The following is a 72,089-nucleotide window of genomic DNA, read 5'->3' as shown; positions in this document are numbered from 1 at the left end:
CAAAACTGTTACAGAGCAAAATCAAAATTTGCTCACAGAGCTTGTACCTGTAGCTGCTAGGAACATATTAGATTATCCATTCACCCCACTTTCCAGTATTCATACACCTAGTCCTATTGCTCCTAGAAGAATTGAGGCTAGTCAGGATCCTATTGAATTGGGTCTTCTTGCTCAAAAATATTTAACCACACCTAAAGACAATAAAGATGAGGTCTTTGGCTTATATGCTGACACAGAGCGTGATGGTAGCATCATACATAGAATTGGCAATTTCAGAGTAACATTTATGGGGGATGATATAATTGTATATTCAGAATCTCGACTTGGAGAAAAAGGTGCTTTTGTTAAGTACTCCGGAACACCTGGATTGTGGGAACTGATGACTAGGAAAAGGCCTGGCAGCTATACAGATCAAGATTATGAGGATTACAAAGAAATATTAATAAAATCAGATGCTCTATACCAGAACAATGATCCCACACAAAAAAGAGTCAAGTCTAGCAGTGGAGCAAAATACAACAATTTAATCAAGCCCATATGGTCACAAATTAAGACTGGCAGTGGAATCAAACAATACAACACCCTGCCCAAAGAATTTGTGTGGGTTGATGATGTCAGGAAACTTGTAGATAGGCTATTGGTAATAGCTGGGGAGGAAAATGCTGGGAACAACAATTTTTACAATGAAAAAATTGGAATTATGGACATGATAAGCACCAAATTGTCTAATTTTATAGTGAATGACACTAAGGGGATTGGATATCTCATAAAAATTATTAATACTCTACCACCTAAATTTTGGAATATTTCTGAGGGTCGGGGCCTTGTTAATGACATTATAAACAAACTGCCATTTGAACTACACATTCCAGGCTATCAATATTGTGGTCCCGGTACAAAATTGGATCATAGATTAAACAGAGGGGATCCTGGTGTTAATCCCCTAGATGCTGCTTGTAGAGACCATGACATAGCATACAACACACATTCTGATCTTGACAAGAGACATGTTGCAGACAAGAAATTAGAAGAGGCTGCATTTGGCAGATTTGTAAGCAAAAATGCTTCTTTAAGTGAAAAAATAGCAGCATTGGGAACCACCATAGCTATGAGCACCAAACAAAAACTGGGGTGGGGGCTGTGAATATGTATATAATAAACCTACAATGAAGGCCAAGGGTGTTATGTATCAAATACCTTATGCAGGTCTCAAATCTCTTAAAACTATTGATAGCCTTTTGACCAAAAAGCAGCGTAAGAAAAAAAGCTCTTGTATTGCCAAGGGACATGGTATGAAATTGTTGCTTAGTACCCCCCAATTAAAAAAATTACAGCAATCAAGAAAAAAATCACATGTGGGGGGATTTATATTTACCATCCCTGCCATCTTAGCTGCTCTCGGGGCTGTTGGGAGCTTGGCCGGGGGATCAGCTGCCATAGCAAAAACAGTAATAGATGCCAAGAAAAATAGGGCAGAATTAGATGAGCAGAGGCGCCATAACCTGGCCATTGAGAAACAAGGCAAAGGTGTTAAGAGAGCCATGAATAAGTTTAAAAAAAACAAGAGCCGCTTACAAACCAAGATATTGAAGCTTTAATCAAGCCACTGGGCATCAAACATTTTAGAGGTGTGTACATGTCTGATTCTTTACCAGAACAACCACTCAACAAAGAGTGTGGCATTGTTAATTTGGATGAGTACAAAAATCAGGGCACTCACTGGATTTGTTATCTTAAATATTTAAAAGATGAGGCATTTGTGTTTGATTCATTTGGAGGTGTTCCACCTGTCTGATTCTTTACCAGAACAACCACTCAACAAAGAGTGTGGCATTGTTAATTTGGATAAGTTCAAAAATCAGGGCACTCACTGGATTTGTTATCTTAAATATTTAAAAGATGAGGCATTTGTGTTTGATTCATTTGGAGGTGTTCCACCTCTGCCTAATACCCTACCAGATGCAGGCAAATGCATTATTCAGACTATGGAGTTAAGAATCCCAGTTGTTGAATACGAGGCCAGTTATGCTCTTAAATACAAAGCAGATATAATAAAAAATCCACAGGTTCCTCTGCAATTTTATACATATCAATGTGTACAGAAGCCCGCAACTGGTTCTTATTATGAATTTGATGCCACAAATTCATTCTCCAGCATACAATTTGACATGCCTGATTTTGTAGTAGTATTGTTTCAGACTGGAAGACACAATAATCAGGAAAAAAATTCAAGTAAATTTGATAGCTGCAACATCAAGAACATATATCTTAAAAATGGCAGAAATGAGGTCTTTCCTAGAGAAAATTACAATTTAGACATGTCCAAGGATGATTTCCTCAAATTATATGAGGCTTTTTCGGCTTTCAAGAGGGTCACTACTGGCAATACTGACATGTACTACACACCAGATGAATTCAAGGCACAGAGACCCATGTTTGTCATCAACACTTCAAAAAGGAAACAAGTTGTGGTGAATGACAGGACAAACATTAAAATTACCTGTGAATTCCATGAGGCATTACCTGATGACACCATATGTAGTGTTATTCTCATAGGAGAAAAATCATATGTTTATGATGTAAGAAATGAGAGGGTCACAGAGCAATTCTAGAAGATATTTGCTCTATTATCCTGTTGTACAACACACAAACCTCAACTGTATATCAGCTAGCAGTGAATATCTTATGTGTGGGCAGTTGTATGTATTTCAATCTTATATATTTTATCAGAACTCAAACCTAGAGCCCCCTGATTACAAGGCCACAATATTAACACGTCTCCAAATGGAATATGCCCACATTTTACTGGCTTCTGAGACCTTAATAGAGACAAAATTGGATTTTGTTTCTGTCATAATATTTTCTAAGTCTTTGCCTAGGTTCATATTATCAGAATAGAATTGCTTTTCAGCATGAAGAGCAGTTCATTGCCTCTATGTCAGAAAATGTGTATCTTTATCTTAATCTTTGTTGCACTTTTTCCCCCTGTCGCACAGAAAGATTAATGGCCCCTTCAGTGAATCGCACAGAAAAATCATTAATGTTCCCTTCTAGCATGTAGATTTTATCTCTTGCGTGCCGGCATGACATGCAAGCAATTAATTATGCTTACCCGCTCTTCTTCTATTGTATTGAGCGAGTGGTTATAAAACATGAGAAAATAAGGAAATTGGGAAATTCAGTTTTTGTACAATATATTGTTGTAAAACACTTTTTACCAGGTTTTCAGGGGAGGCTTCACATTTTTATGAGGACTCAAACCCAAAAACCTCCTGATTGCAAGGCAATAAAAACCATGGAGCTATGCACCACACTCTACTGGGTCTCCTGGGATTTTGACAGAAAAACACACTGTGAACAATAAGATGATATGGGTACTTGACATAATTTTAAGTGTAAGCAAATCTGTCTGAGGAGCTTCTCCCCCTTTCTACACTAGAATTCAAAATTCTTAAAAAATCAGAGCATATCACACCTGAAGAATTGGGGTATAGGCCCCTCTTGGCATTATTTTAAGTGTAAGCAAATCTATCTGAGAGGCTTCACCTTTTCTACACTTGAAATTCAGAATTTCTTAAAATTCAGAGCATATCACACCTGAAGAATTGGGGTATAGGCCCCTCTTGGCATTGTTTTAAGTGTAAGCAAATCTGATTGTTCAATCAAATAGCCTCGCCTTTTCTACACTTGTAAGTGGTGCTTGTTATAGCATCAACTATACTACTAACTGGAAACTGAAACACTGTCGAATCTTGATGTAATTGTTACGATGCGGCGAATCAACGAACTGCTATGTACGTACAACGAAGGCAAATCGCACTTTTAAGTTACTATATTTTTTTAGACCTGGAAATGGGGAGGGGAAGTGAGAAGATACCTTTTTAACTAGTAAGCCAAAAGTTCATTGGATTTTCCTCTTAAGGACTGTTTTATGTAAAAAATATTTCATATCTTAGGAATATGTAACATTTAGTAAAATATGTAATATAAAACTTCACTGTGACATCTCTACTGACGTAATTCGTCAATATATTTTAATTCCACGCTTGTACATATAAAGGAAAAAATATGTAATTACATAGAAATCCGGGCTTTACTGATAAGGTAGGGTCCCTCGCTACACGTTCCGGAATGGGGGGTAGGGGTTTGCAGAAATGATTAAGACTATACTTTCATGAATTTCGTTATTTATTGCTAATTAAATTCCTATACACGAATCTATTATGTAAGGTACTACTAAGTTGGTTCTCTGAAAAATTCTTGTTAAGTCTTGATTTCTTGTGACCTTGCAAAAACGTGTCTTCCAAAGTTATACTAACAAGGATGAGTTTTCATTTTCCTCTGCGATCTTGATTTGCTTTCTGCCACTTTTGCTGATCGCGAAGATGAGGATGAGTGATGGTATGATGAAATTGATGAAGGGACGCTCACGAGGAACAGCCATGCCCAGGCCGAGATTCCAACCCGGGACATTGTTTCCGAAGTACCTTAACCTATTTTGAAACTCTGCGGCAGTTTCAGTGTACAGTTCGTAATAATTATGGTGTACTGTGCAGCTCCAGACACTTCTGGGTTGTAAGGATTCCACTCAATACAAACACTAATTCACTATATATATATATAAAAACATTATCACAAAGTGTCACTAGACAGTAAGTAGAATTTTCCCCCACTGTAAATTTCTTAATACCACACTGATGATAGCAATATTAGATTTTTGTAAAATGGAAGTAGTTGTACAATATTTGAATTAACAATGGCTACAGAAATGAAAAAGCTTCATAATTCCCTTTCTCAAGCGAACCAACATGGGACATAGTTGACCCAGAATGCTTCAGCTTTCAATCAATTTACCTTGCAACCAACAAGCTCAAGATTTCATTCCCAATGTCGACTTCTTTACGTGCGTAGTAAATCTAGCCCTGATTAATGTATTTCTGCTAGAATTTGTTTTATTCTTTTGCTTGTTGCTCGAACATTTTTGTTCGTTGTAATATAATGTTATCAATACTGCTTATAAGACTTGGTCATCTCTAATTGGGGGGGCACCTGCCCCCATGCACCTTCCGTTCAATCCGCCAATGGTTGGGTCTCAGACAAAGTATGGTCGAGGAGTGTTAGGGTTACAATTTCAAAAATAGTAACTCTGTTACTTTTTAGAAGTAACTTTCGATTACTGTTTTGGGTAAATTTCTCGTATCGGACAAACGGCTGAAATTTGCTAGTTCATTTAATTTGAATATTCGTACTTACGTATTCTGCATTGAGAAACATTGTTGAAGGTGGCATTTCGCTTATTTCACGGCAATAAGCTCTATTTGCGACATATCGAGTAAGTTTTCTTCGTTTCTTTTTGCCTTCGGTAACACGCAAAATGGCGGTCACAGTTTCACTATCGTACTCGGCATGCAGTGTTTCCACCCCACTGCACCCAAAAATACCTACGTAGCCCCAAAAACCATTGACGCATAGCCCCACGAACCATTTCCGGTAAGGTTAGGTTAGGTAGGGTCACTATAGGTTACAATAGTTAAAAATTGGTTTCGAAAAAAAAATATGCGTAGCCCCACACACCATTCTCGCATAGCCCCACGAACCATTGACGCATAGCCCCACGAACCATTGACACATAGCCCCACGAACCAATGACACACAGCCCCACAAACCATTTGCGGAAACGTACCTTCTTCAGTTACAAAAACGCGTGCTTGGAAACACTGACCGGGATTACGTCATCACACACAGGCTACATCCACCTGGAAGTAAATGGATTCAAGAGCTTTCGTGCATCGGTCACACATTTATATCGAAAAATAGATGATTTATCGGCAAAATTCAATGAACGATGAAAACACTTCCCCAAACTTCCACAAGTCTAAAGAAACTGCATTCGGTAAGTAATTTCTCCTGTAAATTTGAAGAAATCCGTTTGTCCGATACGAGAAATTTACCCTGTTTTGGACCAAGGAAGTAATTTATTCCTTTTCGCTCTCTTTTGTATATTATTATTTTACTTTTCTGCCCTATCTCTTATTCTGTCTCTCATATCCCTTCTGCTCATACTTTTCGATCTTACGTCCGCTAACCGTGGGCATGAATTTTTGTTTTAGTTTCCAATATTGCTGATAGATGGCACACACATACATTACACGGGCAAGTCATGTCACTAACTTCGCACTGAAAAATCAATTTCAAATTCCATGTGATGCTTGTTGCAGGTAAGGTTAACCGATCATTTGAGCAATTAGTTAATAAGTCAATATTTAAATTTTAAGTAACACTTGTAGAGGTCCTCCTCCGTAGTCGAGCGGGTTAAGGCGTTCACTCGTCTTGAGATCGCTCGCTGCGGGACGGCGTAGGTTCGAATCCGGCTCTGGTCGGAATTTATTCGGCCTACATATAGGGCCGGTGGCAACCCACCATCGTGAGGAAATTGGGAAGCTCCGAGTGAGTGAGCGTAACCCGGTCGAGAAGACCTACAGTAAACGGCTGGGGGTTCGTCGGGCTGATCACCTGTCACCCCTTTACTGGTCTAAGAACTCCACGCTCCAACAAGGTGACGGCGGAACAGTGTGGGAGGGAGACCAGCAGTCGGTAGGTAAGCCAGTGCCCTTCAAGGTGCTGTAGAGCTGTGGGTTATTATACTTGTAGAGAGTTCCTGATATAATTTCGACCGTTTTTTTCCCCAATGCTGTTTTCAATTGTAACTTGGACCAGAGCGTATAGAAGGAATAGTGTGTGCACTCCCTGAGTTGCCGTGGTCCACCGCCTAGATGGCAGTGGTGACGTTTGAGACTACGCGGAAGATGCTCGCGTTGCTTACATAGCTAACTACATAAGAAACAAAAATGCATGTTACTTACGTTTGGAGAAGAGCTCAGCAGCTGGATAGTTTGAAGAATTTCGGAGATGATTTTGCTGTCTTCGAGGCACTTAATTCCTTTCTTATCTCCTTCGTGCGGAAGAAAAATCGACATTTCAGATAGTGAAATACGAGTTTAGGTAGCTTACGCAGCACATGATCTTCACAGCATCCTAATTGCGAAGTTTTCACAGCAATTATATTTAAATTGTCCAAACACTCAAAAAATATATCACCCCATAAACTATTAGCACATTATAATTTTTCTGCAACAAATTCTTCCACTCGTAACAGCACATCATAAACACTTTTCGATGCATAGGTAAGGTATTTACAGCTGTCACCCGAACCATAGTCTTGGACAGGGACGCCGACTTGTCAAAATTATTGGGAGGGGGGGGGGCTTTGATCACTGAAATAAATTAATGAATGAATCACTCTCCCTTTTTTAAGTTTTGGCCTCAGTGTTCGGAATCTCATAAAAGCCCATGAATTCCTCAAAAATATCAATTTTAACAATACTCATAATTACATACTTAGTATATAATAATAAGTCATGTGTTTTGCTGTCTCTGGTCATAGCCCCCCCCCCCCCCCCCAAAGTTGATGGTTTAGCGGTCTCAGCCCCCCAAAGTTGATGGTCTAGAACATTTCAAATGTGAATTTAAAGTTCATGTGGCACAATTCAGCCCCATGGAGTCGGCGCCTATGGTCTTGGATTAGCGTAAGTGAGGCAGGTACGTTAGTTGGTTCCCCGTGCAGAAAAGTTGTACACAGTTTACAATGCGTCACCTTTGAAATATACCGCAGCCTGCCAAATGATACACCAAGTATTCTTTACCAACACTTTGTTCATTTAAGTATGGTATGTTGTTTTCCCAGTCCGGTATTTGAATTTCATCTTCAACCATGGAAATTTTTTCCCTTATTTTATTTTCAGGTTGCTTCTTCACCGAAAGATTTTTATTTTCGGTTGCTCTTGCCAGAGTTCGCATTTCATTAACAAAAGACGTCAGAGGAGATTCAGTCCTGTATTCACAGTTTCCGCCCGAAAATAAAGCAAGTTTTGCTGGTACGTAAATTGATTGCACATATGTAAGTGCAGAAAATCCACAGTGGAGGGATGATCACAAGTGAACGACCGCAATATACCAAAATGGCGTTCTAGGGGATCTTGATTAAATTTTCCTGTCAAAACGTACTTGTAATTGTTCTTCCACAAATATTCGGACACTTCTAAAGTACTTTCTAAAGTCTCACTTAAGGACTCTAGCGTTTTTTTTCTGAACCGAAGGAATTTCGATTATCTCTAAGGACAGCATTCCGTTTTATTAAAGTTGTATGTGCTTCTGATCCTTTATATATTGCCTGTGCAGGAGTCATATCCAGATCTACAGCCGGGTACGAAACACGTAGGCATCTTGTAGTTTTCGCTCGCTGCTGTCTCAAACACAATAATAATGCGTTGAACACAACACAAACTAGTCACAACGGATCAATCACAAATCTAACGACACTAAACTCAATAACGTAACAACGTTGTCATTAATAAAAGTACACAATGTTATTCTAGCACAACAAAACACAACGCTCTACATAATGCGCGGCCGCACTGCAAGCAGAAGACGCTCGTCGCAAGCGAAGGTGCTGCCAGTGTTTCGGTGGGGCACCGCTCTATTCACTTGGCTTACGGGAAGAAACCGCAGTGCGCACACTTCCTCTTCTATACGCTCTGCTTGGACTAAATGGAGCGAAGAGTTCTTGCATATAGAAAAATAGGAAGTTAACGTTCAAAAGTATTATGCTCACTGCGTCGTTGAAATGCAGGTGTAGCAACATAAATACAAATGAATTATAAACAAACAATAGATGGTAAGTTGTGTAACATTATAAAGTATATCAGACACGATTGGAAGAGTCAATTGTGGAGTGAATGATTGGTTTTTAAGCAATACATACATATTTTTCTCAATGCGGTTGAAATTTTATTAAAAAGTAAAGTTGATTTTCTGCTTATTTTTCTTCACATTTATGAAAAATTCATAGAAACATCACGGCGGTGAAAGAAATATCAAGATACCCAAGTCTGATAAAGTAATATATGTATACTAACAAATGTCATGTTTTCATGCAGCAGCTCATCTGTTGTGTTTATTCTCGCGTAATTGTAACGCATCAGAACACTGCTTAAGTTTGGGAGAATTGATGAAAAATAACGACTTGCTTTTAATAGTTATATGAATCAATTTTCCATATTGCTCGTCTGTACTGTGTCGTGCCGATAGTTCATAATGATGCCATGTGCTCATTGAGTATATAAGACTACATCTTCTTTAATATTGTGAACTAATTTTATTTTAAAAGCACAGATTAAAGTGATAACAGAAGCTAGCAAGAGATGCATCATCTCCATTGCTCTTTAATTTTGCCTTAGAATATGCTGTTAGGAAGGTTAAAGAAACTAACGAAGGACTAAAATTAAACGGTGTGACTCAGTTGTTAGCATATGCAGATGATGTAGACTTATTAGGGGATGATATAAATACAATTAAGAATAATGCTAAAATATTTTTCAAAGCAGCTAAAGAGATAGGTTTGGAAGTTAGCAAAGATAAAACTAAATATATGCTTACAGGCCGAAACCAAGTGTTAGGTAATAATCAAAATCTAATTATTGATAACAACTCATTTGAACCAGTTTCCAAATTCAAATACTTAGGAGTAATATTAACAAATGAAAATTATATTAAATAAAAAATAAAAAGTAGACTTAATTCAGGAAATGCATGTTACTTCTCTCTTCATAAACTTTTGTCTTCTCGTTTAATATCTAAGAAACTAAAAGTTAAAATATACAAAACAGTAATTTTGCCTGTAGTATTATATGGGTGTGAAACTTGGTCCCTTACATTGAAAGAGGAACATAAATTGAGAGTATTTGAAAATAAGATCCTTAGGAAAATATTTGGGGCTAAAAGGGAAGAGGAGACAGGTGAGTGGAGAAGGTTACATAATTTAGAACTACATAATTTGTATTCATGTCCAGATATCATTAGAATAATTAAATCAAGAAGACTTAGGTGGGCAGGCCATGTAGCACGAATGGGAGAGGAAAGAGGAGTTTACAGGATTCTTGTTGGGAAACCTGATGGTAAGAGACCAGTAGGAAGACCAAGACGAAGATGGAGGGACAACGTTGAGATGGACCTAAAGGAAATCGGTAGGGATGGAAAAGAGTATATAGATCTTGCTCAAGATAGGGACAGATGGAAGGCCTGTGTTTCTGCAGCCATGAACCTTCGGGTTTAAGAAGGCTAGGAGTTAGTTAGTTAGTTAGCAAGGGAATCTCAAAGTAGGGTTCACACAACGTATCTTAAGTTTGGTGTAGGAGAAATACATTTATCACACTTAATTATTTAATGCATTGCCAAACTTGAAAATGATAGTTGTTCCATTGACCATATAACCATATATATTCGTTTAATTACGAACTTGGTTAAAATAACCACGTCAGGAAATTTAAATCTACAAGTTATGCAAGCAAATGTATTAAAAATTCACAAAACAACAAGGAAGGAGAGAAATAAGGCATATACTGTCGCGAGATTCGACACTTGCACTTGGAGATGGGAACACTCACTGCTGCCACCTAGCGTGCTGGCTTTCTTTCGACTAGCTTTCCTTGCCAAACCGACTAACGTTTTCCAGGTAGAGGCTGTGTAGCCCCGCCCACAAAACGACGCGCGCAGGATTTGCCCGTAATCTGTTGCAATTCAATAATACTGTAGTTAAGTAAAATGTATCAAAAAAGTACTGAAAATGACATAAAAGCCAAAATAATACCGACAAACGCAAAGAAATAATGTTTTCTGATTTTAGCTGAAGGCAAACGGACTGTCGGTTTAGCATTGTTTTATAGGCAGGCTCAGAAAAGAAGATGATTCTTCATCAAGTTCGGACCCATAGTCAGTCAGCACATTCCTTGTTTGACCAAATACTATCTGTTGGAATACGTGAATAATTTAGGTATTTTTTCGATCCAAATTGATGAATGTTAGTGCCAGAAAGAAGAAAGAAATACATTGAGCTGCTGGAAACATTCGTCGATTTCAACACCGAATAATGTTTTGCGAACATTCTGAAACAAAATCATTCAACTTAATTACTAAACTCCATGCTTAATGTATCTTATGCCATACTTACAAAAAAGAAAAAAAGAAGAAACGAACGAAAAAATTGGATAGCTTTGGACTTGAACCCGCGACCCTTAATTCTTAAGAAAAATTTATTTGTGAGGCGAGTACTTTACCAATACTGTACAAGATCGCGTAAGCGAATTCTTTGAAACGTGTTGATGATTGCTCAAGCTAGCACTTTTCTATGCGACGAACAGATTTTCGCTGCAAATTGCGAGATTCTTTAATTTTCCCTCATTGCACAGCACTTTGCAAGGTATTGTTATATTTTATTTGCATAAACTATTCGTAATTATGTCCTTTTGTCTTCAAACTTGACAGCGATTTCCTACAGGTGTACCACGAGCAAGTGCAGTGTTTCCAACCCCACAACAGTTTCTCTGATTCCAATTTTAGGGTTTGCAGTAAAGTTGGCTACTCTCTGATCGTTCTCAATAGCTATGTTGCCAAATTAACGATTTATGGACTTTCAGGGCGGTCAAATAACATTTGACGTGCATGCCTGTGCTTATGTGGACTCGGACCGTTATATTTATGCAATACTGACAAACTTCTGAAAAGATGTGCTTATAGGCCTGCCTGCGTCCGTCAGTTTTGATTTCAGAACACTCTTGCCTGTTGTTTATTGGAACTCTCCCTCTCTGATATCTCGGGGAAGCACCACAACGTGTAAAAAAGTATTTGTAAGAAACCTGAATTGCAACAGATTACGGGCAAATCCTGCGCGCGTCGTTTTGTGGGCGGGGCTACACAGCCTCGACCTGGAAAACGTTAGTCGGTTTGGCAAGGAAAGCAAGTCGAGAGAAAGCCAGCACGCTAGGTGGCAGCAGTTAATGTTCCCTTCTCCAAGTGGAAGTGTCGGATCTCGCGATTTTGAAGTGCGTGTAGTGCAGCGAAAGTTCGTTTGAATATACAACAATAATTTATTCGTGTGTATCGAGTGCTTGTGAATGATTGTCAAGCTGCATCCCCTAAACGAAACAAGCATGACACTGGAGGATTTGGAAAACGGCAACATGAAAAATAACAGGTAAGCTCGACAATTTTCACTTGACCTGCTTAAGTGTCATTTCCCCGTGTCACCGTAATATTAGGAGAAAAATGGAACGCGCTGGTGTGTGTTGTAACTTCAAGTTGTATTTCTGAAATATGGCGTTGGACTTTCAGTTATGTGAACCATGAGTTATAGTCACGCCAATACTGTATTAGCGGGAGGATTGGGGGTCTCAAGTCCCACCAGGGTGCGACAGGGCAAGAAAATCTTAAAACAAACAAATATATGTGTGTGTGCAAAATATACATACTTATAATGTTATGAAATACAAAACGAGATTACTCAATATTTAAAATTACACTGTTATTAAATGTATATAAATAAGTTAATTTGTTACGGCCAGGGTCTGCGTCAGGGGGTCAAGCACCCCTTAATTTTCTTCCGCACCCCCTTCAGCACACCCTATCCAAAACCTATTTTCAGGCGTAAATACTGTTTTAACTCCTCACAGACAAGAAGCTTAGAATAACAAAGAAATAGTTTCTGGCAACTTAACATTTGTTTAAACAGGTGATAAAGAAATTATATGATTAATCATCAGTACCAAATGCTCTTTAGTAATTGTGCATATTCGCTTACCAAAAAGGTGTTAAATCACCCGAAAGCAATTATAACCTTGATAGTGTCATTATATAATTTTACTTCGGAGTGAAAAGGCTTTATTTTATTGTTGCTTTAACAAAACCTCTCCCCCCGCCCTCGGAAATTTTTGAGGGCAAGATTTTTGGAGGGGGGAAATCCCCCCTGTCTCCCCAGGATTTCGCACCCTCGGCCTCAGATATTCTTCATACTCAAAACATAAAAAAGAATCATAAGCAAAGGACATCTAATGTTTGTGCATTACAATGTTTGGATCTGTTTAGCAAATTAATGAAACAATTTCAGATATCAGCCCAGATGGGGATTTTTTTCAGAGAAAAGCGATTCTGGTAGCCTTAACGGTCGGGGGGGGGGGGAGGGGTAGACGAACGTGGTGCTCAGTGGCGTGACCAAGGGGGGATTGGTGGGGATTATAACCCCTCTTTGGCTCAGTTTCCCTAAAGAAAAGAACGTCAAAGGTAGGAAAATATGACAAAATGAGGGCTGACTACCAAGAGAAAGTATACATAAACATGGGCGTCCGGAAAATGAAAACCAACCAAAAATTATGAATTTCACACATATAATTTCATTTTAGCCGCAATAATATGTGTTAATTATTGCATGAACACCATAAATTCAAACTTAAGGAATGTTTTTTTAGGGAACAACGCTATTTTGGGGGATAATTTGACTTGTTTGCTCCCCCTGGAAAAAAATACCTTCCTTGCCTCACCCTGGAAAAAATCCTGCGGACGTCCATGTACATAACCCCTCCCCTTCGAAAATTCTGGGCACGCCACTGGGGCTGTTGATCACATCACCTCCACTGTGACCGACATCCAGAAAGTGTGAAACCTTAACTTCATGGGACAGTACCATGCACAGGGGATAGATTACTTACAATAATTCTTGTGCAAGAGTATTTGATTGATGGATTTAGTTTACGTCGCATTCTTCCACTTTTGGCTAATCGCGACGATGTGAATAAGTGATTATATGGACGACACAACACAAGCCCCATAGACGGTTATATTGCCTCTGAGTCGAGACGCCAGAACCTCGTTAGCGTGAAAATTCAGTCCATGATGTACAGTCAACGGCAAAGATAATGGGAAGCAAATTGTCCACCGCTATTTTCACTACTTTTTTATTCTACATTCTGTGTTGTTTTAAGGAATGAAACTATGTTGGTTCGAACTTTAAATTCTGATTTAAACAGTTAAAAAAGGTGTTTAAAAAGCCACTTGGGTAAAATTAAAAGTTCAAGGTTGTAAGGGAACCTGTAGAAGACAAACTCAACTCATTAAAAAGTAAGAAAGCACTAAAAGCTTCCTCACAAACAGTGTAAGAGACCAGCTCTTCTCAACAATCTAAAATATTTGATAAAACAATGCACTGCAACCGAATTGCGCACAGATTTTGATCGAACGTTGCCACTTTGATAGCTTTAAAGACTGTGCGCAAAACTGTTTTTTCTTTAGACGAGAGAGAGAGAGAGAGAGAAATTAGAAATAAAATAGTAAATCTCTTAAGGATTAAATAAAAAATATAATTTGACCAGTAAATGTAGCAAGTCAAGATACAATTTTCTTACCAATTTACTCAAACTCAAAAGTTAGGTTAGGTTAGGTTAATGAGTGCACAACAAACACTTCTGTCAATCGAAGCTCGCGACCTTCGGTATAAATACGGACATACACCGACCATTACATTCTAGTCCACCAATCAGGTTCATCCTCTATGCCTATAATGCTAACCTTCCAGCAAAAACACGTGTAAGTCCACAAACAAACACAACAGAAGTTAGAACGGCTTGTGAACATTTTACATCTGACAACATCGCCTCATTTTTTTATTCGCAATCCTGTACATTGCGACAGCTTGTCACGGCTTATCAGATACCACTGATAAAGCAGGAAAAGTGTGAGCAACACTGTTGTCTTCGCCCAACAGGGATGACAAACAGCTGGGAAGAGTAAAAAAAAGTCTGTCTGAGAAAAGAAAGTTCGGGACATTCAACAAGGAATATGTCGAATAGATTCTAGCTATGAACACAAGCACGCAACATAGTGCAAGCGTTCCTTGACAGTATAAATCCATGCCATGGCAATGACATTGATCAAGAAGCACCTGTGAGTGTCATCGCGGGGGGAGGGGGGGACATATCCCGATATCGCTGCAAGCACGATCGGGAAAGCGTCAAGGACCTTGGTGGAGCGAAATGCACAAGGCAGCTGAAGTAGAACACGCGGAACTGAGACAGGTGCAAAACATTCTTTTCTTGTGCCTATTTCGAAATTTCCACTTCTTAAGCCCAATTATCAACATTTGTTGACAACATCTGTTGTTAACCGTGTTGGTAACAAAAAGTTGATAACGTTTGATTGATTGATTTAAGTCGACTTTATGCACAGTAAAGCTAATCGGGACTGGACCTACAGTTTAAAGCATGATCCGAACCACTATATGCCTCCACCAGGTATCTTACCCGGGACCCCTTGATTACATATATTGAATAAAAGTAAATATGTATACATATAGTAGTCCTATTCAATATATATTAAAAGTAAAAATTAAAATATTGGTGAAAATTCATTACTATTTTACGGGCTATATATATTGTCATATATATTTACATATTGTGGGATTTCGCTTTTAAAGTTCCGCCTATAAAGTGAATTTAGATTGCGCGGTCGTTCATTAATTTAATTCTTTTTCATTTTTCTTAAATTGTGGTTCTATGGCGACGTGTGTTGTTAGCGAAAGTTGGTTCTGTGTTCGTTGCGACATGGGAAAATTGCATGTAGGGATTGCATGCTGGTCGGACATACACAGGAATGTTTTCGCCTGCGATAAAGATCCACTTTCTCTTCCACGAGGAAGGTTTCACGTCATGCGACGAGTAAACTAAGGCATCCGGAAGTGGGGCAGGGGGCCCAAGTCCCCAGAAATACTATAGAATGCCTGGATAATTTCCATCATGTAATCAAGGTTGTTAAAGTTGCAGGAACCCATATATTCTAATGGGTTCTATTGGGTTCCGGTGCAGGACCGGAACCTTTTTTCTCGCACAATTTAAATTCGGTCCAAGTTGCGTATTGTTTCATTGAAAAAAGGTCCCTGGACCGTATTTAAACTGATCCGGAAAAAAGTTACCTGGACCTTATTTAAATTGAGCTGGAAGGAAGGTCCCTGGACCGTATTTAAATTCAGTAGGAAAAAGGTTCCTGGACAGTGTTTTAATTAAGCCGGAAACAGTTCCTGGACCGAAATACTTACCAGGTAAAAAGGTTCTTTACAGTACAGAACCCATTTCCGCTTGCTGATTTTCTCCCGGACCGGAATTGAATTTATTAAAAAAATTTCGACCTTTAACGACCCTGCTTGTAATTTCACAGATTCAATAGCACTACTTCTTAAACAATTATAAATTATTCCGTAATACTTTATTTTTATCGAACACACAGGCACATGCCTAATCAGTGTTCACAAAACATTGTGTAAACAAGAAATTAATACAAAACGAATATAAAATAATGTGAAGAATATGACATTTCAAACTACAACGTATTTATAAACGTGAATGATTTCATACATTTCTTGAATTAGTACAGTTAAAAGTTATATTTGAATCTAAATATTTCAGAGGTATTCAGCTCATACACGTAAATAGTAGTAATGTAATAACGATATTGAATAATAAATTGTACATGTAAGACAAAGATTAAAACATATGACGGAGATATTGTAACATTGTTTCATAACAGATAAGGTAAGAATGTAGACAATATGCAATTCAGGTTGGGATTATCATTTAACACAAGAATCTTCATTGTGTCCTTGTTATATAACAGTGTTCATAGAATACAATGACTTTTAAATCTGAAAAGATCGATACTAGGATTATTACTAGAGAATGAGTTGAACAACTTGCACATCCTCCTCAGGGGTTCATTTCTGCCATGTTAGTGCTTCAATGCGAGATATTAACCTTTAAATGCCGGGTTGTGAATATTGTCACAAGGAGCTTTTGTCGTTGTATGTGACGTTTTGGAAATACCGTGTCTCGGATATATATGTTTTGAGTTCTGCATGAGTCTTGAGGTATGTAATTAGCAATTAGTAAGGTTTAATTAATTTCATTTTTCTTATATCTGAAAATCACGTTCGATTTTTTCTTGCTTTACATTTGAATTTTTTTTTCGGAAAGTGTCTGCAATATGTGCGCAATTTTTTCCACGATAATGAAAAACATATCAGACAATATGTAGGTACCGTTTTGCACCATTTCGTCCCGGCGTTGCTACCGTGAGGGTTTGACGAATTTCAAATTTCGTAAAAAAAAAAAAAGAATAAAATAATAAAAAAAATCTTCTTTCTTCTTCTTCTACCCAATAACGGAAAATTTTGTTTTTATAGCATAGCCTTATAGCCTCATGTGCACTGAACAAAACTAGGTATAATTTGTAACTAGCGTTCTTAGTTCCAGAGATATAAAATTTTATTTAAAAACATGCGGAAGTTTAACATTCGCGCTGAGTCTTAACAATTCGTTTAGAACATAAAAGTTTAGTTGTGAGAGTAGAGCTGGAGAATCTATTTTTCTGTTGACAAGTTTGGATAGGAAAGTTAATTGATGTATATGTATTTTACTGAGCGAGGGAACACGACATTTCACGCAACGTGTTACTCGAGGGTGAACTTCCTTCGGATATTCACCATCGAGTTTAAATAACAGATAACTCAGAAATTTTATGTGTAATACAGAGTGTCCGAAAAGTCACGCTGTTTACGACCGTATAACGGAATAGCGAAACGGAATGAGAAGAAACGCTTTCTGCCAAGAGAATGCCCTGTATATTGGGAAAATTTAGAGACAAACATGTGTAAGAACATGCATGTTTTAATAACAAATAAGCAAAGTGTTGCCAAAGGCGGAATTATTTTTTTTGCAAATCGTGTTTATTGATGCTTAGAACTCACACCCACGAATAATTTGGATGACCATCTATTGAATTTGACAGAAAAAGAACTTGACGAAGTTTCAAAAACATTGCACAAGGGAATAAATGGGCTGTTCCAAAAATCGATGTTTTCACAATATTACGAGGGACACTGGCAACACTGTTGCTGTCACGTGTCAGTAACAGACGTGTTTCACCTCAGGCTATCACACTAAGGTACTTTTAACGACAAAGGAGAAAGTTGGTTATTCTCGAACATATGCAGTAAATTACATACACCTTGCAACCCTGAAATGTGGGTATCCCTACAAATTATACAATCCCTCAGGACAGTGTTTCTCTAAGCCTAACTTTTCCCCATAGATGATTTAAAGAGTTTCACCGTGACCACTCGATAAAATTTCTCATAAGCACCCGAACTTAGGGTGGGATTTTGTCTTCACCAATTCATGTTTAATAAATAAGAGAAATGTACATGCTCTACATGTAATATTATTAGTACTAATAAATAAATATTAAATACAACGTGTCCGAAATTGATTATCGGGGTTTCATAGTCGAAGACAAAGCTTATATGGAAGTAAACAACAACTCAACATGTTTACATAGTGTACTTTATAAATGTTAAATGTGAGCACATTTAGTGACATGGCACCAGAGGCGCAACCACGAATTTTTGTCTGGTGGGGCAAGTACCAGAATAAACGTACCAATATTATTATTATTAATAATGTTATTATTAATAATAATGTTATTATTAATAATAATGTTATTATTATAACATTGTTATTGTTATTATTGATTTCCTTTATTTTACTTCGCTGCTTGTGCCACTTTTGGCTGATGGGGATGAGTGATGACATGATGAAATTGATGAATGGACACTCACAAACATCCATGCCCAAGCCGATATTCGAACCCGGGACCAACATTATTATTATTATTAGTAGTAGTAGTAGTAGTGTTAGTATCAAAGATGTTATTACCCTTGTAAATTATGCAAAAAAGGGGGTAGAAGTTGGTGCTACAGCATTTGTGTTCGAACAAAAGATTTGAATTATTTCTTCAACACATTCAATTTGACATTAATAATGGAAAACAAGCACACAAACTATTTTTTGAAAGACAGAAAATGCTTGATAAATGTATTCTAAATATAATTCTTTTTTACATTAACATGTATAACGTTGAGACACGATATATGTTTCACATATATGCAACGTGGAGCGTATTCAAAATTTCTTTAATAATATTATATACAACATATAGTACAGAACCAATTCATCCATCTCCCAATAAACCAACAGCAAAAATGACATAAATTGTCTCTGAAATGTGCACGCTCTCTTTCCTCAAAACAATTGTTCATGCATTCAAAACAAAGTCAATCAAGATAAGTTTTATTTCTCTGTCTGGAAATTCACAATGCATTACAGAGAAGAATGAAATATTGCGAGCGAAGCGAGGAAGAAAATTTTTGGATCCAATTTTTTTGCAGGCTGAAATCAATATTGATTTAACAGGGCGCAAATAATTTCACGGGATGCCAACGCATTCTCTCTTTTACAACGTTTGTGCCATCCCGATGATGTAATGGAAACCTCGTCGCCTTGTGATCAAGGAGTTCCGGGTTCGATACCCGGTGATGCACATGGCACAGTGGTTCGGATCCCACTTTAAACTGTAGGACCAGTCCCGATTAGCCTTTCTCTCCGTAAAGTGAACTTAAAACCACAAATCAATCAATCAATTTTACAACTTATTTTCATTTAGATCGTTCGGCACCCAGGGCCGACTCCCGCAGCCCCTAGCTACGGTTCTGAACTTGATAAGACTGTGAAAAGGGTAACAGTTGGTTATATCGGAGACACATTTCTTCATTTTTACAGAAGAAACCACTTACGGAAATGAGTTTCTGTAGCATTTTGAAAGTTCGTGGAGGTATTTTCTCACCGTAGAATGCTGCAGTACAAGAAATAAGCACTTCTGGTATAATAAACTTGCATTTTGTGCAAAGCGACAACATTATGCCGTTGTTTCCATTATGTGACTGCAGATGGCGCGAGCGTCGAAAGTCACGCGGTCTCGCCAGTGTTTCCAAACGTGCCTTTTTTTTTACGAGAATTTTTTTTTAACTATGCTTACCTAACCTAACCCAACCTAACTTAACCTTGCCGGTAATGGTTCGTGGGGCTATCGTGAATGGTTCGTGGGGTTATACGTCAATGGTTCATGGGGCTATCGTGAATGGTTTTTGGGGCTATCCGTCAATGGTTCGTTGGGCTATCGTGAATAATTTTTGAGGCTATCCGTCAATGGTTTGTGGGCTATCGTGAATGGTTTTTTGGGGATATCCGTCAATGGTGTGTGATGACATAATGAACACGAAAGTAGGTATTTTTCGGTTAAAAAGGTTGAAACACTGCATACCCACTCAAAATCGACAAAACACAAGCACGACGAGGGATGATCCACAGCTGCGCGCGCCATATTGTATGTTCCGCAACCGAAGAAAGGAACCAAAAGAATTACTCGTAATGTGAAAAATCGAAGTTATTTTCGTGTAAAAAGCATAGTGGCACCTTCAACTATGTTCCGCAATACACAATTCGTAAGTACGAACCATGAGAAGCACAAAATATCCGATTGTAATGTGTCTCCGATATAACGAACTGTTACCATGAAAAACAAGCATTGCGAGCGAAGCAAGCAAGAAAATTTTACGAAAAGTATTTTCATTTCATAAAATTTGAAGTTCTGTAATTGCCCTCTTCAAGTACACTTGGCCGTCAATGTTTGCCCCCCCCCCCTTGCCAGCCTAGAACTCATTTCCTTCCAATGTTGGGGGCAATACCCCCCTCCCCCTGTGGTTGCGCCACTGCATGGCACACGTCCAGTTGTTTGAAACTTATTAAACCATCGATGAATGTTGTTATCGGATGGATGATCACTTCCGAATCACTGAACTGAAACAGCATAACCACACCTTTCAAATTCAGTGACACAAAAGGACTTCTGCACAGGAGTCGCCATCTTGTAATACACCTACGCCGCTGTGACTGATGGGAAAGAAATAATAGGGTAGCAAGCTTGCACAGCCATTGTCTGCGCCTGCGTCAATTGTGGGAAAAAGGACAGCTTGCTCTGCGACGACATTCATGAGCATTTCTACATTCTAATTTCTTCATGTAGGAGAAGTATTTATTTTACACGAGAGCGCTCAACTAAGCTTATATTACATTTCTTGGATCTGAAGTGAAAGAAAGTAATAATTATTTTTCCCACAATTGATGCATGCGTCACTTCAGATCCAAGAAATGTAATATAAGCTTAGTTCAGAACTCTCGTGTAAAATAAATACTTCTCCTATATGAAGAAATTAGAATGTAGAAATGCTCATGAATGTCGTCGCAGAGCAAGCTGTCCTTTTTCCCACAATTGACGCAACGCCTCTGCACGATGTAAACATTCACCTTCGTTTGTTGCAATATGTCAACTACTTGAAACCCCGGGACAAGCTGTATTAATAAATGTTATGGTATGTTTTTACGGTATATCCGCGACCATAAATCAACAATATATGAACATTCTATAAAGTTTGCTTTGTGGAAAGGTTTTAAAACGTAAAATATTTTGATTGTATTGAGAGATACCTTATGGATGTTATATAAAAAAAGACTTGAATGTTCTCGAGAAATAAACATACCAATTCAGTGGTATTTTAGACATCTGGTTAGAAGGTCAGTATGGAGGTCCGCTGTTGAATAGGTTATCGGAAGTTCCAAGGTTCGAATATTGTCAGTAAATTACACACAAAATTAGTTAGACACATGCTTCTGAAATGTGATCCCTGATACTGGACAACTTTCAACAAATATTACATGGTGCTGAAAACTTGTAAACAATCTAATTGTGGGTTCATATTGGGATGTCCTTGTAGCCAAGGTAACGCAGTGAGTGATTGTTTGAACTACTGGACGCACCCAAGCAAAATCACATACGTGTGCACGCAGGTATAAACAAGTTCCACACGCGAACTATCTCTGGTATGCGCTTATTCCTATTAATAGGTTGAAGGAGACTCTATGACAATGAAATAGTGAACAGGTGCGTCACCAGAAGGCATTGTGACATTGTTTCAATGACACTCGGCGAAATGTTGAAATGTTAAGCCTCAATAGTGAATTATTGAAAATGGTGCAAACCAATTGCAAACGTACAGGCCTCGTGGACGTCCGGAAGAGAGGGCAAAGGGGGCGGGGGGCGACCCCGTGAAAAATGAATGTCCACCTAAAAAGTATATATTTCACACATAATTTCATTTCAGTCACAGTAATTTATGTATTATTATAAGGGTGTTTGAAGGAACATGATAATTTCAGACTGAAGCCGTGTCTTTTGAGGGGACTTCACTATTATGGCGGAAAATATGCCTCCTTTGCAGTGTTTCGTCTGACACAAAATTGTTCATTTGTACAGTGGGATCCATGAGTATTACCGTGCAAATCGTCCATCACCATGTTCGAGCACTTTATTTGATCCAATAAGAGCTTTAATATTAAAAGAAAACTCAAAACAAGCTGTTGACAACTTCTGCATCAGCATACATAAAAATCCATGGCTTAAAAACACACAGGATGTAAGAGAAAAATTAATGAAAATAGTCATGGACAATTTGCACGGTAATACTCATGGATCCCACTGTACCTATACATCTGGGAAATATTTTAAGGATAGTTATGATTAATCAAGTGTTAAGTTCCATATCTCATTTCACAGAAACTGTAAGAAAAATGTTACTCAACAATCAGTAGAATAGTTACTATAATATAAAAAATGTAGTCCACGTGTGACAACGGAATGCCCCCATTACAAATAAGATGAATACATTTCAGCATAAGAGATTAGCTCATCTGTCCATGACGGGAATTTACGTAAAACAACCGTGAGAGCAATTTGTCGGTCGATGACATGAGCCTCCACCGACAACAAACGCCGGAAGATGGAGAATGAATGACGACTTTCTACCGCTGGGAATTAAGTATGTACCGCACAGCTTGTGCAATGCCAAACGAACTCCGCTGAATTTGAAATCAAGGCGAACAGCGCTTCAAGGTCCATGGACGAGAATTTCCAGCGAACCTGACCGTGATCGTACTTCCTCATGGCTGTTCATTCCAATGGCTTGATTGGGCCAGAGGATTTCGACACCTTGGGCTGAGAAATTTATTTATTTAGGAAGAGATTCTTAACAGAACCAATAGTTCCAATTACAAAGGATCATATTAGAAACATTTATGATAAAGATTAAATATACATTTTAAAAATTACAATAATACAAAACTACAAAACTACAATATTACAGTATACAAAGCAAAAGAAAAAAATTGCAGTAGGTATGTTACACAAAGTAACAGAACACATTATAGTACAATCACAACAGAGTACTGCTAAATACTTTCAGATACAAACATATTATACATCGCACAATAGTCGATGAACACTAAGATTAATTACACAATTTGTACAAATCAAATCCATATGAGAGTAAATAAGGCATGACTTTAAATACATAGTATCGATAAAAATCATATAATACAAACACAGCTTTAATCAAATTTACGGTGAATTTAAATGATTAGGCAATGACAATATATGTCGTTTTATTATTGAGCTATATGTTATAAAAGGAAGCGCGAAGTCTACTTTAATTCCCTTTTGAACAAGGTTGTTAAAGTCTTATATTATATGAATAGTCACCTATTATATTGCAGAGTCTAAACCCATAACCGATCATGAAAGGTTTCTACCGTTTCGGTCTTGGACAGGAAAGATCTCAGTAATTGTAATTTTATTTTATCTTTTGGGTTTTGTGCCACTTTTGACTAATTGTGAAATATAATTAAGCCTTGTTTCCATATTAAAAACACTAAGTTGCTGACCAAGGCAGTTTATTAAGATAAAAACACTTAACAGGTAACGTTTCAGGTTTGAAACGTTACCTGTTAAGTGTTTTTATCTTAATAAACTGCCTTGGTCAGCAACTTAGTGTTTTTAATTGTGAAGATGATTAAATTGATCAAGGGGCAGCAATTTAAATGTTTTTAAATTTCTTACACGAGGACTATTGATCAACCATGATAAAACCATGTTTAGAAAATAATATATTTATAATTTGAATTATACGTATCAGCAATGAAAGAATATGTTTTAAAATGAGCTAACCAAAAAACGGAACATTTTCGCATCACGACTACAGTTCGAAAAATGTCGGGACATGTATTTATAATAAATGTAATGTCCTATCTAAATCAGGACGTATGGTAGCTTTGCATCAATGATTATAAGTAGAGACCGAATTTTATTTATACTTTTAAACGCGGATCATGGAATAAATAACAACAGTGTTGATAATTATCTTCAACCAACAAAATTACATGGTTTTCACTTCCTTTTTTTTACCTTTTTCAGCTCACATTCCCATTTTTAAAACATGTTCCTTTGGTCCCTGTATTGACTAGTTTTTCAGCATACATTCCTTCCCCCCTCTTTAAAAAAACTTCCTTGGCCCCTTTATTGACAAGATATCAAATATTTTGTACGACTGTTTTATCCCTGACCAAAACATTCAACAATTGTTTAATTGGTGCAACTTACAGACATGGGCGGAGTTTGAGCTTTTGCTTTGGGGGGGGGGGGGCAGACTCTGGGAGAAGCATATGATGTACCTGAGGGTTGTTGATTATCCCCTAGCTGAGTTCTAGGACTTTTAGATTTAAAAATGTTAAATTTTCTCGCTTAAGGAAACAAATATTAATTAGTATATTGGTTGTCAGTTTTTTTTTAAAAAAAAACAGTACGATTGTTGCATTTTGCATTTCATCAATTTTTTTATTGTTACAATATTACTGAAGAAAGTTACGGTACAATAGTAAGCTTGAGAAATTTTAGAAAAATTAAATTGAAAAGTTCTTTTGATGTCTCAGTAGTAACTGTTGACTCAACACAGTCATTTTACGTTTTTCTTTCTTCAAACTGTACACATCAATCAAATCGTCGAAGTCCCACTATTGCGGCGCAATTATCGCACATGCCATCATGCCAAACGTCAAGATTTGCGGTATGACTTCATAACAAAAATGTAGTAACTGAACTTAATCATGTGTTATTTGTTTAGTATTTTTTAAGTTGGGGGCCAGGCCCCCTCCGGCCCCTCCAGAACTCCGCCTAGAGGAAAGAAAGAACAAGCGCCTTCTACCTTATCTTAAGTGTTGGGAAAACGTTGTAGAGATTTGTAACAATGCAATTTTACACTTTTATTGTGAAATTTTTCCAATGATTTTAACTTTACTCTGTGACAGTGATGACAGTATTGTGTGTCAGTGAAATTGCAACAGGCTATATTTAGAGGTTTTTTTCCCCTTTAAGATCCGGTCTCTAGTTATAAGACAAAAATTACTAAATATTACAGACTGTAGATTTCTGTAGCCTGTGAGACTTTTGATGTAATTTTTAATTTTCCGTAGTTGAACCTATTGTTCAGTCACATACACTTCTGGATTGTAACAGTGCCATTGACTTTGGATGGTGTGGTTACCACCAGTGGCAAAGCGTGACATTTTTACGTAGTCATCGCAAGACTTGCCAATCGTCAGGGTCAATCTTTCAACCCGGGAAGGGGAAGGGGGAGGGGCATTCCTACATTGATGATGATGATAACAGTGTTCGTACATGACGTGTGAAGTAGAGATGGCTAAATCTATTCTTAAAAAAAAATAATGAAAAAATTGCTTCCGAAATCCGGGTAGTAGAATTTTTGAATCGAGATTTTTAGATGTTCTGGAATCCTGATATTTTTGGCCATCCCTGGTGTGAAAGTAAGATATGTTTGGGAAAAGTTTATGTTTGAGTAAGTATGTCTATCACCTCGAGAACAAAGACCTTGATCAATCTTGTCATTTGTAAGCATAGTAAACACAAAACAGCAGGAAGTACTTCGTGTTTTGTAAACCAAGAACATTTTTCCCCCAAAAATCGATATTTGAACAGCAGGATCCAAAAAAATTTAAAAAAAGAAATATTATGAAGAAAATAGAATGGATCGAGAACTGCTTTTTTTCCCAGTTCTTTCTAGCACTAACCGTAGGGAAATTTATGCTTTTGCTTACTTATATTTTTTTCTATGCATCATTACTTTCATGTATTCTGTGTAAGTTGCGTTGCGATGCTCTTCAATATGTTTTTTCTCTTAAAAAAAAAACGAGAGCGTTGCATGCTTTACAGTGCTGGACATTCTGAGAAGTTTCGTCTTGATGTCACAGAAACCCTGCCGTGTTTGTAAACAAGGAGGCTGAAAAAAAAGGTATCTTATGACCAGACCTTCAAAAGCGGGGGAAAAGCGGTCGAAGGGCCTTGGATTCGCAGACCTGCTGCGATGAGCTAGCCCGACTGACACCATTGCACTCAACGGAAACGCAGCGGGACGGTTGGGCACGGGGGAGGGGGGGGGTAGAACTGGGCTCTCCTTTCGATGCGCTAAACTTAGCGAATCTCTTGCGTATTTCTAGCAGTTTAATGGTGTTACTTGACTAATTTCGCTCAAATATGCGAACATTCTGATTTATTTTTTCTTCTTCCCTAAAATATTTAAAAAGCAATATTTTTATTATTTTGCTTTGTCATCGCCGCAACTCCCGATGACCGGACGCCTCGCCTCGGGTTACAACCCAGAAGTGCCCGTGACTAACACAAAAAACTATGCAGGATTCGAAGACTTTCATGTGAGAAGATCCAATTAATTGTGCTGTAAACGAATCCTACATAAATAGTCTATAACCTCGTCCACTTCATAGATTCTTCCTCCTTATCCTTCCTATTAGCCTACAGTGTCGATAAATGACGAGAAATAACTCAGAAACGTATTACAGTGTTCACGAATCTGCAAGGAAAATGTTATATTTGTTATCGTCAGCAATATATTCTGGTATAATTCATTTCAGGATTGGTGGGGGGAATGGAGCAAACGGTAGTTACGTGATATAGATACGATGCCTGTAAATTCAACAACATGAGATTAATTTCTACACCACACGAACATTCTTGCCTTCGGTATTTTTGAGTTACATCTGCACAATTTGTATTCATGTCCAGATATTATTAGAACAATTAAATCAAGAGGACTTGGATGGGCAGGCCATGTGGCACGAATGGGAGAGGAAAGAAGACTTTAGACGATTCTTGCTGGGATACCTGGTGGTAAGGGTCCTGTAGGAATGCCAAGACGAAGATGGAGGGATAATGTTGAGATGGACCTAAAGGATGGAAAAGATTGGATTGATCTTGCCCAAGATAGAGACAGATGGAAGCAGGGAGTCGTAACGTAACGAAATGGAACGGTATTTTCAATTACGGTTTCCGTTACGTTACAACCAGAAACAGAATAACTTTTTTCGTGAACAGAAACGTTACCTCAGGTATATGAACATTACGTTACAGGTGTGCATAACGGTACCGAACCATAACTGATCTGTAAATCAGTAGGTCGTTAGGTGACGCTTTAACGTTACATCCATTGCCGGCAACCAGTAACGTTACAGGGTAAGAAACAAGTTCGTCACGATTGACTAGTAACTTTAGTGTGTGTGGAAAGTGATAGTAACGTTACAATTAACCAGTAACTTAATTGAGGTCACGACTGTAAAAACGTTACACTCTTTGCTTCAAAGCAACAACGTTATTTATAGCTGGTATCATACAGACGTTCAGATGTGCAATAACGTGTCCGATGCCGTGTTCCGGAGAGAATAACATAGGTCTCTCGTATAATTGTGCTCGTTACTTTTGTAACGTTACAGTTCTTTCCCTTCACAAAAGTCTGTTTCAAAAAAAGTGATACACATATCCGTTACGAATAGCAAATACCGTTATCGAAGGCGTTTTCGAAGAAGCCTCACAATTATGATCGGCAGCATACTAACATTACAGCATTTTGACATTTTGAAAGTCATTAAATTATAATACGTATTTTCGTTTTGGATGTCAGTGAAAAAATGAAATTGTAAAACAAAATGTTTGAAAACATCCGTAAACAAGATTCAGCGTGACAGAAGTTCTGGTTATTGGAATTTACTGATTAACTATGTATTTATCACAAATATATTTATTTTCTGCATACTAAATCACTTTACGTGGATTTGTTCTAATTTGATTATGTATGCAAGATGAATTTTAACATGTGCGTTCACTTTATACGATAGAAAACAAACGTTTGTTGTAAGAAAACGTTTATGTATATCTTTCTCTCTCTCTCTCTCTCTCTCTCTCTCTCTCTCTCTCTCTCTCTTTCAGTTTACATGTGTTACATCAATTAAAAAATACAGTATGTTTGGCGATGAGAATGATTCATGCTTAGATTAAATTGCTGAAGGACGAAACATAAAGGACCAACCAAGGAATCATCTGTGCTACGCGTTCATCCACGTAAGCGAGAGGCAAGCTTTTTCCTATCGGAAGACGAAAAATAATTATTTGCTGCACGACCTTGATAAGGCGAACTGAACCACAAGGAAAGAAACCTGTGCAGACCCGCAACTCCTGTGCACTGTACTACCACGTGGAGGGGAGGGGGAGAGTTGACCGTTCTTCCTTATGGGCCGAGCTGAAGAGTAGAAGAGCTGTGCGGGGACTTTACGTCCAATGTTTTTTCCCTTGTGTTCGCTCGTAGCACCAGCAGCACCACGCAAAATCGGAAAATGTGAATCCTCAAACTTTATACACGTGACCTTCGGTCACGAAGCAGCCGAGTAGACAACGCCCTGGGGCGATATGAAAAGCACTTTTAGCCAGGGTTTCGGAGCGGAGTGCGGAGCGTACTAAAGGAGCGCTCCGGAGCGACTTCGAAGCGTCATTTCTACTCCGCTCCTCGCTCCGGAGCGGATCGTGGTACGACAGCACTCCGATCCGGAGCGGAGTGGTTCGACTTCTTGAGAGACACGCTCCGCTCCGGAGCGGAGTGGTTCGACTTTTTGAATCGCACGCTCCGATCCGGAGCGGAGCGTGATACAACAGCACTCCGCTCCGGAGCGGAGTGGTTCAGCTTTTTGAGACGTACGCTCCGATCCGGAGCGGAGCGTGATACAGCAGTACTCCGCTCCGGAGCGGAGTGGTTCAGATTTTTTTAGACGCACGCTCCGATCCGGAGCGGAGCGTGAGGCAACAGCACTCCGCTCCGGAGCGTGGTGCTTTTGACAGCACGCTCCGATCCGTTTAGGAGGTTTTTTTGACACGAATGCTGTAATGCAACTATGAATAATGGAATGGGCGCGTTAAAGCCGACTTCCGTGACGGAGTGGTTATAATGGGACCGCATGGAAAAGAGCCTGCAGCCCTGTTTCCACGTACTCTAGTTGATTGTCTGTATGATCGCCCCCGCTTGGAGGGGAGGGACAGAGTGGATCATGCTTCCTTATGGCCCTAGTCGAACGGGTGAAGGAGGAGGTGCGCGGGGACTTTTGACCGAAGCCTTTTTGTTTGTGGTCGCTCTACATCACAGCACCCTATGACGTCAGTGATCCGTGGGGTATTTCAAATTTTGTATTGTGACTTAGATATAAGAGTTTGAATGTTATGTGTTGAATGGGTTACGAATAATTTCGAGCACTCAATTTTTTCTGCTTTACGGATTTTTCCGACCCACCTCCCCCATACAACAGACAGCTTCGTTTTGTGCCGTATTCCGTGTTCCTTGCAGGTGACTCAGTGCAATCGGCTAGCTCATTGGTCTTGTGCCCGTTTCAAGAGGGGAGGAGGGTGAAACTGGTACGTAGCTTGTTTGTGTGTGCTTTCGGGGTTGAGAACTTCGTTCGCTGCGCTGAACGTTGCGTTCGACTTATCCGTACATGGTAGAGACATCGCCTTTGCCAGACAGATCAAGTGTTGCCAGTTGTATTAGAATTATGCTACACCAATTCTGGCTAGATTGTTCGCTTTTAAAAGTATTACTTGCGCGTGTTATTCTTCTCTTCACTGTCATAAAAAGAAGCCTTTAAAAGCTGTGTTCTCTTGTATCATTACATGCATATTATGTGTGCTTGTCAACGGTGATGTATGGACATTTAATGAAATTTTTAACGCCGCTGATACATGGACGTCTTCAGGATTTTTTTCCAGGAAGGGACAAGCAAGATATTTGTCCAAGGGGGGGGGGGGGGCAGAATGAGGCAGAATTTCCCCAAAATAGTATTACTCCCATTAAAAATATTCTACAGTTTGAAGTTATCATGTTCCTGCAACGCCCTTGCAATAATTAACATATATTACTGTGACTGAAATGAAATTATATGCGTGAAATATGTACTTCTTGATTACCTTTAATTTCCGGGTGGCGTGGCCCCCTCCATTTCCGGACGTCCATGCGAATGGAGAAATCATTCCAACCAGTATCGTTTAATAGAATAATAAGGTGACTAGATTTGTTAAATCAATATAAAAGAACAAAAAAGAACGAAAAAAATCCGTAATTGTTAATTCTATGCATCATAAGCCAAGAGAATCATGGAAGATGTATACTGTAATAATGAATTGAAGGAAACCATGCCGAGTTTTTATTTATAGTCTACATATTCAAGTAGGAATGGAATGGTGTACAAAAAGAATTACAAATATGTATGTAAAAGAAAACCAAGTATTTCGATAAAGTTATTTCTATAATTGTAATCAACAATAACCAATTGTCCTTTCAACTAAGTATAAGTTTCAATTTGTTTTTTCCGGACTTTACCTTGCCTTTAATCGTACATTTCTCATGATCCGTAATTTTAAACAAATCCTAGATAAGTCGGTAAAAAAATAGGACCCCGAAACTATGGAAAAGAATTATACTGTGATAGAGAAACAAACACAAAGGAAACACCAATGACATTAACGCGGGTCAAACCAACACCATTTGTCGTTGAGAGCTGAACTCAAATCCACGAACTCGCTGAAATATTCCCATGGAATTCATTATTCGTCTGATATTGAATACCCAATGATGCTTTCTGTTATGTAATAGACATTTATGAAGTGAATACATTATTAGAACTTTGCCAGATTTCAGAAAAAAAACACACACACACACACCCATACGTAAAAAAAATGCTAAGGAGGTTGTTCATTTGGAAATGAATTTCCGAGTTGTATTTTTATGATTTTGTGAATAGATTTAAAGGAAAGTGACATCTCTTATTGTTAAACAGAATTACAAATGTATATTTGCTTAAGGATTAATTTATCACAATATACATTGCAATTATACATTCAACATACCTTGAAACAATGCCTTTTGTTATGGACTTTTGGTGGATTTAAGACTCAACAATACGCTATCGAGAATAGACCTACAGTTTAAATCCTACCTAAAGTGGGATTCGAGCCACTATGTCCCTCCACCGGGTATCGATCCCAGTGCCCCTTCATTACAAGGAGACGTTGTTACCACTATGTTATCGGGGTACAGGGCGCTACTTTTTTTTCAGTACACCTTTATCAATTCTCTCATTATCATCGTCGCGATTAGCTAAAATTCAAAGCTAAGTTACAAAAATCAAAACAAATGCCATCAGTGAGGAAGGCACGGATTGCTCGCAGCCCTGTTTTTCAAAATGAAACCATAAAATTCAGGACATGACCCTATCCAAGTAGATAATATTACATTTTGTGTTTATCACGGTTATTAAGGTTTATACATCTTCTTTCGACTTATCTGCTGACTACACATTGTTCATTACTGAAAACTTGCTTTCAGTTTGCTGTGTACAACGTACTCAATACAAAAAATATTAATTTTATACGTATACGTTTTCTGGCTTTCTAGACTCAGAAAGTTAAATATAGCAACATTCCATTCGTCGTCTTTCCAAAATGTTTTCAATTTTCTTATAACCACCATGCCTATTTCCAGGTTACTGCTTACAAACTTGAAATGTTATATATGGCAACCAGACATTTTGTAATTTTTGCAGTAGTATACGTATGTAACCATTAAATACCTATTTCAACTTCCTGCCTTTAAAATTGAAAAAAATAATCGATATGACAACTCTGTATTTCATACTATTTAAATTCCCCTGTTCGGCTGTATACAAACAGCATTCCGATTTTCGACTTTATACCTTCATAAAAGTAAACCAAATGTGGCAACTTACATTTTTGGTTAAGCCGGTTTTCAACTTTCTAGTGTCAGAATTTTTAAAAAAGTTAGATATGAAAACTCTGTATTTCAAATTAAAACGTTTCCTTATTGGCCGACGGTAACATTAATAAGCATGATTCCGATTTTCAACTTCATACATTCAAAAATCGAAAAGTTAAAATTAGCAACCTGAATTTCCAATTACTTTAAACTTTTCCCTTTCGCTACATTCAAAGTATCATACATAACCAGCGTAAAAGAAAGTTAGATATGACAATCATGCACCAGCGAGTGTTTTGCATGAACACCTGTCTGCCTTTATCTTCCTCCGTACAAGTTGCTTCGCCTTTCCTCTGGCCTTTTAGAAGGTCGAATGCATTCTCTGCAGTAATTTCGCCAGTGTTACTCGAACCAATATTCCGGAATAACTCACTTCTCCCGCGGCGTGGACTGTAACGTCGGGCCGATATGGCGAAGTGCTTAGCCCGAACCAGAAGTTGAACCGAAATGAGTTTCAGTCGCGATCCCTGGTGGCAGGAAATGAAAGTGGTTCCATTCTCTCAACTTATAAAACCACAGGTGGCACACCTGCTATTGAAATATATTGTCCCCAGAAGTAGTAGTAGAGTAGTAAAAGTGATAATAATAATAATAATATAGCTCTCTTCACGAAAACAGTCCAGTGAAGATCGAAGCTTCCCCTTGCCTCCTCCACACCCCTGGCCCTCCAGGTTTGCCACACTTCTTCTACGCTTCACAGTTGACACATTGCGCGTTGTACAGTCACGGACAGTACGTATGCGGTTGATTGTGCCTTCCCTGGTGTATTGTGTAAGGATTATTCCTTGCTTATTGGCAACACTGTAGGTGAGTGACGTAATCTTTTCTGGACTGTTTCCGTGGCGTTAGCTTTAGTAATAATCAGTTTTATAACAACAATAACGGGCGATTTTCAAATGCCGTACAAATTTCACAAACAAAATTACTAATGTACTCGGAACCTTTGATCGTTAGTTTTCTGTATACACTCGTATTATCCAACCTCGGAGCGCTCCGGAGTCGCTCCGGAGCGGAGTGGGCAAGTTCTTAGAATATCGCTCCTCGCTCCGGAGCGGAGCGTCACAAGGTATCGCTCCGCTCCGGAGCGGAGTGAACCGTTTCCTAAAATTTCGCTCCTCGCTCCGGAGCGGAGCGAGAAATTTTCCGATTCCCGCTGCTCCGCTCCGGAGCGGAGCGGGATAAGACATCGCTCCGCTCCGGAGCGGAGCGAACCATTTCTTAGAATCTCGCTCCTCGCTCCGGAGCGTTGGCAACAGTCGGAGCGTTGATCCGCTCCGCTCCGAAACCCTGCTTTTAGCAAGTAGAAACTACGTAGAAACGAAACGTTAGATGGAATTGTTGTACGAAACAAACGAAACCGCGTTTGTGCAACTGGTTTGTGGCTAGACAGGGCCATTGGACTCTCAAGAAGGCAAGAATTGTATGGGAAGTGATTCTCAAAACTAAGCGAATAAAAGAACAGTATATTTTATCATTTACAAGGGCCCTCATCCGCTTACAATTTTGAAAATTACTTTCAGTAATTCTTGTCTTCTTGGACAGGAGGTTCATTAAACTTTTTGGTGTAGAAACAGACAGAGCGCCCACCTACCACGTTTGAAAGAAGAGCATAGGCAGACATGAAAGTAATTTTCAAGTACGTAAGGACGACAGTCGACGTGAACATTGAGCAACGTGTGACTGCGAAATACAATCGTAACAAAGGACAGGATTCTTCAAGAAACAGTAATTTCATAAAACTTCCTATCATTAACTCAGTTCATCCTTTTATCCTCTTTTGTTTGTTATACTTTTGTATTATTCTTGTTTTATATAGCTTTTCTGCCACTTGTAGATAATCGCGACGATGAAGATGAATGATGATCATATTAAATCTATGAAGGGATGCTTACAAAAAAAAACAGCCATGCCCAGGTGTCTACTCGAACTTGGAATGTTTGGTACCGAGTGTATGAGTGGACCACTCAACGACTTCGGTCTTCGAGGCTACGGTTTCAGTTGCAACATGCAGTGTAATTACGTTTCTACTACTACTACTTATAAAGCCCCCTTGAAACATGAGATACTACAAATAATTTCAGGCATACCCTCGAATTTTGATTGCCTGGCACTTTTTTAAACTAAGTAATGAAGTCACGTTTATATTCATATTAGGCCTACGACTAGCTCGAACTAAAAACGCTTGTGAAATACTGTGTATATGTTATCCTTCTGAAGTGAGAAACTTCATATTCTGCTAAGAAAATATGCATGAAAAATTATATTTGTAGCTACTACTTGAAGAATTCAAATTATTATGATGGAATTTCAACTTACGTATACTCTGCATATAATGTGTTATCGGAGAGGAGTTTTTGTCTCGCAGTCAATTTATTTTTAGTTGAGGAACTCGAGAGTAAGTTGGAAATATTTAATGACCCACGTTGTGGTGTGCTGTTCGATTAATCAGAATTGGAGTGAGAGAAATCTGTAGTTAAGGTCATTCAACACGTCAATTTGTAACTGTGAATGCAAGTTTTCTTTGATTTAGCGGGAAATCAGTTTGCTATTGTTGTAAGTAATAAATTGAAACATATATATTTTCTGCTCGAGTAGGAATCCACAGCCCTTATCCAATCAATCACTTTCTGTGTTTGAAACTTCTGTCTAGGAAAGCTACACACAATTTGCTTTTAATAACAGAAGCTTCAAAATAACCTATCCATTCTTGTCTTGCAAGTAATGTTTGATTTGATTTGTTATATTTAACTTTGGTTTTCTGCCACTTTTGGCTAATCGCGAAGACGAGGATGGGTGATGCAATGACAAAATTGATGAAAGGACATCACGAAGAAAATAATGAAAACAATACACAGGCTGGGATCTGAACTCGGGACCTGTGGTGTCGCATTGATCATGAAATAAAAACATAACATGTATAGTGGCTCAAATTAGTAATCGAATATGTAGCATTTTGCTGCATTTCTTCACAATATTTCGAAATTAACAACATGTACATAAATATAAACGATAGTGAAATATTTATAGGCATTTATTAAAGCTATATTCCCTGTTACATTTTTTCTTTTTTAATTTTGGGTGCGTCAGCACTTAGGCTATTTTGCAACCGCCACGTTATACGGGGTCCAGCCCCTTACCATAACAAATAACGTAACTGTAATATCGAATAACTGAAATATTAAAATATTCTGACTTAGGTTAAAAGCTGAGGCTCTAAAGGGGCACTCAGCACACATGACAAAAAACAGAACACACAGAATTATACTGGCCATAGGGTCAGTCGCCAGAGCCTCGTTAGTCTGCAAAGAGCAGTCCAGGGTGTACTACGTGGAATGAAGTTGACGATTGGGTGTACTACGTGGAAGGTCACCCCTTACACCCCTGTTACGGTTTCAAATCTGAGAATAGTTATTTATGTTTTGGTGTGAAAGAAGAGATCACTTTAATATTCAGACAAATCGTGAAAGCCTTCTGTTTCTGTTAAGCTACGTTTCCATTCAGACAAGTTCCAGACTCATGACGTGCAACATGTGCCGGCGCATGTTGCGCGTCATTTAGTGTACTCGTACTGCTTCCAATTCAAAACTACTTCTTCAAAATACGTCCGCAACAATACTGGAGTGCAGGATCGCAGTGTAGCGTTGTGCAGTGCTTTAGAGTAGTCAGTGTTCCTTCTCTTGTATTGTAATAATTTGGTGGTGATTTAACTTGGGTAAAGATGAACAATAAAGCTATGGCGGGTTTTGTGGTTATGGCAGGCGCGTATCATGAATTTCTAAAGAAAGAGGCGAAAACAACCTAGATGGTGGATTAGAAGTTTTCTAGCAAAAAATTAACTCGTTGATGAGAGACTTACGTCTTCAAAGTGGATACGAAAACTTTGTAAGAATGACTGCAAGTGATTTTGCATTGTTATTAAATCTTGTTGGACCACAGATTGTAGTCGCGTCGTCTGTTTCTACTCTAGTTCGTATGCCCCAGGAACTTGCTGCAGGCTGTTTCCATTGTCCGCCGCGCACGTTGTGCGTCTTAATCGTTTGGGGCAATTTTGTCCCCGGCACTTGCGCCGCGGCATGTTGCAGACAGTTTCCATTTCAACAAATGCTTGGCACATGCAGCGTCGCATGCCGCGTGTCATGTTGCGCGGTAAAATTTGTGGTAATAGAAACGAGACTTTACATAGTTCTTTTATCGGTCAACTACAGTGCGGGGAAGAAACAATTCATGCTATTTCCTAACTACGTCTGTTACCAGTAGCTCCATTGCCCCTGACTGAAGTACGAGAAAAATGGGCAACAAAAACAAAAATACAACATTTGACGAACTGCAGCTATTTATTTTTACCTAACCAAAGGGTGCAGGTACAGGGAAATTAAAAATGTTAAGTACATGTAAGAGTACCGTGGGTGACGCAATAAAACAAAATGAAAAGGAAAATGAGGTAGATTCCGTATCTCAGAAAATTCAACCAAGAGAAACAGGAGAACGAAATGAACGAGCTTCAGTATGAAAAATAAAGACCCTTTCCTCACCCCCATCCCCTTCCCAAACCAAGGGCTCCGAAAGCAGCTGTGCAACTTGGAGCAGGCACTGGGACTGCTGTACGTTCAGTAGCGTTTGGTCCGAAAGCGAAATTCCTAGAAAAATGCCACAGTTCGTCCGCGACGGTTTAATGAGTTGCATTTCGCCCGAGCCTGGCTGATGATGAGTCATACCTTGACTAACCGGTGGCAGCGGTGGAATTAGTGACTAGGATACCTCAGTTAACAACTTTTAAAACTACATTGCATAGACAGCGGAGTGTAGCGCAGGAGTGCAGACGCAGTCAAATCGTCGAGAGAGGGGTCCCGGGTTCGATACCCGGTGGAGGCACAAGTGGTTCGGATCCCACTTTAAATTGTAGGTCCAGTCCCGATTAGCCTTACTGTGCATAAAGGGGACTTAAAACAACAAATAAAATCGTTGAGAGGAAGTGAACTTGGATCCAGAAATTTTAGTCATGGCAGTCAACACTACTACTTCTAAGCAGCTCCCATAAGTGACTGAGGTTAGAATGAAAGTTTGTCTTGTTTTAAGTTCACTTGTATGCACAGATAGACTAATTGGGAGTGGGCCTACAGTTTAAAGTGGAATTCGAATCACAGGAATCGAACCCGGCTAGAATGCAAGTGTTTTCTCATACTCACATGGGAAGTTGTTTATGTTATTGTTTCACATAATTTGTAGGTAGTCACACGTGGTCTGAGAAACAGAAAAGTCACACATAGCCTACGCATAATTCTCTCGAGGCAGTTTGTTGCAAGAACTTTGCTTGCAGGCCACGGACAATAACTTTCATGGGTAAAAAAGTGTCCCATCATAAGGTAGAGAGCATCCTGCTTAGAGCAATGTATGCGCTCCAAACGTTGGACGCTGACGCCGATATAACCTGGCTCGCAAGCCGAGAACACTGTTCGAATCTCCACAGGCATATAACAAAAATGCATCATACCCAAATGACACATCTGGCGTAATACCTAACGTGCCAAATTTTGGAAAATAGGGGCTCATAGCGTGTGTGAGAACCAGAGCGACTTAACTCTAATTTATCAAATTAATAGGAGAGGAAATAATGTATTCTTAGGAATATGACTCTTAAACGTGACTCCGCCTTACAGATAAGAATTAGAAGTGGAAAATGTCGATTTTCTCCAAATACTCTTCAGAGGATTTTTTTTTAACGAAACTGAAAACAGAATTTTTGTAGTTACGTTCCTCTGATTCCCGTAGGACGATAGGTGAAATACATTTCATGAGCGATGTTTCAAAGAAGTTGTGTTAAGATGTCAAACATGTAGCCGACAGCCATGTTGTATGAAGAAAGCATATAGGATAAGCTCCAATCACACTTAATCTAGGCTCACAACAAAGATAGCGGCTGAGTGACCTAGCGTAATGAAAGGCAAAGAAAACAGTCAATCATTGGAAAAAACAATTAGTTTCATGTTTAAGATCATTCTATCAATTAATGCAGTTGCTTATAAAAATAAAAAATGGTCCAAAATGCTTCAAAGTAATTGAAAATATGAGGCATTGCGGATACGAAGGGCGAACTCAACAAAGTGCATTGTGATGGAAATGCGTTTCAAGTTGCCAGGCACAGTGCAAACTCCATAAAATCTTTGAAAATCACGCATGAAACATTCCGATCTACAGTTACCAAGTTTTTGTGGAGCTCGAATTGTGCCTGACAACTTGAAACGCATTTCCCTCACAATGCACTTTGTTGAGTTCGCCCTTCGTATCCGCAGTGCTTCATATCGTCTCTAGGAAAAACCCAGAAAATTAATACGCCCATTCAAATTTAAAACCTTTATTTGCATACTAAATAGAAAGAATTTTCACCAGATACTTGAAATTAGTTTGAGAAAATCTAAAATAAGAGGAATTCCTATCCCTGTTCTCGTGTTGATATTTCCTGGCAAATACTCTGTAAGAGGCTGTCGCGGTATATTGCCGCTCTATACATTGAAGAATCAATGCTTTATACTCCCAAGTCGATACTAAAGGTTCATGGACGTCTGCAGGATTTTTTCCAAAGAGGGGCAAGCAAGGTAGTTTTTCCGGGGGGAGGGAGGCAAACAAGGTGCATAACAGTGTTGTCTCCTCAAAAAACATTGCTTTAATTTGAAGTTATCATATTCATCTTATTTGAAAATAAGATCCTTAGGAAAATATTTGGACCTAAAAGGGATGAGGAGATAATTAGAATAATTAAATCAAGAAGACTTAGGTGGGCAGGCCATGTGGCACGAATGGGAGAGGAAAGAGGAGTTTATAGGATTCTTGTTGGGAAACCTGATGGTAAGGGACCTTTAGGAAGGTTAAGACGAAAATGGAGGGACAACGTTGAGATAGACCTAAAGGAAATCGGTAGGGATGGAAAAGAGTATATAGATCTTGCTCAGGATAGGGAAAGATGGAAGGCCTGTGTTCTGCAGCCATGAACCTTCGGGTTTAAGAAGGCTAGAGAGTTAGTTAGTTAGCTAGTTATGTTCATGCAATAATTAACATATATTATTGCAGCTGAAATGGAATTGTGTGAGATATATATATAATTTTTGGTTGACTTTCATTTTCCAGGTGGGTCGTGCACCCCCCCCCCCCTTGCCTCTCTTTCGGACTTCCATGCAAAGGTTCTATTTTTATTTCGCGTCTACCACTTTCGGTTAATCGCGATGATAAAGGATGTGATAGGTGATGGAAGTGGTATAAAGACAATGACCCAACCCATCCATATTTTCTAGTCCAGGCTCTAATCCGACATCTCCCGGGTTCGAATCCCGGTCGGGCTTGGTTGTTTGTGAATGTCCATTCATCAATTTCATCATTTCATCACTCATCCCCATCTTCGCAAATTAGCCTAGAGGCACAAAACGAGAAGTAAAATAAACTAAATCAATCAATCTAATCCGACATTAGACTTCGCAGTTTATTACGCTAACCAATTTGCCACGGGATCGGCTTCTTCGTGTTTGCCTGCTTATGAAATGATTAATTAGTTATTCAAACTATATAGGTAGGAAAGCTATATAAAATAACGAAACAGAAAAATAAATCCACTTGACGTCTTGTAGTACTATCATTAACCTACAATTTCATGCTCACAAATCCACACAGAAAACTTCTTGTGGCATTAGTTTTACAGAATGGCCTTGGGGAATAAACATCGCCCATTTCCTGGTTCAGCTCGAAACAATTCAGGTGCCTTATCGAAGCTGCTCTTGAGCACGCAGGGTTTCTAACCTACTTCGCCGTAATTCAGTTGTTGTATCTTGATTAATATGCTGTATTGTAGAGTCAACCGCAGATTAAATAGGAGAAAAAAGATTTTCCCGACGGAAAATAAGTTGGTAATGCTGCAAACACCGAGGCATTCTTGATAAGACGCTTGAGGAGCGTCGAGTAAACTTTCCTGAAAAAGCACAACCCCAGTATCGAAGGTCATGCTACACGTGGATTGGCAACTTTCGGGAGCATGCTGTCTGTCTACACAATTCTACCCAAATACCTGTTTGAAAATGAATCTTCTGTCCGCATTTTATTTTTCAAATGTACTTCTGACATTGTGATCATTTTGCAATTATTTTTATTTGTTCTTATTTTGCTTCGCTTTTATGTGACTTTTATAATTAATCGAAACTATGAAGATGGATGATAATTAGATTAAATTAATGAAAAGACACCTAAAAAAAGATATTTACAGACCAGGACTCGAACCCGGAACCTAAAGCGGATAGGTTGTGGGGAAAACCGTCAATAACTCCCGCCACGAACTTACTTATAATTTTTTTAATTTCTCACGAGTATATTTTGTTCTGTTCATGCATAATACCTGCCTTCGGAAACTTAATTTATAAGTGACACACTTATAGGGACAAGCCACGTATTGTTTGAATGGAGGGACACATCTCGTTCATATACTACTAGATACAATCATGGACTATACTTGAAATGGCCTCCCCGATGGCGCAGTGGTAGCGTCATCGCCTTGTAATGAAGGGGTCCCGGGTTCGATACCCGGTGGAGGCACAAGTGATTGGGATTTCACTTTAAACTGTAGGTCCAGTCCTGATTAGCCTAACTGTGCATAAAGTGGACTCAAATCAATCAATCATATATGATGGAAGTTAAGAAAAAGATAAAAATTTTAGAAGAGATACTGTGAACAAGTCGAATTGGAGAGAGATTGTATTTTGTCTTTTGTCTTTGTTAAATGTATTTCATGTAGTTTATATAACATGAAGTTATAAGTTAAATAAATGTTGTTTTGTTCGTTAACGTTTGGCCTAATTGAAGATTATTACAATATACTTGAAATGTGACGTGCTAAACACTACTTTCGGAGATCAGTTGGACATGGCAATTTTGATATACAAGTTGCATTTTCTCTACTTAGATTCATTATGTCCAAATTTTATCCTAATAGATAATCTCCCAACAACGCAAAATGTTTTAATTGACTCGAATTCACAATGACTCATATACAGTGTGTTTATAAATGAACGGTGGGGTTTAAAAAATTAATAATACATCTATATATTACCTTACACGGGCAAAACGTACGCCGTAAGCAGCAGCAACTGTCCAAGTTTATATAACTTTATTTATATTTGTATAAAGATAGAAATCAAGAGGGGGCAATTGCTCCTCTGTGCCTCCTTGCAGGTGCTCTTGACCGTCTGGAAGAAATAGTGCACGACAGACGTGAAAACTAAATCCATCTTCAGTATCCTTTTGTCTTGCTACTCTTAGATTCTGCAACCTTTCTTTCTATAGTTCAATGTTTGCCCCCTAACCCCCTAGAATTGATTTCCGTACAAGTTTGAGAGCTAATCTCCCCTGCACCCTGTGGTTGCGCCACTGCACCTTCTTCCGCCGTTGTTGCTTTGTGAACTTTCATCTGCTTGAAAATACTTAATTTTCTTCAAGAGCATAATATCGTTTAATAACCGGTGATAAGATTCCTCAACCCTAAATTTCTGGATTAAAGTATAATAATATAGGAGCATGGAAATCTGAAAGGGGGCGAGGATGGCCACATCTCCCCTTTAGAAAACGAATGTCAGCTAAAAGTATATATTTCACGCGTATAATTTGATCCCAGTCATAGTAATGTACATTAATTATTATAATGGGAATGCAGGAATGCGATAATTTCGAATTCAAGTGGTGTTTCTTGAGGGGGCAACACTATTATCTGGTTAATATGCCCCATGGAAAAATACCTTGCTTGTCCCTGCGTCGAAAATATCGGCAGACGTCAATGATTAGGGGGTGGGGCATGTGCCCCCCCTCCTTTGCACCCCGTGCGCACGTCTATGACTACTCATTTCTACACTAGTTGGAAGCTGTATTCAATTTCGAGCCAAAAATGTAATTTTCAAATCAGGATTGTTAAACGTCCACGAACCCATAAATTCTAATGGGTTCTATTGGGTTCCGCAACAAGACCGGAACCTTCTTTATCGCACAGTTTTAATTCGGTCCAAGTTGCGTATTCTTTCATTTCAATATGGAACTTAGACAGTCTTTAAATTGATCCGGAAAGAAGGTCCCTGTGCCGTATTTCAATTGATCCGGAGAAAATGTTCCTGGAACGAATTGAAATATTTTAAACATAAAAAGGTTCTTTACGGTCCAGATCCATTTATGCTTGCTAATATTCCCTGCTGAACCGGAATTGAATTGATTTAAAATTCCTGACCCTTTAACAACCCTGGTTGAAATTCATTTTTTTACAAACAACCATATTTTTAACGGCTATTTCACATTAATCCCATACGATATACTGAGTTATTTTTCGCAATGTTCCAATGAAAGGTACGCGTAAGAGATTTTGGCTATTCCTTTTTCTTCCTTGATGTTAAATAGATTATATTCGTCACGCGCCTATAACGTTACTACCTAACATTTGTGAATTGTTCTTTCCTTGTAACGTTAACATCTAACATACTGAATTTATTTACGTTCCTTATGCAGATGGTATGTACCCAACTGCATTTTGTTCCGTTCCGCTACAGTGGTTTACATTTTGTTACATTCCTATGTAACGTTAATTAACCATATTGCCTTTCACTTCGTTCCGTTACGGAGGATTGCATTCATTACGTTCCTATGTACCGTTATTTACTACCATGTTGCATTTCGTTACGTTTTTTTGTAACGCTAGTATATACCATATTGCATTTCGTTACTACGTTCCTTGTAACGGTAGTATATACCATATTGCATATTACGTTATGTTCCAATGTGCTCATTTCGTTCCGTTCCTTTATAACGTTAATATCTACCATAATACATTTTGTTACGTTCCTTGTAACGTCACTCTATAAGATATTGCATTTCGTTACGTTACATGGGTACCAGCAGTTGAACCATACTCTTCCTCCTACAAAATGGAACGTACCGTGTAACGCAAATTGGGTACGTTACGACTCCCTGGATGGAAGGCTTGTGTTGCTGCATAAACCTTTGGGTTTAAGAAGGCTAGAGAGTTAGTTAGTTGCTATTTTGGAGTGTTTCTATGTGAGATTCTTCGAGCTCAGGAAGATAGCGAAATGAGCAAGTTTGCGTACTTCGTGACGTAGGAAATGTGGAAAATCTGATAAGAAGGATTTCAATAGATCACAGGGTTCTTTATTTCGTAACTCTTGTTGGTTTTGTCATCAAAGGGAGTCTAAACGCACTTTCGCTGTAGTTCGAGCTAAGTTCAACTAACAACTAGATATTAGCAGACCAACCTGATGTCTCTAAATTATGTAGCTATGAGCAAGGGAAACTTGCATGGTTTACTTAGGGTTGGTTAAAGTTGGTTAAAGTCGTGATTGGAACGTCACTTTACTTCAAAGAAAGTTCCGAAAGATCAGTTTCGCTCTGATAACCATATGTGAAGTCCACGTGGAGAGCCCAGTAACTCCTCCCCTCAAACCTTTTCCACCAATAGCGTCCGTTTCAGGAACTGACAGTACTTGTCAAGTCCACGTGGAGTAAATGAGATGTTGCCAACTCAGTTTCTTTAGATATTGCGGTTATCTTTGCTAGGTTGAGTTATTGTGTTGTGCTTATACAATGTGGGGACCTTGGGAGTGTATCGTCATCGCAATGAATGAATGTATGTCTAAACACTGCGGGTAAATGTGGCAACAGCGCTTCTCAGAGAGAACAGGTGCTGGCTCGAAACCAGATACGCTCTCGAGCTATGTCAAAGGTAACGAAGTGGCGTTCGAATCAGGACTTCAACTATACCGGATCATTACAAGTAAAAAGTAGGACACACTGTATTTCCAATTGTAAGTCGCAAACATTCACAGAAAATGTATATTTAGTGGGAAGCATAAGTATTGTTCGTCAAATCGCCCTTGAGATCTTCAAGAATTGAAACAAAGCACTAATACTTGTGCATTCTACTGTACTCATAGGCGCCGACTCCATGGGGCTTGGGGGGCTCGAGCCCCTCCAGTGTTAACGATGTGGGGGCAGAGCCCACCAAATAATTTTGCTTAAGAGAATCTAATGTATTATTTTGCTTCTCTTGTAGAGTTTACTCTGAATTGTGCCACATGAACTTAACTTTAAATACACATGAAATGTTATAGACCATCAACTTTGGGGGCTGAGACCACTAAACCGTCAACTTGGGGGGGGGGGCTATGACCAGAGACAGCAAAACACATGACTTATTACTATATATTAAGTATATAATTATGAGTATTGTTAACATTTTTACTAAAAAGAGTTTCAAAAGAAGATGTGCATGAACTAGGAGAGTGGATGGGACGTTCGGGCTACAAATGGCTCTCACGTGACATTCAGAACGAGATCATTGATATATTAGAGAGAATCTGTTTTGCGCTCCGTGGTAGCAGATATTAAAAGTTGGGAAAATTTTGGTTGACGAAGCTTGTGACATATCCATCCGTGAACAATTGACATTTTGCATTCGAATTGTAAATAAAAAAATTAACATTTTTGAGGAATTCATGGGCTTTTACGAGATTCCGAACACTGAGGCCAAAACTTAAAAAAGAGAGGAAGTGAGTCATTTATTATTTTTTTTCAGTGATCAGAGGCCCCCCAATAATTTTGACAAGTCGGCGCCCCTGACTGTACACGTAGTAAAAATTCAACTCCAGCTAGTTTTCTTTGTGAGTATCCAATTTCATTATGTCATGACTCATCCTCATCGTCGCGATTAGTCAAAAGTGGATGAAAAACTAAGTAAAATAAACCAAATCCATCAATGAGTCAGTGTCCTCTTCCCTCCCTCTTTTCTTCAGATAAATTCACCGAAGAGCTTCAAATACCCGTAATTACCACATTAGCTTCTTTTGACGCAGTTGACGTCAGGCCACGTGACTCTTACGTAAAGTTCATTGAGCCATGAAGCAGACGCATTAGACAGGCATCGTGCGTACTACAGAGAAGTGGGTCGCTTGCTACCTGTTGCCATGTAAGATAACATTTGTAGAACGAATAACGATCGTCAACTTGCACGTCAGTGTGGCCAGACAAAGCTTTCACCCACATTCGTCACGCTATGCACTCTCCAGCAACTTCTACGTCATTCGTTCCTCATTACGAGAATGTTTAATTAATCTGTGGTAGTGCTTGAGTATTAAACAACCATTCTTCTTCTTTTGAACTGTCCCTGTCAGCATTATCTTGTCAACTTTGGACATCGTTATTGTATTGTATTCGTTTTAATGTTTTCTTCTAAGATTGATAGTTAGCCTCTCAAATTAATCAGAATCACAAACATAAAACGATTATTATGAATAATTCACTTCTTTTTTGTCCTTTTGCTGTTTTTTTCATATATATATATATAAATCACTTTATATTTCGAGTCTACATTTCCGAGCATATGCATACAGCATCCATATTAATGAAGGGGATAAATCTGTTAAAATGGATGAGAGTGATATTGGAAATGAAATTTTTAAATGTTGTAAACCTTTGTAGAGTGTGATTTGTTGATCTGAAAAAATTGGACATTCTAGAAATAAATGTTGAGCATCAGGATTATTATTGCCACATTTACAATTTTCTTGAGTTTTAATATTAATTTTTGCTAAATGTGCTGGTGTACGTACATGTCCTGTTCTTAATCTATTAACAAAAACTATGACTTGCCGTTGGAGTGTGTATGAATTGAACCAAAGGACCTTGGATTTAAATTCTGCAATCCATCTATATGTATTGCCCACAAATATTAAATTTGCACCATTCGTTCCATAATTTTGATATTCACTCGTGGTAATAAGTCCGTATACATTAACCTATTGAAACTTAGGAGTTGTAAATCTCTGGCCTGTTTAGCATGTAAGTCCACTGGATCATTTCCTACGTTAATATTGTGTGCTTTAACATAACTGAATTGTATGTCAATGTTCCTTTTGCAAGCAAATTGAACTTGTTGAATAATTAAAATAATAAGATATGATTGATGACATAATTTGGGATAAGATGTAGATAGTGCTTGAAGAACACTCAGAGAATCTGTAAGGAGAAGATTTTTTAAAAAAATTTCGGCTATTCCACATTGTAAGGCTTTGTATAGAGCATTAAACAACCAATCAACGTACAAATAGCACAATATATTAACCAGTGAACCTGAGAATAGATAACACCATTAAGCCTTGTTTCCGTGATATGAAAAACTCAATATGCTGACCAAGGCAGTAATTTACTTTATTATAAAACAAACCAAGTACAAATGTCTTGGTGCAGAGTCGGAAGAAGACCTTTCTACAAGGTTGAAACGTTACCTTTAGTTTATGTTTTATAATAAAATAAATTACGGCCTTGGTCAACACATTTAGTTTTTCTAAGAATAGAGTTGGAACTAACATGACCAAGCCCACGATAATAACTTAGATCAACTACAGTACCTCCATTTTAGACAAAAGTAGATTTCTATTTCGGTTTGGTAGAATGAAAACAATAAAAGATCTTTCCCTGGCATGACTGTGTAATGGGGAATTTACTGAACACATGCAAGAAAAAAGAACAAATTAGATATTCCCATTGTTGTTAACGAGATATGTGACAAAAAGAGCGTAATCATTTTCTTAAAGAGAAAAAAGAAACAGATTAACATTTCGAATTCGACATTCAGTCTGAAAATTAACATCTGAAATATTACCTTATTATCAACATAGTAGTTATATATCAACATTTTAGACACCGAAGTTTCACAAACACATCATGATAATAATAATGTAATTCTGTGTGTATATTTCTATATCGAGCAATAGTCCACGAATTCTTCTGTATAATCCTGGACAGAATAATAATAATAATAACAACAATCAAATAATTAAGAAATTATACGAAATTAACTACACTTGTATTGAGCCGTGATATTCATATCAATTGCATCAAGTCTGCTTTCCAAAGTTTCCTTACGGTATGTCATAAGAGTGTCATTTTAAAATTCATTGACCAATTTAGTTCAAATACAATACTACAAAGTCCTTCGAGGTATCTGTCTTCTGTTATACAGTATTTTAGCTCAAAAATCTCAAATTTTACAACAGGTAATCGTGATCAAGAAATTAATGACATGGTGAGAATTTTTACTAAAGTGAAACTACAAATACAAGACAAAATATAATAAGTATGGAATTTAATTAATTTAGAAACTGAAAACTAAATTAAAACGTATAACATAAACATTTCAACTACCTTTTAACCAGTTTATAAAGAAATTAGTTTGTTAATTTATAAATATCTGATACAGGTAAAAGTAAGTAAAGAGTTTCTTTAAATATATTTAAAAACATGTATATTTCAAAGTATTTTAGTTGATAACGTAGTGAATATATGTATCATATAATATTTCATACATGAATATGTTAGAGTACTCTTTCGAGCCTCCCACCCTCCAGCGCATACAATGAAATTGTTAATGTTGCAATAATCGTAGCTTATGTAAAATATCTGTGTTGGTAGTTTCAGCCCGTAATCATTTCATTTATCACTGTATTGGTAAGATGGTCTAAACTACATTTTAACACGGAGATAATGACTATCTTCACTTAAGTTTCAATTTCACTGTCTTTCACTTCACGATCCATATATGAGGGCACACTACCACAGACAAATTTCTGCTATTCGTATACTACTGGGCTTCTAGCGTAGGAGGAAGCCCTGTTCGAGCGTTATTACTGTACTGTACTGTACTGTAGTGTGTATGTGTGTGTGTATGTATACTTACAGGGCAAGGACGTATTTAGGGGGATCCAGGGGGTCCGGCCCCCCCAAAAGACTTACCAAGTACTAAAATTAAATATTGAAAATATGCTTTTTACCTTTCTTTTTGTATAATCGAGGTTTATTTTTCTCCGAACTTAGTGGAAGGCAAGGATTAGATTTGAATCATACCGCTTTGATTGACAGTACCAAAGAAAATGTATGCACCTTACTACGTACGATGCATAAAATATTAATCAGGAACTTTACTTGTCGTCAAGTGGGTATATCATCATTTTTTGTTTTTGAATAAACATTCAATTATTTATCTATTTGACATTTAATTTCATTGCCAGAGGAGTTGTTTTTATAAAATTTTGGCAATCTTAACTACACGTAAGCTACATAATGCATCTGCCTATTAATGTAATAATATTATGTTAATTAATTTACGATTAATATTATTATTTTTATTAATATAGTAATTATTTAAATTTAGACATTATTATTATTATTACTAGACACTTGGTTCTGACCCCCACAGAAATGTGTTTCTAAATACGTGCCTGATACAGGGATAGAAAAATAAGGACGTCCAATCGCCACGGGGCCTGAAAATTTTCACCTGACGACTGAATTTTGTATCCGCAGTTCAATTTTTCTTTATGTCCAGTTTGATTTGAGTTTGGCTACAGAAATTTTCATTACTTTCTTTTAAATAACAAGTACACTATCTGTCTTCGTCTGTGTATAACGTGTATCATTAAATCAGAACAATAAACATGCGATTATAAATTTTTGCAGTGTTGCTATCCGAATTTTACAATCTTCAGCGATATCATAGAGTTGGCCACATTGGAATCTTTTGCAGTTATTCAAGCTGTTACCAGTTGAGCATTCTTTAGGAAGACCACTGCGGTGTAAGAATTAATTAATTTTAATTCAATCTTGTATTAATTAATACATTAAATGTTAGATTCAAGGCTTGCTTAGCCCGTATTTGAAAAATAAAACTGGCTGCTGATAAAAAGGGGCTGAATTAGAATTATCTTTATTATCTTCTACCTTTGTGAGTGTGTGTGTGGGTGCGTGCGTGCGTATGTGTGTGTTTAATTAATAGGGACATTGAATTTTCGCGATGCGCGAAATCACGAAATGTGAAAAAAAGATGCAATTTTGAACATTCTGCACGTAACTACACCCCAATGATGAGTTTTATTCGCGAAGTAATGCGAAATGTGTGCTTTTCCACGAAATGAATGCTTTTTCGCGAGATAACCGTGAAATATCATCAATTTAAGTAGACAATCAAGGTTGTGCGCGCAAACTGTCGATTTGTAACGAAACGTTTGCCTAAAGTTTCCTACCACTTGCAGCTGAAGAACGTTTTATCTTCGATGACATAAGGAAGACGCTGCAAATTGGGATTTCCCATGCACATAATCTCAGTTCGAAAACTTCGCTCCATGTCAAGCTGCATTCCTTTCTTCCCCTGAATGTCTACTCAACTTCCAGTTTCATTGAACTTGCTAGCTGTAGCAGCGATAAGATTAGTCTGTTCCCGCACATCAAGGGAAACAATGGTGCCATTTGTGTTCAGTTGTGAATGAATTTTGTTTGTCATCATGTGATTTTCAACATGTGTTTGTGTATGTGCAGTAGTGATTATTTTATTTGTTGGACAGCAAGGATATCCTTTAAATACATACAATGAATAAATCACTTGAGATATGCAATTTAGAAGTGAAGTGATTTTGTGTTGATGTTTTCTTTTTGGTTGGACAGCTAAGTACTTGTGTATGTGTACATACAGTATATAAAAATGAAGTAGTTTATCAATTTATAGCTCTTTTCTATGTTGTAATGAAAAAGTGTGTGCCATTTTTTTTCCACCGCTGGTCTAACATTTTATTTACCGCTCTCCTCAGTTTTTATTTACCATAAATTTGTCTTCCTATTAATTAAGAATCTCTCGTCAGGCACGTATTTAGAAATATATTTCGGGGCGGTCTGAACAGTGTGTCTCAGAAATAATAATATAAACGTTGAAATTAAAATAATTATGTTATAATTATATTTGATTAAAATATATAAATGTATATTGTATTGCTATTATTATATGAATACACGGTATAAGAATAGATGTATTCATTAACGTGAAGTTAAGATCGTTAAACTTTTGTATGAAAGCAACTGTCCTGACAAAGAAATCAGTGCCAAATAGATAATAAAAATTAAATATTTATTAAATAGGAAGAAAGAATGTTAGATCCAGTTGACGAAAATTAAAGTTTCACATTAATAATCTTTGGTACTGTCATTGGGCGGCAATAAATAACCCTTGATTATACAGCAAATGCTAAACAACGTATATTTTCATTATTTAATTTTGTACTTTGTAAGCCTTTGGGAGGGAGGGGTCGCATCCATGGGCCTCGCACTTAAACATGCCCTTGCCAGTGCAGTAGGACAGTTTTGTCTGCAGTCTCTCCCAATAAAATAATTATGCAACAAAGAAGTCATTGTACTACGTTAGCTTTTGTTTAGACAAACACACGTCAAATTAGTGTTAAACAAAGCATTTATAAGAACTAAATACCAGGTGGTTATAATTAAAGTGACGGTGTTCAGAGTGGTACAGCACGGGCTGTAATGAGAGTAGCAGTCTGAAACTTCGTAGATACGATAATGAAGCAATGCGCTCGCGAATTATGCAAAAAAAAAAAAAAAATAGTTCCAATTCTCGCCACCAGAGTAAAAAATGGCGCTGTAAGCAGTCAAAACGTGGAATTTTCCGTAACTCTGACGTCAAAGTCGGTGACATTGACTAACCATTGTGTGAGCTCCCTGATTGTGGTTGGTGACGCTTGTTGCTTTTTCCTTTAGTATTGTTAATGTAATTCGAATAGTGAAATTGTAGCGATATTTTATTACAAACAGTATTGTTTTCTGCGATTTATAGTGTTTTTCCTGTAACTATACCACGTTTTGACTGCTTACAGCGCCATTTTTTACCCTGGTGGCGAGAATTGGAACTATTTTTTTTTTTTTGCATAATTCGCGACCGCATTGCTTCATTAGCATATCTACGAAGTTTCAGAGTGCTACTCTCATTACAGCCCGTGCTGTACCACTCTGAACACCGTCACTTTAATTATAACCACCTTGTATTTACTGCCTTCAAAATTACTTCGGTGAAAATAAATATTACTCGATGATACAACAAATGTTAAACAACGTATATTTTTTTTAATTTAATTTTTGATAATTGGTAAGTCTCTCGAGAAGGGGTCCGGACCCCTTGAATACGTTCTTCCCTCCTCTTACCAGTCTTCAATGATTTCGCGCCCTGGTCCAAATCCTAGTGCAAGATACATAGTTGCGTTAACTTGCAGACAAGTAAATACATTACGCTTTCTCTGCTTCCAGGGACCCGAACATCGGCAGCCTCCTGGCGGCAGTCGTGAGGAGAGCAGAACAGGAGAACAGACTCACCTGCGGGATGATCTCGGCCGTCAAGATGCTGGAACTGGAGCCGGAGAAGATCTTGGTCTGCGTTCTCCCACAGAACCAGGTGGAGGACAGCGCCTCGCACATCCACTACGTGCTCCTGGAAGCCTTCTGCTACGAGAACGACATCCACATGATCAAGGTATGTGTTCCCTAGATACCCGAAAGTACTATAGTGCGCTTTCGGTTTTAAATCTGTGCTTCGAATATCCAAACCATTTTTTCGTTTTTCAAAAAGTATATTTTATCAGGGTTGTTGAAGGTCCAGTAACCCATAAATTCTAATGGGTTCTATTGGGTTCCGCTGCAGGACCGGAACCTTTTTTCTCGCACAATTTAAATTCGGTCCAAGTTGCGTTTTGTTTCAATGAAAAAATGTTCCTGGACCGTATTTAAATTGAACCGGAAAAAAGGTTCCTGAACGGTATTTAAATTCATGTAGGGCAAGAAGCTGTTTTTGTGTAAAATAAACTATAAGCTTAAGTGTACCCTGCTTCAAATAATAAATAATATAAGGAAAATGTCAAGATATTTTTGAATCACCCTGTAGTGTAGTTTTTGCATGTGATTTTCCACATCTTTAGGTTAATAGATGAGTATGGATGATAATTAGGTAAAACAGATGAAATGAATAAGGCATCGGAACACATTATTACACTGGTCGGAACTCAAACCTAAAACTAAATAGTATCATAGCGCGTTACGACGCCAGAGGTCTCGGGTTCGAATCCCGGTCTGGTCATGGATATTCATTGTGAGTGTCCCTTTATCCATGTCATCATATAATCACTCATCCTCATCGTCGCGATTAGTCAAAAGTGGCAGAAAACAGAAGTAAAAATAAACTCAATCAATCAGTAGATACAGGCCCGTAGCTAGAACTGACCTCCAGGGGGGGCTCACGAGTTATCAGGGGGGCTTTGTAAAGTAAGTACCTTTTTCAAAAGTTTAACAGTATTAAATTAAGGTAAATTGAGAGTGAGGGGGGCATTAAGTTACATAGAATTTAGAAATATCATACAAATAATATATTTTTTCTTTACCTTTTAAAACATAGGTTGAAGTGTTAATTCACTGCTACTGAAATCATCCCTTACTATATACTTCATACTACTTTTGATGATACAGATATTTATATCACAACAAAAGAAAATGCACAATATTCAATAACAGTGCCTACAGTACATTCCACTCCCGGCCGAAGCAATGGAACTTCGCTTAGTTCCCAAAACTTGGCAGCTCTTTACCTTTGACGTAGATGTGGAAGGAATATGGATGATGACGTCAAAGTCACAGATTTCTGTCTAACCCAGAGGCTACAACAGGGGCAGCCAAGGTGCTCCCCTGTGAAATTACTTTCTGAAGTCTAGAGAAGAGAATCTTCCAAATACTTGCCTCTACTTAGACTTCTTCTTCTAAATAACAAGACTGTAATAGCTGCTTGTTCATTTTCTGTGAATTTATCCATCACCAAAGTTGTGAGCAATGCTGTCTGCATTTTCAATCTTCACTGCAGACAAAGTATACAAGATAGTTTTACCTAATGCCAAGGGGGCTGATGGCAGTTCCAGGGGGGGGGGGCTGGCCCCTGCCTGGTTACGGGCCTGACTAGATAGTCGAACACTCATCTCATTTGCAGATTTCTTCTATAGTTGATAACCAAACTGTTTGGAGTGCGTCATTCTTTATATTATTACAGGGTGATTCAGAATTGCTGTTACACACTTCTAGAGGTTGTAGAGGGGACTTAGTAGATCAAGTTTTGATAAGGAACCCCTGTCCGGAAACGTAGTTTTGGTACTACACAGATGACAAGATCACATAATTTCACATCTCCATCATCATCCAATCGGGCAAGAATGGTATGTGATGGAGTGACGCGATGCGGAAATCGCTCTGCATACAGATGATGCGCGATTTACATGTCGGTGTTCTCTGCAAACGTGTATTCAACCATACTGTACTGTCTTCTGCAACGACTGAATAGCAACTGACGTGAAGGTCGAAGCACACCGGCTTGTAAGCAGAGGACGTTAGAAGCAGCACACATGACATCAGCTGACTGAAGACGTCACCCTCCGTCAATGTGAGTTGCCTACCGTGAAGTAAGAGATGTGAAATTATGTGATCTTGTCATCTGCGTAGTACCAAAACAGTTCCGGACATGGATTCTTTATCAAAACTTGATCTACTAAGTCCACTCTACAACCCCTAGAAGTGTGTAATAGGAATTCTGAATCACCCTGTATAATAAAAAAAATACATATTTAAAAATAAGGATTTCTGTACGACCTAACTTTATTTTCTCCTACAAAAAGTCTTATTTAAATGCAAATGCAATTGTTCCCTTGCATTATATAACAAAATATCTGAAAGAGAAATCTGCTTTTCGAAACAAATGCAACTGTTTTATGTGTAATAATAAAACTTACTAAATGTAATTTTGTTTAATGTTTGGTGCTAAAAATGAATATAATTTAATATTCCTATTGCATTTCTCAGACCTTAAATTTGGTAGTAAAACTACACTTGTAGACAAAATTGTTGTCTGCCAGCTTTAGATACGTTTTAACCTAACTCAAATTCCAGATATAGCACTATGTTCTTGTCCATTTCCTCATAATACGTCTTTATTAGAAAACTAACAGATAAGTAATCAACAAGCTAATTAAAAACTAATTTCTTAAAATTTCCATTACCTAGAATCGATGTGAGGTGTGGATTAATCAACATCATTTAACCGGTAAGCTATGTGAGGAGAAGGTAAATACATATTTCTGATTAGAGCTTTCTTATGCTATCAGGCCAAATCTACCAATGTTCTCATGATAGCCTCTGTTCATGCAGATAGCGATAAGAATTATATCTCTCCATGATTTTGAAACGTACTGGAAATATGGGAACAGTTGTGAAACTCACGTACACTCTGCTCTGTAACTTTCCTATCTATATCGTTCTTTGACACCTGATACTTGAGTGAGAAACTCCGGATGCAACTACAGCATAATTTCAATGAAGAATAATATTCGTATGGTTTCCCTAGCATCAAAATATACCCAGCTGTATCTTCAAGTCTGTCATATCCTTGAATTTACAACAACAGCCACAACAACAGCATCAACAGCGGCAACAACAACAGCAACAGCACCAACGGCACTAACAACAACAGCAACAGCACCAACGGCACTAACAACAACAGCACCAAAAACAACAGCACAAACAGCAACAACAGCACCAACAGCAACAGAAACAACAGCAGCAACAGCGGCAACAACAGCAACAGAAACAACGACACCAACAGCAACAGAAACAACAGCAACAACAGCAACAGCGGCAACAACAGCAACAGCACCAACAACAACTGAAACAACGACACCAACAGCAACAGAAACAACAGCACAAACAGCAACAGCAGCAGCAACAGAAACAACAACAGCAACAGCGGCAACAACAGCAACAGAAACAACGACACCAACAGCAACAGAAACAACAGCACCAACAGCAACAGCGGCAACAACAGCAACAGAAACAACAGCAACAGCGGCAAGAGCACCAACAACAACTGAAACAACAGCAACAGCAGCAACAACAGTACCAACAGCAACAGAAACAACAGCAGGAGCAACAGCAACAGCGGAAACAACAGCACCAACAGCAACAGAAACAACAGCACCAACAGCAACAGCACCAACAGCAACAGAAACAACAGCAACAACACCAACAACAAAGGCACCAACAGCACCAACAACAGCAACAGCAACAACAGCACCAACAACAGCAACAGCAGCAACAGAAACAACAACAGCTTCAGCGGCAACAGCAGCAACAAAACAGCAACAGAAACAGCAGCAACAGCGACTGCAGCAGCAGCAACTACTACTACTACTACTACTAACTTACTTACTTATTGACGCCCTCCTTTCTTTTGGATTCTCATGTTTTTTTTGTAAAGAATGGATTGCACTAGTTGTTCATATTACTCCCAAAGGACGGGTAAATGTTACATGTATTTGCAATTATCAATTGGATTTCCCTAGACAAAAGTTTTGTCTCTGTTCGAGCATGTTGTATGTACAGTCAGAGACAATAAGAATGGGACACCTAGATTCTGAAATACTCCTTCCCTGCATGGCGTTATGTGTTGCGTACCTCTACCTATGACTGTACATATTATGTAGAAAAACATGGACCATTTGATTTGTAACAGGCCACATAGTTATCCATTTTCAAAATAAATTTGCATAACCTTGTACTGTCGATAGAAAAGCAATATTCACACAATCATTTCGATGTTTTTTTTAGAAATATGGCCGATACGCTCTAGGCTTCACTCCATCGTTCTGCACTAATTTTATACAATTTTGACCACCTCATAAAGTTTTCCAGGCCCACAGATCAATTAACATAACTAGGCCTTTCAATTGCCTATCTGGACAACGTTAGCCTAATTGTTATAAATTCATGTTCTTTTCTTACAGAAACGATTTGGCATAGAAATGTTAACATTTTAGTCTGAGTATTCGTTTTCATTCTAGCACAGATTTTCCTATCGTTATGACGATATTTATATTATTTAAATAGTGATAGTAAACAATTGAAGATCAATATAGGTACAGAATAATGAATTCTGACAAGACGAGGCTATATCTCAACAGGAAATATCAACTGAATCCCTCTTAATAAATGTTAATGCCATGTATTATAATATTGTTTTAAAGAGTTCTAGCTTTCAGGTGCAATGAAAATCTGAAAATGGATAGGTATTTTTAGCCATTGGAACTCCATTAATACAGCAGCAGTTTTCAAGCTTTTATAAGTTTTACGCATTGCAGATTCTTGTACTTCTAAATTGTACAGGCACACACACACTTGTGATCCTTTGAGGTTTGGTGTGTAGCTGTAACAGGAAACTTTGCCCTTGCACTTTGTTTCGTTCTACGTTTGTTGAAATTATCTCACTCCTCAAGGCTTATCGTATGTTTATTCAGCTGTTGATGAGGTTTTTATAATGGAAAAGCAAATTTCTCTTGCTGTACATATTGCGAAGTCCGTTACGGTACACTGCGTAGCGTGAAATCTTCCTGATAACCTTTGTCGAAGGATAAAGAAAGCATGTTTTCAGTAAGGGAGCTCACACACCGAAGTATAGCAGCTGTGCGGAAGCGTGGTACATGCTATTAGAGCTCTCGCCACGAAAACAGTCCAGTCAAGGTCACGCCACCTACAGTGTTGCCAATAAACAACAATTTCAGCCGATGAAATCAACGCATACGTACTTGTAAAACGCGCGAAGTGTCGACTGAGCAGATTAGAAGAAGTGTGGCAACACTGGAGGGCCAGGGAAAGCTCCGACCTTGAATGAACTGTTTTCGTGCCCAGAGCTTATAATTTTAAAGATAGGCAAAACAAAACAAATGAGAGCATTCACGCTGAAATTGTGCATCACCACAAACTCTTGCTTGTTTCTGTAGTTTTACAGTAAATAGCATGCAACGTGCAGGAAGTGTAGTGTGCACTTGTGTAAAAGTTCCAAATAACCTAGATTCTCTTGGCTTAAAATATCTTCCCTTACAATCAAGGACGCGTTTAGGGGGGTTCATGGGGTCCGGACCCTCCCCCCGATAGACTTAGAAACTCCAAGATTTAATAAGCAAAGTACTTGTTTAGGATGGATTGATTCATTGATTGATTGGGACTTAAGTCCACTTTATGCACAGATAGTTTAATCGGGACTGGACATACAGTTTATAGTAGGTTTTTGATTGATTGATTGATTTAATGTTTTAAGTCCACTTTATGCACAGTAAGGCTAATCGGGACTGGACCTACAGTTTAAAGTGGGATCCGAACCACTTGTGCCTCCACCGGGTATCGAACCAAGACCATCTTGAGGTTCAGGCCACAGCGCTCAGTCAAGACGTCATCATCTGGAGGCGATCGTCTTAACGCTGTAAACCCATTGTCGTGATTTTACCGTAGATAATTAAGGTATATTTATTTCTCTTATGAAGTTAAATTTTGACATTTACCCTCCCGACGAATATAGAAGAAAAATGTATAATATTGAATATTTACACCAAAATTTTCATTCAGGCCACCACAAAAATTCCTACCATAGCACAAAGAAAGAGTTGAAAACCGTTAGAAACTTTCTGGCGGAAAAATTTAAACATTGTATATCTTTGAAAAATATTATCGGGAATATTTGTCAGCTACAGTAAAACTCATAACCGCTTTTGTATGAACTTTTGTATGTAAAATCAATTGATTAAATAAAAAAAAAAACATGTTAGGTTGACCGTAAACTTTCCAAGTTACCTAATCGATCAAATTGTCTCTAACTTTACCCAAAATTAATCAACCAGATAATGCAGATATTCTGCTTAGCTATACAATCTCAATACAAAAGCTTAATTTCTATATCTTTGCAGCAAAAGCGAAACAAATTGGTACAAGGGTAATGTTACATTTCTGTGAATAAAGATTAAACCTAAATCATTTGTCATATTGTAATTTCGATCTTATTGACTTTATTGAACGAAAGATAATAAACAAATTGAATCTTTTCATTGTCGTTAGTAAGATCTGTGACAATAACTTAAGAGTTTCATTGAAAAAAAGCAGACTAATATTTCGATCTTAGCGTTCACTTGGGATATAAACATTTGGAATATTTCCTTACACTGTTTTACATTCTGTTAATAACATCGTGAAGAATGTTAATAAATTATGAAACAATAACATTATCACTGATTTAATAATCAAAGTTACAAACATTGAAGCTTCACAAAGACAAAAAATAAAAAGCAGTTCATATGAAACAGTTTTATAAAATTTAACACATTTGTACTTCATATTAACATAGCTAGGTAACAAAATGCTTTCTGTGTGGAAACATTTGTATTTGAAACATAAGTAATGTATTCTTCGATAGTATTACACACGAATATTTCATCAAAGTTCTTGTTACACATCGCACCCTTGTATTTGAATGTACAACATATCTTCCGATTAGCATAAAGAAGCATAAAGCGGGATAAAATAAGAATGTAAATGTACACTTGTATCAACTTTGCCCCGTTGTATAGCTTTCTTTCATTAAGAACATTTTAAAACTCAAAATTTGTGTAAATAATAAACATTTTATCGAATGCTTGCATAAAATTTACACTAACAAATTGCTTTAGTAACACGAACGTAATATTTTAAACGTTGGCTAAATCTTGAAACAAATTAATTTGCAATCATAAACAATAATTTTAACGTTAACCAACGTTTGTAATAATTCAGGGTAAATTATTTGATATTTCTAAAAACAAATGTTGACAAGAGATAAAACATGGCCACATTTAAGATTATATTAGATGCCTATTTTGTACACATGAAATGTTTACATCATGAACTATTACTCTTATTTATTTATGAGTATAAAACCTTTGTTACTTAACTTGTATCTTTTCGTAGGGACCGAATCACATGGAATTGCCCTAAACATTTCTCATTTTCAGCAACATGTTGAAGAAATGTGAACGTTACTCTTACCTTTTTCATCATAATTGCCTCTGCAATTGAGCACACAACACTTATACACCATACCTCTTGCACATTTAAGCATATTTACACGTCATGTAAACTCGATTACAGTTCCTAAATTTGCATTACAATTCCATATTCACTAAAAAGGTCCAACATTGATTCCGAAGAAGCAAATCAAACATGGCGGCTATCTCGCCTCCAGTTGATGACGCTTAGTCACGTGACCGGAGCAAGCCGTGAGGCTTTCAGATTGAGAAGGTAATGATCGAACCCGGGACCCCTCGATTATTTTATAGTAGGATCCGAACTGCTGTGCAATGTGCTTCTGCCTTACAACATGAAGTTTATTTATTTCGTCAGAGCTTATGCTCTGTCCGAAAGGTGCAAAGTATAGACTTGCAGTATGGTTTTGGCGGAAGTGACGTCACCTAGTACAGTTCGAAAGCGCCAAGAACAGAAGCACGCAAGTGCACAGCTCGCAGTACAGATGGTTGGTGACTAGGTCACGTGATTTTCGCACTCGTTGTTCATTTGTTTGAAATCACGGAGGTAGAAAGCCAGCAACACAGGTTGAATATACGTTATAGGCCAGCAAGTTGTTCTTGTAATGTGTGGAAATGTATGTGTTCGAACATTTGAAAATTCTATGTGATTTATATGGTGAAAAACAAGTGTTTAAAACGCGGGGAAAACAACGTCTCCTCAGTTTTATCCACTGCTCCTATTTGGCGCTGCAGTCGAAGTGCAATTCGAAAGACTTTCACTTCCAGTCCACGACTTGAAGACCACACTCGGGGGATGCTCGTCTCAAATATGGTCTTGCACCTTTCGGAAACGGCCTTATATAAATGTAAGGATTTGATTGTTACTATACAACTTTGTGTTAACACGAAGTCTGCGAAATTTATGCTTACCATAATACGCATAAAAATAATGACCAGGGACTTTACTTCTAAATATAACAACCCTTTTTCGTATTTGATAAATAATCCATTTTTAAAAAATTGACATTAATTTATTTACTAGGGCAGCTGTTTCTATACAAATTTTAGTGGATCTTAAATAGATTCGAATCACTGCCTGGGCATGGATGTTCTGTGTGTCTTTTCATAATTATAATAATTTGAAATAAAATTGGTTTATTATATTTATTTTGGTATTTATATTCTATTTTGTTGCAATAATAATCATAAGCACGTAATAATAATAATTATTATTACTATCATTATTATAGGTTAATAGATTATATTAGGTTTATTATTACATGAATTGTAGAAATTGGACGTGGTAGTGTATCTGGCCATTGATGTAGATCTTGTCAAAAACATTAACTTCAAAAGTAATGTTACTCTCAATATACATCTACATCTCACATAATATATCCCTGTAATTTTGTAATTTCTCACTTGACTCAGTGCTGTATTACGTTGTTTTCTGTGCTCAGTACTTAAATTCATAATAATAATAGTGTATTTTAAGTGTTGAGCACAGTATGAAACCTAATTCAGCACTAGTCAAATACAAAAGTACAAAGTTACACGAATAAAATACATAAGCTGTAGAATAACATAACATAACAAGTTAGCATATTTACACTTCAAGTTACAGTTTTCAACGAGATCTATTATATCTCTGATACTAATAATTGTTTATTGTTATATAATATTGTAGAATTAACTGTGTATTGTTCTAATAATAATAATAATCATATTTATTTAAGTGATGATCACTATTAAACAAATAGGTATATCACTATGTCAAAATTGGTTATACAAAATTTTAAAAAATGAATACATAATAATAAATATTAATAATTAATAAAATAATAATAAGTAGTATTTATTAGAGCATGTTTCTCCTCGAGAGCCGTTCTTACAACAGGCCCTTGTCTGAGAGATTATTACAAAGTAAAAATGTCATATGTGAATATACACTGATTACATGTTAGTTTGATGGCCAATGAATATAAAAATATGAATGGAATTAATGAAAAGAGTAAAGGATTAATACATAAATTAATAGACATAGATACCTAAGTTCGTCACTTTTATCTTTAGTACAGTGAAAAGACAAAAGAAAATAATGAAATTTAGAATGTTGATAGTAACAAGAAGTTATATGAAGAGAGTTGCCAATTAATACAATGGATATATATTTATAACAAAAAAGTAAATAGTAAAATAAACTATTATTGTTGTTGTTGTTAACAATAATGAAAATAATAATAATAATTCTACTATGTAAGCTTGGTACTAGTTTCATAGATCGGAGACACATTAAAATCGGATATTTTGTGTTTTGCATGGTCCGCACTTATCAATTGTGTATTGCGGAACATAGTTCAAGGTGCCATTATGATTTTTACAAGAAAACAAACGCAATTTTTCACATTCTGAGTGCTTTTTTATATTCCTTTATTCGCTTCCGGAACACACAATATGGCGGGCACATCTTGACTCACGTTGTGGATATGCAGTGTTTCAACCTTCTGCACCGAAAAATACCTACTATCGTGTTCGTCACCGGTGGAAATTATACATTATGCACGGGTAGCTGACGGATAGCCCCACGAACCATTCACGGATAGCCCCATGAACCATTTCCGATAAGGTTAGGTTAAGTTTGGTTACGTTAGGCAAGCATAGTATAAAAAAGGGGGGTTGAAACACTGACAGGGGCTTACGTCATCAAACGTACGCAGCATCCGGTTGTCGTAGGGCAAGCAACTGAAAGCAATGGCAATTTTGCGTCGGCGAGATATTTCTCTTGAAAAATACATGATTTCCCGGTCAAATATATTCCACGATGAAAGAAAATACCTCGACGAACGTTGTAAACCTTGGAGAAACTCATTTCCGTAAGTAGTTTCTTGTGTAAAATTGAAGAAATGTGTCTCCGATGTATGAAACTGTTACCGTAAGCTTTATCAATAGCCTGATTCCCCGAACAAAAATTTCTGGTGATGTCCATGTTTACGTTGGGTTTTCCTTTGTAATTTCAGGTCGACTGCTCTCAGAAACTTGCGAAGATGCTGAACTCTTCCCGCAAGGAGTGCGACTGCGCATGCGTGCTCGTCCATAAGCCCAGGGCTTCGGAGCAGAGGGAACAGGAAGACAGCCTGGTTGACTTCTGTGACCGCGTGGAGGAGGACGAGACGACGCAGCCAGTAATAGAGCTGCCGGTCCTCTAGGTGGAGGGGACGTTCCAAGAACGGAACAGGTGAGTTTGGCTTTCTGTTCGCGCTTTCATCAAGGACACAGGGACTGCGTTGACCTCCTGCTGGGAATTGCCCTTTGCAAGAATTTTCGAAATAATCCGCTGAGAGGCGCCACTCGCGCTCTTGCTTCCACTTCTTCTGCTAAAGAGATTGAGAGATGGTGCTGTTAAATTTCAACCCTGCCGAGGGCTAAGCCCGACCTCCACCAGACCTCCGGAGGGATTGGTGTTCCCGAGATTGGATTGGATTCAGTGGCGTGTCCAAGGCGGGTTGGTGGGGGTTATAACCCCCCTTTCGCCCAGTATTCTTTAAAAAAAGAACATCAAATGCAGGAAAATATGGCAAAATGAGGGCTGACTACTAAAAAATGTATACCTAACCCCCTCCTTTCGAAAATCCTGGGCACGCCACTGATTGGATTGGATAAATTTGGTGTTTTAAGTCTACTTTATACACAGTAAGGCTAATCGGGACTGGACCTACAGTTTAATTTGGGATCCGAAGCACTATGTGCCTCCACCGGGAATCAAACCCGGGACCCGGATGTTCCCGAGAAAACTTTCACCTGCGATGTCTCAGTGCTACGGCATGGAAAATTGACTGTAAGGCGTGACTTTTACTAGCGGATCTGTGACTGGGGTGGTTCGTGCCACAACTTTCCTTAAACAACAGTACCCATTTCCAAACATCATAACTATATCTTATATATAGAGCCCGGAAGTTCAGGAATTCATTTTGGTCAAAATAGGCAGGCAAAAACTGCATTTATAATAGGTATGGAAAATAGGCACTATAAGAAAAAAATAGGCACAATAAACCTTAAAAAATGTCAAGTTCCAAATCATTTATATCAAAAATTTCATTCAAAAGTTAAAACCAACATGGAAATAACACTTTTACTTTTCTTTACTGCCTTGATTGCACATAGGCACTATTTTTATTTCGTACATAGCCGTCTGTCAGGAAGAATGCTTTTCATAATATAAAATTATCTCTCTCCTTCGACAGAAGTAATTGGACCATACATGTAACAGGCTATTGAAAGCTATTGTAACCAAATCCATATCGCCAAGAAAAGAATTTCTTCCTTTAAAAATATTTTTAAAAAAAAATCTTTTTTTTTTCATTTCCACATTTGCACTCATTACACGTCTGCACTTTTCTGGTACAGTGGGATCCATGAGTATTAACGTGCAAATTGTCCATGATTATTTTCATTATTTTTTCTCTTACATCCTATGTGTTTTTAAGCTATGGATGTTTATGTATGCTGGTGCAGAAATTGTCAACAGCTTGTTTTGAGTTTTCTTTTAATTCTTGAAACTCTTATTGGGTCAAATAAAGTGCACGAACATGGTGATGGACAATTTGCACGGTAATCCCACTATACAGCTAACTTCTTTCTCCTGGCACTTCCATCAGCTGCTACACTGATTCCTCGAAGATTGGATTGATTTGGTGTTTTAAGTCCACTTTATGCATAGTGAGGCTAATCGGGACTGGACCTACAGTTTAAAGTGGGATCCGAACCACTATGTGCCTCCACCGGGAATCGAACCCGAATTCCTCGAAGACTTTCATGGTGTATATGTTTATTGAAAGGAAGAAAGGTGAATCCAGTTTCTATATGTAAGTAATAGACTAGAGTCTGAACTTGTTTACAACGAAGTGTTTTCAATGCAGTTGGAATTTTATGATTTGTAATGTACTAGTAGTAGTAACAACAAAAATAATAGTAATAATGATAATAATAATAATAATATGACTGCCCCCTGAGAAAAAATCCTGCGAGCGCCCTCGATAACAATGGACAATATGTCTGGTAACATGAATAATTTCTACTGAACTTTCCATAATCTACTCGTGTGCTACATGAATGCAGAATTTTATACAAAAAAAAAGTTTCTTACCATCAGCAACATGTTATGTTTCAAAATGGCTTTAGTACTGAATTTCTTTTATTTGTTTCAGACTTACTAAACATTGATTCGTGTGAGTGGAAATCACAGAAGATTAAAAAAATTCATTCCAAGTTCGGGACGTTTTATATGGGAGCAACCACCAACTACAGCTGCTGTACGAATAAGAATTTAGCCATAATCATGGACAAGTTGCATTTCCTTCGACACAGAGCCGCAGGGACCCCAAGTGCCTTGCTTCCAACTCCCTCCACCAGAGGGACAATCGCACAACGACAGGCACCTACGCGCAACAGGATAGACTTTGATGAGGTTCGTGTGTGAAGTTTGTGGGACACTTGTATTTAAATAGTGAATATTGATACAAAACTTATGTGACTACCTTATTGTAAATCATGGATGGGAGCGTCATGCTTTTTTAAGCATCAAATGTGATTATTTTGTTCTTACTTCGTGTGAGAGAGACACAGTAATGGTTGAAAGTAGTCATTTATCTGTACTTATGCCTGAGTTGGGTTTGTGCATTAATTCAGTTTTTAAGAAAACTTGCAGTGCAAGTCTTGTAAATATGTAATTATATAAATAAAATATTTATGAAAAGATGTTACTACATAAAAAGTGATTTTATTCAGACGTACTTTTAAATGTTCATGTATCTGTTGAAGTAGCATGATATTTTAGCATTCTAAACTACAAAGTTGAAAATAGTGTCTTTAAGCAGTCATCTATACGTGTACTGTTATGGACGCAGCGAACTGATACGTTGATTTATTGATTTGGTTTAGTATACTTAGCTTTTCTGCCATTTTGGCTAATGGCAATGTCAGTGGCGTCTCGTCCCTTGGGGCTTCCGGGGCTTAGCCCCTAAAGGAAAACGGACGTATTCACGTAAGTATCAATCACCATAACGCATACCTATCACACAGTCTTTTAAAAGGTGATTTTTATCCACGTAAATTCATCGTCTGTTGCAATGGATACGACAGCACTCCTAGCGGCATTGATGTCAATTATCGTTTTCCGGGGCACGTCGCAAAGGAAGGCGTGGCCTACACCCACCTACGCTACAGTGAAGGTCACATGCTAGCAGAGAGAGGAGGGAAAAGTGCAATGGATTTGAGTACTGATTCGGGGCTAGTTCCGTTGCGTCGCGTTCGATCTCGCGTGTTGTTCTGTAGTGTTTTGGTGGCTTTCGTTCGCTATGTTTGAGTGAGTTTGGCAGGGTTGATGTTCGAACACAAATTGATGAAGGACATAGGCTGTCAATTACAAGACACAATGAATTTGTCCGGAAAAATAGGCATATATTAAATAGAATTATCGATTGCTTAAAATTCTGTGGTCGACATGAACTTGCTCTACGAGGACATAATGAAAGAGAACAATCTTTAAACAGAGGCATCTTCCCAGATTTATTATCCCTTCATAGAAGAGGGAACTTCGTGTTCTTTATTGTAGTGAAGAGTTGAAAAACATAAACTCTATCAGTAGAATGCATTCATTTTTTATTTAAAATTATTTAGAGGGTACCTTTTCAGAAACAGTAAAAATGACAAACATAGTTTTAATAACTCCAGTGCCAACAGCTGAATCTGAACGATGTTTCAGCACATTGAAGCGTATTAAAACGTGCTTAAGAAATGCAATGGGACAAGACAGACCAAATGCTTTGGCACTTGCTTACAATAGAAATAGAATACATTTCAAACATAGAGGACTTCAACGAAAAAGTAATAACAAAATTTGCTGAGCAGAAGAACAGGAGTCAACGTTCGTATAAAGGTATGTTTCACAACAATACCTGTTTCTTTTGTAATCATGTGAATTGTCATTATATTTTAAATTCTTTAAAAAAAATAAGTCCAGTTTTGTAGTTTAGAAGAAGATAAATACCAGTTTTTTTTGTAATTCATGTAATTTGTCATTACATTTTAAATTCTTTCAAAAAAGTAAGTCCAGTTTTGTAGTCTAGAAGAAAAAAATACCTTTTTTTGTAATTCATGTGAATTGTCATTATATTTTAAATTCTTTAAAAAATAAGCCCCGGCCAAATTTCAGGCCACGAGACGCCACTGGGCAATGTAATACATACTAACGTATTGCAAATGAACTTACAAAAAAGGAGCTTTCAGATCGAAGCATTAAGCGGCACGTGTCATTTGATAACGAACTTTCGGAAATAAATGCAACCTTTCGTACCGAAGTGATACGACAAGCTGCATGTGTCGGTCGGACTGGGCTGTTTTCTCAATCGTGTCATTGGTCTGGTGGTCTCGCGTGCATGGTGAATGCTTCTTTAGAAAGGGAAGGGGACAGTGTCGCTTGTCACTTCGGTGTGAAACCGCGTGTCGATTCGGTCTAAAAGCTGATGTTAAGAAACAATATTTCTTTGTTGTGTAGGAAATGACCATTGAGGCAAAACTAACATTTTTCCACTGGATGCCTTACGGGGTTGTGGCTTTGCTGTTTGTGCGTGAGTATTGCAAATAAATGTAAGCTAGCATAATGATAACATCTGCTTCAAGCAGTAAGAGGGAAGGGGGGGGGGGGCTGAAGGGGGAAGCTGAATTCGCTGCAAAGGCCACCAGAATTTATTCTCGCCCTGGATACTGAAATCTCTAGCTGTGGCTGTGCCCATTCTTATTCTACACGAATCGACCAATCACCTACGATTCACAATTCTGATGTTCCACCGTTTTCTGCTATGTCGTGGGCTGTTGAGACAAGCAGCGTTCTCCAGTTGCAGCGTTGCCAACTTCCCAATAAGAAAAAGAGCTGTTGGAACTTGATTGATTTTACTTAAAGTTGCATTTCTGCCACTTTTGGCTAATCGTGACAGTGGGGATATGGTGATAAGGATAAATGACTAAAGGGTTACAAACGTATATGGACAACACAACGCAAGCCTCACAAAGGAGCCTCGGTACTCCGTAAAATGCAATCCAGTGTGTGTACTACCTTGAGTTGCTGTTTAAAGTTTACTTTAGGGTATCGAACCCGGGACTCCTTGATTACAAGGCAACGACGTTACTGCTACGCCATCGGAGCTGCTAAATTGTGCTACGATCTATTATTTAATTTAAAATATTTCTTCGGATGAATGTAAGTTATATTTGTGCATTTACTTTTTGAAGTTTGAACTTACGTTATTGATAATTTTGTCATAATCAGAGGCGTCTCCTGAACGCATGCGGCGCATGCCTCAATTGTGAGATAAAGGACAGCTTGCTCTGTGACGACATTAATGAGCATTTCTACATTCTAATTTCTTCATATTGGAGAAGTATTTATTTTACACGAGAGCGCTCAACTAAATTCATATTACATTTCTTGGGTCTGAAGTGAAAGAAAGTAATAATTATTTTTCCCACAATTGATGCATGCGTCACTTCAGATCCAAGAAACCACAACTACACTAATGTGTGTGTGTCTTCGATATTATTCTTAGAAATGTATATTTGAAATTAAAAGTAATTGCTAAGCTTTTGTTTGTTAAAACACAAACTATCCCCCCCCCCCGGAAATTTTTGGTGGGGGGATTTTTGAGGGCAAGATTGTTGGTGGGGGAAATCCCCCGTCCCCCCTAGGATTTCGCACCCTGCTCTATTTCCTGCAACAAAATGTTCCTTCCGAGCTAAATTCGGGATGAGAAGGAAAATATTAAAATAAATTAATGGAGCGGTTGTAAAAAACTTGTTTTTTTCCCCCCTGATTAGGCACACTCCTTTTCGTTTTAAACTTTTTTGCTGATGAAGTAGAAATAATATCTGGACATGATTCTATTTTCTCAAAAATATCTTTCTTTCATTACAATTTCTCTCTCTCAGAGACGTGCGTTTGCAGATTATGCTATATATTTACCATTACGCCAAAAACAGGGTGCTGGATGATAACGAAGTTCAAATTGTACTAGGTTTGGTATCATTATTCTATGGTAGGAATCAGTTGTATTGCGACGACAACGCCACCACACGGAGCAGTCGTGCAACTTCCGTCAGTATTAGATAAACGTCAAACGCGCGTGCTTCGATTCTACGTTAATGTTTTTGTCTTCTACGTTCAAATTGAGCAGAGTACTACATCACACGATAAAGGTAAGAATGCTTTCTTTGTATGTATTAAGTTTGAAACCTTTCGAGTTCGCAGATGCACCTCGAAAACATTCGAAATCTTTTGCAAGTGCGGTAGGTAGCTAGTATACATCCATTTTCCTGTTTCAAAGACAATTATTGTTACACGTTCAACCACGAATTTCGCATTGAAAATGTGTTGCTTTTCCTAAGTAAACCATATTGTCTCACTATTTCTAACAAACCGAGGCATTTGAAATGTGGGCAAAATCCTAAATTTGATGCAGAGGTGCTAGTAATGTCATGGGCGTCCGGAAGGGGGGCCGTATCCCCCGCGGAAAATGAAAGTCAACCAAAAAGTATGTATTTCACATATATAATTTCAATTTAGCCACAATAATATGTGTTAATTATTGCATGAACACATGAACACCATAAATTCAAATTTAAGCAATGTTTTTTTAGAACAACTATTTTTGAAGAAAAATGTGCCTTGTTTCCCCCCTGGAAAAAAATACCTTCCTTGCCCCTCCCTGGAAAAAATCCTGCGGGCGTCCATGAGTAATGTAGTGTGTTTTTGTAGTTTAATGTCAATTTTGCTCGTCTGATTGTACCGATAAAATTAATGAAGGGTACTTTTGTCTTAACTTTCCGTTCTCCTGCTAGAAAGTGGAACAATTTGCAAGGTTTATGAAGATAGTTGTACAGTGGGATCCATGAGTATTACCGTGCAAATTGTCCATGACTATTTTCATTAATGTTTCTCTTACATTCTATGTGTTTTTAAACAATGGATTTTTATGTATGCTGTGCAGAAGTTGTCAACAGCTTGTTTTGAGTTTTCTTTTAATTCTTGAAGCTCTTATTGGATTAAATAAAGTGCACGAACACGGCGATGGACAATTTGCACGGTAATAGCCTACTCATGGATCCCACTATACAGAACGTTTGTTGTTTATGAACGTTCACTACTCTACTGTTATTAGCTCGCGAAGATGTGTTACAGTGATCAATTGCACGTTTTTTTTATTGTTTATGAACGATTTCATTTATTTCTAGCTCGTGGAAATATGTAATTGTGTACGTCTGTTACCTTAGCATGTTACCTTACCGTGAAGGAGAACATCCCGAAGGGTATACACAAGTGAATATAGCACCCAACACAACATTCGACAACTGCAGCTATAATTTTATGTCGTTAGGTTAGGATTGGAACTGAGTTATTTTCGACGTGTTCTTTATCTATTTCAGTATGCATGCAAACTGTTTTCACTTATAAAAATCGGCGAAAGTGCTCCGAAATGGGAGGTTTTTACTTACGCGGACCATTCTTTGGGATGAAATATCTCCGTTATTTGTGTTTTTCGCGCTGGAACTATTTGCGTACTACGTAAAATGTCGAAATCTGTCGATTAAAAGAAATCAACATAAATCTCGAGGGGATACAATGGGTCAACGACTTCGTTTTGTGTGATACTACGGTTATATGTGGCTTCAGTATCCTGAATCAAGTTCTGTTACATAAAGCAGTAATTTATGTCTATTAACATGTATTTCAGTCTTGGTTATTACTCCCTGTGTGTTTGTGAAGAACGATTTTCCCTTCCGTATGTTCCTACATGATTCTCTGTTTGCGAGCAGCCATTCGTGTAGTTTTTGTGCGTGTGGTTGCGAAGGGATGTTACGTCTGTACATGCTTTCGTTGTTGGTTAGGCAGATCAGGTTTAAGTAGTGTGTTTTGTGGTATTATTAGCGCACACATAGCGTACAAATGAAGAGGTTATTTGATTAAACAGCCCGATTTGGCTACACTTAAAACTATGCCAAGATGCCCATATGCCCCAATTGCTCAAGTGTGATATGCTCTCAATCCCCAAGAATTCTGAATACTAGTGTAGAAATGAAGAACCCTCAACAGACAGATTTGGCTACACTTAAAACTATGTCAAGTACCCATATGATCTTATTGCTTACAGTGTGCTATGCTGTCAAAATCCCAAGAATCCTGAATTCTAGTGTACAAATGAAGAACCCCCCTCAGACAGATTTGGCCATGTGTGCAAAGGCTGAATCTGCCAGATTGTTGTCCATAAGCTTGTCAAAAATATGCCCCTCTTGATATTATTATAGCTACACTTAAAACTAAGCCAAAAATGCTCATAAAAGCCACCCTACCCACCCACACCCACTTATATTTACTTCCGGTCCGGTAATATGCAGAGGCTTTCTAGAATTGCTCTGTGACTCTCTCATTTCTTACATCATAAACATATGATTTTTCACCTATAAGAATAACACTACATATGGTGTCATCAGGGAGTGTATCATGGAATTCACAGATAATTTTAATGTTTGTCCTGTCATTAACCACAACTTGTTTCCTTTTTGAGGTGTTGATGACAAACATGGGTCTCTGTGCTTTGAATTCATCTGGTGTGTAATACATGTCAGTATTGCCAGTAGTGACCCTTTTGTATGCTGTAAATGCTTCATATAATTTAAGAAAATCATCCTTGGACATGTCTAAATTATAATTTTCTCTAGGAAATACCTCATTTCTGCCATTTTTAAGATATATGTTCTTGATGTTGCAGTTATCAAATTTACTTGAATTTTTTTCCTGATTATTGTGTCTTCCAGTCTGAAACAGTACCACCACAAAATCCGGCATGTCATATTGTATACTGGAGAATGAATTTGTAGCATCAAACTCATAATAGCTACCAGTGGCAGGCTTCTGTACACATTGATATGTATAAAATTGTAAAGGCACCTGTGGATTTTTTAGGATATCTGCTTTGTATTTAAGAGCATAACTGGCTTCATATTCAACAACCGGGATTCTTAGCTCCATAGTCTGAATAAGGCACTTGCCCTCATCAGGTAGGGTATTAGGCAGAGCTTCCCCTGTAGAGTTTAATGTACTGTACCTCATCAAAGCATTATTATCATTGGCAGCTCTTCTAAATGTAATTCTTAAACCACCCTTCCACATAATATCTTTGTAATCTGAGAAGAATCCTGGCAACAGGCGCATGGGGAACAGCACTGTGTGGCTCTTAGATATAATTTTATCACCAGCCTCAAATCCACCTATTTTGTAGTAAGAAGCCTCTGTTTTGGATAATTTTAATGTGGCCAAAGCTGTAGAGGTAATGCCAGGGTAATCTACTCTGTTTATAACAACACCATGTTTTCTGATCTCAATTTCAGAGAACAGATGTGGCACAAAATTGTCTACCATTCTTATATTTGAGTTAGCCGGATAATCTGTACCATCGAGCTTTACAACATCAAATTTGATGTATAGATCTGCTCTGTGAGGGTGTATAAAGCCATCTCCTACATCAAGATCAACCTCAATCTCTGTGTTGGGTTGATTTAAATTTGCAAATGTCCTCCTGTTTGGGGGGAATGATTGTAGCTCATAACTCTCAATATTTTCCATTTTTTTGTATGTATTTTTATTTAAATATTAATCTCTATGATAGCAGTTGTTGTGGCTCCAGCAAAATCAACTAATTCTTCTTTTTCATTAGTGACCATCAACTCAATGTAATCTATTCTATTATGGCATACAAGAAAATATAATGTTGGTGATGGAGTGTAAATGATGGGCTCCATAAATTCAGAGTTAGGTTTGAATGTTGCAATGATCCCAGTTTGTTTGTGAGTGCCTATGCCATTTGATTTGGTGATCATACCCTCGGCCACATTACAGTGAATATTTAGAGTCTCTATGGCTAAGAATTTGGGTATATTAATAGCAGTGTGTTTGATGGCTGGTTCAAGTTTTGTGTTGTTCTCAAAGCCTAACAGCTCTCCTATAGTACCCAGATCCACTGTCTCTGTAGCAGATACAATCTCTACTCTGTGAGTGACAGAATTTTGAGTTAACACTATACCTCTAGGTAACTGAGCATTTAGAGTAGATAGATTATATTGCCCTGGAGTGATGACAATTTTTTGATCCCCAACTGCAATCTTGTTGTTGTGGTGTGTAATATTAGGGATCAAGTACATGCCATAAAATGCTCTGAGAGCTATTGTTTTGGGATACACTATATCATCATGTAATCTAAGTTTCAATATTGAATTTTGGCTGGTGAGATGGAATACCCCCATGATGTTTTAAATACCACAAGGCCTTTTGAAAATCTTCAATTGATGGTTTATTTATTTGAGACAGATATCTAAGAACAGATAAACACAGA

The 72,089-nt window shown here is 37.8% G+C and overlaps 1 protein-coding gene across 1 annotated transcript; it reads left to right on the top strand.

Moving 5' to 3' along the window:
• Nucleotides 1-11,849: 11,849 nt before the first annotated feature.
• LOC145981775 (growth arrest and DNA damage-inducible protein GADD45 alpha-like) lies at nucleotides 11,850-64,354 on the top strand. Its single transcript, XM_083115190.1, has 4 exons — nucleotides 11,850-12,088; nucleotides 51,053-51,275; nucleotides 61,671-61,888; nucleotides 63,858-64,354. The coding sequence occupies exons 1-3, from the start codon at nucleotides 12,009-12,011 to the stop codon at nucleotides 61,857-61,859; spliced, it is 492 nt and encodes a 163-aa protein (XP_082971316.1). The 5' UTR covers nucleotides 11,850-12,008; the 3' UTR covers nucleotides 61,860-61,888; nucleotides 63,858-64,354.
• The last annotated feature ends 7,735 nt before the right edge of the window (nucleotides 64,355-72,089 follow it).

This window comes from Lepisma saccharinum, chromosome 30 (assembly GCF_977018435.1).
Source record: "Lepisma saccharinum chromosome 30, izLepSacc3.1, whole genome shotgun sequence".
In the NCBI taxonomy this organism is placed as follows: domain Eukaryota; kingdom Metazoa; phylum Arthropoda; class Insecta; order Zygentoma; family Lepismatidae; genus Lepisma; species Lepisma saccharinum.
Note: the sequence above shows the minus strand (reverse complement) of the source record. Positions and strands in the feature narration are given on the sequence as shown.

Bases quoted from the DNA above. Each gene is read 5' to 3' on its own strand.
- LOC145981775 (XM_083115190.1), top strand. From the start codon at position 12,009: ATGATTGTCAAGCTGCATCCCCTAAACGAAACAAGCATGACACTGGAG. The intron at 12,089-51,052 runs GTAAGCTCGACA...CTCTGCTTCCAG, and splicing joins GGCAACATGAAAAATAACAG to GGACCCGAACATCGGCAGCC. The intron at 51,276-61,670 runs GTATGTGTTCCC...TTGTAATTTCAG, and splicing joins ACGACATCCACATGATCAAG to GTCGACTGCTCTCAGAAACT.